Raw genomic sequence first — 72089 nt, forward strand, 5'->3', positions numbered from 1 at the left:
AAACTCTCTAGCCTTGTGTCAAATTATGAAACTTTTCATCAAATTATAAAAAGCCTTTTTTTCCCCCCTGAGCCACTGATATTGCAAGAGAACACCAGTTTCATTGCAGACCTTTAACTTCACATTTCAGATTGAACTCATTATATAATGCATATAGAGATTGTGTTTGTCTCCTTCCACCTAGTTTGCTGTTTTAATGAAATCATTGTTTAACTTCGAGAATTATTTTCTCCGCAGAATAAATATTGAAGTATAAAATGCTGATGTGACTGTATAATGTGAAAGAGATACAGCAGATTTGGAAAGTGATTTAGACTAATACTGATCTTTTTTCTTTTCTTTCTTTTTTTTTTTTTTTTGACCAACTAAGGCTTTATACCTAAAGCTTTCATTTCCCTGAAGTAGAGTCATCTTTGAAGATAATGCTGGGGCAACATGAAAAGATCAGGCATATGTAAATGGAATTCAGAACACTTTCCAAAACTTACTGCTTAACAATTATATACCCTTTTAGTATTAGGAATGATAATTTTAAATATCTCTTTTTCATTCATCCAAGCTAAATCTTTAGGAACCTTTTCCAGCATTGTACATGTTTCAGCAGTTTCACTAGCTAGAGAAAGATTTGATAGTAGGTAAAATTTCAACGGCTCTTGACACACTGCAGTTACGGTCAGGCTTTGATCACCAGGCAGGAATGGAACTAATTAGGCAAGGTCACAAGAGTCCAAAAACCTCTGATTAGTAGTTTTTATTGAGGGGAAGTTAGAAACCCATACTAAGGGAACTCCAGTGAGTTCAGTGGCATTTGCAGGGGGAGGGGAGATTAAAATCAGCAAAATGTTGTATTGTAAACTTTATTGTCATTGTACCTCGTGCAACAAACTTAAATGCCATCCCCTGTGCACTTTATATATATAAAAACCATAAATAAAACACACATATGAAGTGCTGCAGTGCAAGCCCCACTCCTTTTGTAGATATGTTGACATCACACATATGTTCGAAAGTCTGCCATTTTGCCAGTTTTGACATATACTCCACAGCTGCTACTGATCGCCATATTTCAAGAGCAGTTTGCAAAACCTATCTATAGGATCTGTCTTCAAACCTTCTGCACCTCTCTTGCCTGTCCGATATAATGGACTACTCAGCCACTTCTTTTGAATGAGAAGTCCACTTTCCATGTGTCTTTTGTTTTCATAGTGACCAGAAATGATATCAAAGAACTAATTCTCACACAATTCCATGTCCAATGCTTAAGCCTCATGATTTTGCTTTCCAAATAATGATTATACTACTGCAAATCTTTGGGATTACAATAATCCTAATACTTGTTTTCTTGCATGTGGATTGTACCATTTTAACTAAATAAGAATCTACACTTATTCCTGAAATTGGAAATACAAAGAATTATAGATAAATAAGACAGCAAATTGAGAATTCCTCAAAGATATGCAATTGGCTGCTGTGAGAAGTAAGAACCTACACCAGGTTGAAATAGGTCTTTAAACTTATTCAGAAAGGTTTTTCCCAAGTTCTTTTGAGAACAAAAACGTACTTCCATCTAAAAACGAGATACAAAATAATCACATAGCCGTATTCTGATGCATATCTGTATTCTGATGTGCACTATTTGGTTTTTGCTAACTAGCAGTTAAGGGAGAAAAGCTGAGGATGATATAAATTGGAGCTTCATTATGAAAGAAGTGGAAACTTTTGGGCAACTACAGTTCTGATTTAGATTATTAGGGACCTTGTTGCTGCAAGTTAATGTTTTTCTTTTTTTTTTAAGGGGGGGGGAGACCTGCTAGTTAATAAAGAAAAAGATAATTCTGTGATTAACTCCAGAACTATTTTCTTCAAAAACATGCCCAGCCCCCTCTCACACAACTTCTGCAGGCAAGTAAAGGCTGTTATTTATTGGAATAGGTCTTCTGATGGTCTTGGTCCTGTTATATCTCATTTCCAAAGTTTTTGATATTATCTTTTCCAGATTTTATTTTATAACATTAGTGTACCTATTGCTTTAGTGAAGTTAATCTTTCAGGAGAAATGTAGAATATGAAATTAAATAATAAATATTTGAATGAACAACACTTTACTGCATATTTTTGGCCTTAAGTCCACCTATTGTATCAGTGGATACAAGACACCAAGTTTGGTAGAGAGTAATTTACATACAGTATTCATTTAAGGAAGGAAAGATAGGGACCCATCTTTTTCTTGACATTCCCTTAAAACCATGGATTTAAAAAAACAAAACCATGCTGTCAGCTGGTACTATACCAGAAATGGTTATTGTAAATATAAACAATTCCTCACCAATGTTTAGTGCAAGTCAGGGAGATCTACAGGAGGGGTCAAAATGGTGGCTTGGACCATTCTTAAAAAAGATGCTGTCAGCCTCTTGAGGTGGGCCAGATCAGGTAATGGATACCTCAAGAGGACTGTTGGAATGCCATTGCTGTAGGATCTAATAATAGAATCTTGAAAGCCTGTCATGGTTTTCCTCTGCCCCTTCTTATAGCCTGCAGAATCAAAGCAGGGTTATTTGGAGTCTCTTTCTCATGCTTCCTCCTTTCACACAGCTGAGATGTCCTTTACTGTCTCTTTTATCTGCTAAGGGTCTTTCATATCTTCACCAACTCTATCTTTGTTTTCCTTTATAGGGGCAGGCCTTTGATCAGGCAGTTGCAACGTTCATCTCAATTTTATGGACACCCTTTATGGACACTGCTGATACAATCCTACACAGTTTATGCCCCCTAAACTCAAAGTTGGTATCAGCCACAATGGCTAATCAGGAGTGCAATAGACTTCCTGTTTATTTTGTTACCTGCTTGGAAAGATAGTAAATGCAAGGGTACTCTCAGTCCCCTAATAGGCCATTTCATAGGGCAAACAGATTGCATTTGCACTGGTTGTTTATAAATTGCTCTGAACTTTTTTTTTTTTTTGCATTGAATATTCTGGCTTAGCTTTTTCAAGGATCACAAAATGTTCCTACGTTCTCTGAGGGAGTCAATCATTTGTTTAATGGTGTCTGAAAAGATGTTAAATCTTTAAATGTCCTTTTGAAAAAGTTAAACTTGAGTTACATTTCAGAGATCAGCAGGGATCGAAAGCCAGTGACCAATTCATCTTAAAATCTGCCTTGGGCAGGGAAGCAGGGAACACCAACAGTTAAAATACATAACCTGTTCTTTCAGGATATGCTTTCAAAAAGGCTTGTTTTGAAGATTTTACATATCTTCTTACTATTTAGACTACAAATAACTACAGAGAGATTTATCTCTGGGTATCTCAGAACACTGTTTTTTACCATTCTTACCTGAAGCAGAGAGCAAATCAGTACAAAAAAGTTAAAAACAGCAGGGTTGAAAAATTTCAGGCATAGGAAGGAAAGAAGGGAAGGGAAGGGAAGGGAAGGGAAGGGAAGGGAAGGGAGGAAGGGAAGGGAAGGGAAGGGAAGGGAAGGGAAGGGAAGGGAAGGGAGGAAGGGAAGGGAGGGAGGGAGGAAGGAAGGAAGGAAGGAAGGAAGGAAGGAAGGAAGGAAGGAAGGAAGGAAGGAAGGAAGGAAGGAAGGAAGGAAGGAAGGAAGTTCTAAGTCACAAGATTCAAAGAGGAGCAGACATTGCCTTTTCCATTAGGGGTAATTTTTACCTAACTTTACAGAAGGAAGATGAAGACAGAGCTGCAGCAGAATCGAGTACCACTGGGTATTGTTTCCAGAAAGCTGCCCATCCTGATTGCTCACCCCCTATGGAGTATTTTATTGGCTAGATTCATAGCTTGTCTGAAACAGTTTCATGGGTTGTGTTTTTGGGTTCCTGCATTATATGATGCCAGCCACTGTTTGTAAAACATGGTTTTTGACTTAGCATATTATGCAAACCCCAATAGCTGTGCTTTATTCAAGGAACTATGCTTAAACTTCCACACCAGCAGTCTATGCCACAAGAAACCATCAACGTTTTGGCAAATGAAAAGACAGAAATAGAGAAAAATGAAAGATTGGAACCAAACATGAACCTCCCAGAACTGGAGGTGCATACACATGGCTTGTATCATGATTCCATGCTTACCTTACTGCACATTTTTTACATCTCCCACTGGAAATCCCTATGCTTAGCAGTATGAGGGAGGTAAAAACATCAAGTCTTTGATATCCATGTTACTATTTCTATGAAGACTCTCTCACTCATTCACTGACTAGGATCATGCATCATGCTAAAACAAATGTGGTTGGTCGCGTGCTGTATAAATTCAGCCATTTTCATTTATGTTATATTACCGTGCCCTTCTACCCATAGCAACTCAAAGTAATTCATATTCTAAAATAAAGAATAACTGGCTCATTGACAATTAGCTTTCCTCTTTTGAAATGACTTCCATTTGGGAAAGGAAGGCATCTTATCTCCAATCAAAGTTGTGGTCTTGCTGATCAATGAGTTTCAGCATTTTCTTCATCTGAATATATATTCCAGCTGAGCATTGTTCATAGTAGTTGTAAATAATCTTCAAACATTCTAGGTAGACCTGATCCCCCTGAATTTTCCTTTTACTCTTCTTCACACTATTCTCATTTTCAGAAGTTTTCTGTTTTATCATGATGGTCAATGATACTTAAACTGAAAGCATGAACTGCCTCTACTAAAAGTCATACTCTTTCAACTGTTTCTCTAGGGCTTGAGATGTGAGCTGTATGGGGCACACATACAAGTTATCCCTTAACATCGGAGCCCTTATGACATATTATAAAAGTATGAAAATACCACAGTGGAAATGGAAATACCAAAAGATCCTCAAAAGTTCCAAGATTTCTTCCACTTTCCCCCTCCACTTTTGTTTTAATTATGCAGTGATTTGTAATAAATTTATCAATATTTAGAAACATATTTCTTTAATGTAATCAGAAGAGTTCCTATGACATTGTGCATTTACAGGCCAGTTACTTTCTTGACAATTCTTAATTTCATCTGTTAAAAAAATAGGAATCTATCCAAACATTATAAGTAACAACGCACTAAACAAAACATATATCTGCTATTATTAACAATCACTAACATTTAGTAACTTCCGTAGGGCAGTATTATCTGATCACACAAAGAGTAGGATGTCAAACTAACTAGCAGGCTGTTTTACATTATTTCTGCATGACAGTGCGGATGTGAATTACGGAAGTACATCCAATAAAAATTACATTCATGTGCATGTTAAGCAAATGAAACAAAGTTGTTGTTTTTTTTAATCTACCACAAGTGATTACTTCCCATGTGTACACCCATATAAATGAGAGGCAGATTTGGCCTACATTATGGGTCTTTGAATAGTCAGGGTATAGATTAATCCCTGAACACAAATGAATAGGATGGCATTCAAATAGATGCTGACATTTCTCAGAGCACAAAGGACAAAGCATGCCAAAGTGAAAAACAAATAAGCCTGATCCGAAATTCATCTTAATATTCAGAGTCTAAGCCTGTTTACCAACCAACCAACTAAAAACAAAAGAAGAATGGAAAAGTTGTTCACATTTTCAGTAATTTATGGTGATAATGCAGCACATCAGGCTGGTCTTTTTTGGAATACTTAATGCATAAATATTCTAGTGGAAAAATGATGTAGGCGCTGGACTGCAAATGATTAATAATAATTTCTCACTTTGTTTAGCCCCCACTCCCCCCCCCCCCGCAATAAGCAGGATACTCATTATGTATGCTACGGATGTGCATTAGGAAGAATGCTGTTTGTTTTGGTTTTCTAGAAATATTATTTCCAAAGGGGAAAAACCAAGCTGGAACCACATGCATCCAATATATCTGGAGGAGTTCTGGTTGGAAAGGCTGCTTCATATGCCCCTAAGATGCTAATTCATTGCTTTTTTAAAAAGAGGGGAAGGAAGGAAGGAAGGAAGGAAGGAAGGAAGGAAGGAAGGAAGGAAGGAAGGAAGGAAGGAAGGAAGGAAGGAAGGAAGGAAGGAAGGAAGGAAGGAAGGAAGGAAGGAAGGAAGGGGAGGGAGGGAGGGAGGAAGGGGGGAGGGGGAGGGAGGGAGGGTGGGAGGAAGGGAGGGGAAGGGGCTGACTTAGGCATTGACTTCTTAATGATATGGGAGTTTGGCATAAGGGTTAATGTAAGGAATCACAGACGTTGGAAGGGAATCTCACAGGGCAGCTAGAAATGGATGAATCTGTCCATTTTGCTTCCTCCAGCACAAGTGCCTTTTTTGTCTCAAATTCTTTCTGTCCTCTAATGAAGAAATTTGTGAATGATAGTCAATTCAATTAAAGCAAACAATCAAAACATCAAAAAAAAATTGACAGGTATTCACATATTGGCCATTGAGAAACCTAGACTGACATGAAAACAAGCATGGTTCTCATGTACCTTGGGAGCCTTTTATTTCTGTATTCGTGGTGTGCAAGTTATAGCTCTCAGACTGACTTTCTGTTTTCTTTTGCATTTGAGATTAGTGGCTAAAAGAGAAAGAGAGGGAGAGAAAAGGAGTGTCAGAAAGAGAAAGGATGACTAGTTTCATCAAATAATGCTTCAGGACTTTAGTATATTTGCTAGAAAAATGCTGAACCTGTGGATCAGGAAAAAAAAATGTTTAATTTATAAATCCTTCCTATAATTCAATCCCTGGAAATTTATCTGTATGACCCAAGTTAAATCCTGTTAAAACTCTTAAGCATGAATTACAAGATGGAGAGAAGGAGTTGCTTTCTGAATAGTAAGTATATTAGACCACACTGACCCCCAATTAAAGCTTCTGCTGTGACTGAATATTTAGAAAACGTATCTTACCATCCAATATGCTAAGGTGTTGTCATGCATGTTTATATCCTTTGTAACTGCAATTGAAAGTTATTTGAAGAGTACCTAAACTAGATGTCTTCGTTAGATACTATCCGAAAATTTAATCTCAAGCCAGGCAGCTCACCTCAGATTATTCTCAGACGAATATATTCTTCAATGGAAAAGATGGTAGTGGTGAGGAGAAGGAGACTACTTAGCCATCCCTGATTTTCTCAAATTTATGGGCCGTTAAAGGTCCCAAGTCAGAAGAACAAATTCCCAGACTTTGCCAAGTTATTTTTCCCCTCCTTACTTAATTTTGAATGCTTTGCAATAACAAGAATAAAGGAGTTGGTGCTGTACAAAAATGAGGATAGTATAGTGAACCACAAAGAATACCCCAAGTATGCCTTCGCATTTTCTTAGAAGATCAGAAAGAACATTAGGAGATTGAGATGGACAGGTTGGTTGAACTTAACTAGAACTAGAGGTGAAAAAAAGGAAGGCCATAATAATTCTTGTGAATAAGAAGCTCTATTCTCCCATTCATGCAGTACACTGCCCCAAACGATATAATCAGGCCAATATCATTGCTCAGAAGAATCAGAGGTCACTGCATTTACGTGTGTAATATCTGGGCAAAAGTTTCAGTGAGCTCAGATTTTACTGTTGTTGGAAAAGTAATTCAGAAACCAGGGTGATTTAGAATGGTCAAGTCTTCCCCTCATTCCCATCAAAACACTGGAACATACCAAGTTTATACTACGAGCCGTTCTGTCAGTGTGAAGTGTCTTGGCACGTACAGTCATGTGGAAATTGTTGTTAGTAACATTTGTGGCATAACTGGGACCCAAGACCTGCCATTCTAACATTTTCACATGATGCTTACCAAATAAGTCAGAATGGAATTGTTGAAGAGAATGTTGCACAACAGGAGATTCAGGTCCAAATTCATCCATAAATAGAGAGATGTTGCCTGAAATGATATTCCCCACTTAATTAAAGTTGTAAATGTAGGAGTTAAGACTCCTAAAATCACTTTATAAATCTTTCAGCCTTTAGAGGTAGTCCAGACAAGAAGCACCAACTATGAGTACTAACTCTACCTTTATTGTAAGGTTACAGCAACAGAATCTTACAAGTCTGAAAGTACATCTCTCCCCCCTCAAATTTACAGTCCAAGAAACTAGGGAGGGTCTTTTCTTTGATGTTTGTCATGCCCCCACTCCTTCTGTGGTCAAACTGACTCTTATCTGACCATTGCTTAGTCTGCGGCTTTTCCTCTTGCCTCCCAAGGCCATTCCCACATACCATTTTCAGATCCTCAAGTTTGCCAGGGTTCGCTCTTTGTTTTTTGTCTTTTTTGCAGATAGTTGCATTATCTCCATTTTGCAAGGGCTTGAATCATCACTTATATTGCTGTGACTACTGAAGAAGTCAAAAGCATCTAGAGGGCATGTCTGAAGGATCACTAGCATGCCAACCATCCTTTCAGAAAATGGTTGAGGGGATTGAAGGGAGTCACATTTTCGTGTGTGTGTGTGTGTGTGTGAATTCTGCACCTGATTAGAAATTGTGAGATAGACAAAACTCAAAACAGGTCATGGTAAGCTTCATGGTTTATTTGAATTATTTTTCTGACAAGGTTTAATATCTACAGAATGCAGCATAAGCAAAAATGAAAGTTCACCAAAGGAAAGTCCAAAGATATTGTCGTATTAAAATAGAACTTTCTTTTTTCTCTTTCTATTAATCAACTTGTTAAAGAATTGTCTATTATTGACTGAGTAGGTAGATGAATTATAAAGACAGGCATGGAAGATTTCTGAGTTAGATATATTCCATGATGTGTTGCAAATCCAAATAAATCACTTGTAGTCTACAGTATGGCAAGAACAAGCAATGCTGACATAAATTGAAGGAATAGCTACAGACCAGCAAAAGCACTGATCAAGAGACATTTAATATTGCCAATAAACATAATAAAGCTGAGCACAAAAATTAGAAAGCAGGCAGCAAAATTGAATTTGTTGGTAGTGTTTTTTTTTTAAATAAACTCTAGACAACAATTTATTTATTTATTCTATTTATATAGCTGCCCATCTCACTTTTACAGGACTCCAAGCTGCTTGCAAATTGCAAATAAATATATGAAAAATTCATTGTTATATTTAAATCATGTGGTAAGCAGATATAAAGCAATGGCTCATAGATTCCTTATTTCCTAAACGATTTGCTCAAATACTTAACAAAGGGTTTTTTAAATTTTCTTTTTAATTGGAGCATATGATCTGTTCCAGAATCTGATCTGGAAAACTTTCCATATTATCACTCAGTCCTACACTGTCCTACCACCATACTACTGAAGAGGAAAAGATTGGATGCAAATTTAATTTGGGTAATCTCAGTTACGTTTATGTGTCTTATATACTTGTATTAAAATCTGTAATGCTGCCTAACTTCATTACTACTTTCCTGCTCTTCAGGGACCCACATGGATATCTGAAGTGTTCATTTGTACATTAATATTTTTCAGTAGTTATGCCAATACATAACATACAAAGAAAGACACAACTAAAGACTATCAATCTTAGCAGGTTTAGAAGCCTAAAATTGAGAAGATATGTGAGTTGATGGAAATGAACAAACACAAGAACTGTATCTGTCTAAAATCACACCTAAGTCTTATTGAGGATCTGGAAAACTTAACAAGCAGGGAAGTGATGAGTTGCTTTTGCTGGAAGTTTTCAAACAGAGGCTGGATGGTGAGATGTTCTAGTGAATTCTGCACTCAGGCCTCTAAGATGCCTCCCAACTCTATGATTTTATGACCGACTTTTTCATATGTTTGATAGTCATCTTGCTTACAAGAATACAGTTATGGTTGAATCTGGAGGTAAATATGAAGAAATAAATATATCAAAGATTACCAATAAGTAGGAAGTGGAAGCTAAGGGAACTAAAGTTGGCAGCAAAACCAGCTTGTAAAAGTATAAACTGATCTGGAATATGCAAATTAGCCTGAATCCAATTAGCCCAGATCATTCCACTGCACTCAATGAATGAACCTCTTTATTGAACACTAATCTATATGGTGGTCTACTGCAGATTGGTTGATAGATGTTTTTTTCCCCCAACTTCCCAGGCTAAAGCTGGGAGAAGATCACTGGCTGAAAGTCACCCAGCTGGCTTTGTACCTTGGAGGAAACTAGAACCTGGGTCTTCACACTACACCACACTGGCTCTTTTATATATATAAAAGACTGTACAAAACAATTAAGACTATTATCTTAAGTAATGGGAACATAATAGGAAGTGGACTACTTATTTTATTTTAATTGAAGAGAATACATTTGTACACCTAGCCCAAGATTACAATCACTAACCTTATACACCTTAGATTCCACTATAAATCTATCATTTTCCACAGTTCTTTGTCACTCAAAGACAGATCCTTACTGTGTGTGTAAAATAAATAAAGACCTTGTAAAAAGATGCTTGCTCCATTTTGTTTATCCAGCGTGTTGCTTTAGATAACTTTTCAAGCATAGCAATCGACCAGCTGTTCTCATACCACATTTCAATATTTGATTATTATCTAAATAGTCAGATATTTCCAAAACATTTTTGATTCTTATAAGATATTCCCTCCCCTAATCTAATTCTCTTTACCTTTTGGCAACTTGAATGTACCAAAAACTCAACCAAGAGCACAGTCTCTTAAATTTAAGAAACCATCAATCTATGGTTTTGTTTTTGGTTTTGTTTTTTCCATTTCTCCAGTCAATTATAATGCTTTAGAGCCCAGCCATGCCTTGAAGCATGACCTAGACATCAAAATATAGATTTTCAGTGCAGAGTATGTGGGATACCATGCCGTGATTCCCATTAACAATAATAGCTATTGCTCATCTAACTCCTCATTCACCACCTTGAAAATTTTCCCCTTCAGAGCCATGAAAGCCATGAAACTTACCATAACGGCGAAACTCTTGTAATAAACTACTTAACTAGATTTTGATACCTGGTGAGACAGGGAAAATGAAATTTTCAGGGACTGTATTTAATAGATACTTTGCTCCACTGCAAAGCAGGCGGTGTCTTCCTACTGAAGTAAGAAATGCGGGCTAGTAGTCTTCAGTTCAGAAAGGCATGACTTTTCCTAAAGGGGATAGAACAAGCTGGTTGTCTCATGCCTCTTGGCACATGATCAGCAAAAAATAAATACAATGAGGGGAAGCACAACTCTTGGGATACAAGAGTCATCATTTATTCTTGAATTATGATGACATTGACTTTTTCCTAAAGTTGGCCTTGAAAGGCAAGGATGTGTTAAGCATTTAGAAAATATGATAGAACGGGATGCTTCTATTTATGCTCTACATAAATAAACTGAAAAATAGAGCATATTTTTGAAATATGTTGAAGAAAAGAATAACATCAGCTTTACTCATTTTCTTTTCCTATTTTTTCCTGCATTTTGCTGCCTGCCCCTGATATCCTCTTGATGCTGTTCCAATAACATTGATATTTATTTATTTAATTTGTATGCTATCTTACTCCCAGCAACTCTGGGTGGTTATACGACATAAGGCGGCTGCAATCCTTATGTCCCCAATGCACATTCAAGTTGTAGTTGTACTGTCATTGGAAAAACAAAAATTTATTTAAGCTACCAACCTAGATACATTTATAATTTTATATTTGCTCAGTGTCATTCAGCAGGTCCCCTTGTTAGCTTTATGGTGCTTCCTGTGTCTTTTGGGAGAGTCTGGGAATAATAGAAAGTTGGTGGAAGAATCTGACTTCAGTTGAGGAAAAATTAATGTCGGAACCTCTCCTTTTCCCCTGCTGGTCTCATAAGCCTACTGAAAATTGTAGCATCAGGAAGACCTTGAAGTCAGGAGACAGTATGGTAGGGTTGAATAGGGGCAGGTGAGGAAGTTTTCAATCTTCTATGATGTTCTCAATTTTTTCTAACATTTAGGCCAGTACTCAAGTGTAGAAAGCAAATGGAGGATTTTGAAAAATTGGAATAGCCATGAAGGCCAGATTTCTTGCACATTGTATAACACTGAGATATCAGACAAAATGTTTGTTATTTCAGTAAGATTATTCAAGCAATCAGCTCTATGCACAGAGTGCTTGACCTGGGTACAGAACAGTAGGCATGGAAGCCTGTGGAGAATATGACACACGGCATCAGATCATCATGCAAAAGGCACGAAAGATGCACCATATGTTGTCTGGGTGTCATGATGTGACTGACACAAATTATATAATTGCATGATAATGACATGATGTGTGTTACATCATTGTGGCTTCTACTGGACCTGTCTGATAGAATGCCCATGCTGACTATGCCTATTTCCTTCTGCCTTGCATTCAGCTGGTGGAGATCCAAAGGGGAACTATATTTGTGTTTGCTTGAATGTGAGGAGACCTATGTATGCATACTGGAACCTTGATTTCATAGGATCTTGGATCATAGAGTAAAATTGTTTTTGCTTTCCAATAAATTCTACTTCAAACTCCATGTAAAGCCTAGCATTGGGCACCCCAGCTGATGTCTCAGGTATAAGGTCTGATAGATGGTCTAGGGCAGGGTTCCTCAACCTTGGCAACTTTAAGACATGTGGACTTCAACTCCCAGAATTCCCCAGTTGCCAAGGTTGAGAAACCCTGGTCTAGGGGATCATTCCTTATTTTGTCATGGAAAAGGCAAGCTGTCTTTATGGCTATTAAATCAGTGGAGAAATATCACTCTGGTTAGATCATTAAGATGTGAAGCCTGATACCATTGCTGAGTTTTAAGGCAATCTATAAAATGAAAGCGATTATAAAGCTTGCCAGCACAATGTATTCCCGTGAGTCTCTGATAATTGGGATGATCATTTAATTGGCACATTCTTTTTCCACTAGGGTGTGCCAATTAAGCAGATTCTACTGTGCTGTGGTTTAATAGGACATTTTATATTAGCTGCTCTGCTAAAATTACTTGTATTAAAAAAATAATGGGAAAAAGTAGTATAGATTTTATTTTATTCTTACTTTCAATATGTATTAGACATGAATAGAGAGTGAGCTCTCTCCCTCTAAGTGGGATTGATGATGTGACGTTTATACTCATAGAAAGGAAAATATACTGAATGTACATTTTGAAAGACTTATAAAGAATTGCAAGAAAATGTGCTAGTGCTCATAGAATTATGTGCAGTATAATTTCCTGCAACACAGGTTCCTAAAACACAATGCAAGAATGTCTTGCAATGGTTAACCGGAAGACTTCATAAAATGATAGTTTTCTGCCTCTTCCCCCTCCCCCCACCTCCCAGAACCACTTGCACATATCCTTGCAAGCATCCTTCCCAAACCATGTCTACAGGGTCAAGGGTTTTTCTCCTGCAAAATGTTTGATGTGTCAGGAAGAGCTTCAGAGGATGTAGACATTGCCCACCATAATATGCACTGTGGTCCTTCCCAACCACAGTAGAAATTAGCACATCCTCACCTGAAACAGTGTGAACACTTGTTACATCTATAACTTAGTTAAGAGCTGTAGTTGATATGCTGCTTCAAGACTGACATGGGCAACTCACAGACTGTGGACCACACAGAACCCACAGTAGCATTTCATAGTCCATCAAGTCCTCACCAAGTTGCAGCTCTCAGTTTTGCAAAATGCAAAATGTGCAAAAATAACAGCACAGCTTTTAAAATAAGAGTAATAACAACATGGAAGGTGTGCATATTAAGTGTCCATAAGCTTTAATACTTTCTCTTAAAAAAAAACAAAAACCTGGCACCTCCAATAAAGAAAGCCAACAAATTGTCCCTGCCCCTCCAATGATGTCATCCCATCACTACAATGCCCATGCAATACATAAAATTAACTTAAAAAAAAAAAGAGGTAAAGGTCCAGATGGAAACATGTTCTACCAGCATTTGAAAGACTGAATAATAAATGGAACTGACAGCAGAGGCGGGGGCATCATAGAAACGCTCTCTGGGTGTCCTCCAGTATGTAAACTCCAACCCTCAGAATTCCCGGTAATGGTCATGCTGGTATTTGAAGTTTGGGGACTGAGGCCCACATACCTGGAAGGAGGGTGCATGGGGGCTTAGGATTTGCAAAGCTAAATTAAACCTTCACCTAAGAAGTCTCAGGAGTATGGCTAGAATGCGAGTGGAAAATGTTTGGGCTCGGACAAGACAGCAGGGTGGACACTGCAGAGATTAGTGTGATGGTAGCGATGGTAGAAAAGCAATCTCCCCTTTCCCTCACAACTGCACTTGTGTAGAGCTGCCATGTGGCGGTGTTCCAGGAAGGTAAGGAAACTTTAGAATATTAGCCCTACGAACCTGATCACAGAATTCATTGCTGGCTGTGATGAATTTCCTCAGCAGATTGAAATTGCTTGCTTTTGCTCTTGCATGGGTGACATTATTGTAGCTCAGTCCAAGCTGTACTTAACCCCCCTTAGCCCTGTTGGAAAAGGAAGAATTTAGTGATCTGTCCGCTAAAATCGTTATTCATTCATCGAGAGAGCCCCCATTTTAGAAACATGGCATTTCCTAGAGAATGTAGATCTTTTTCTCCCTTTAATGAACATTGTAATTTTCATAATTTCTGTATTTCTTTAGATTGCATGTGTATTATTCTGGCCAAAATGTCTGCATCACTTCTCTAATTAAAATGAAATGTCTATACAAATATTTAGTTAACTGTGGTCAATGTATTTTGCAGATGTCTTCAAGGAAGTGCTGGCATGTGTAATACACTGCATGCTTACCCAAATCCTTATCATTTTTGCACCTGCCAACACATTTATTTTAACAGACACAGCTCAGCAGTTCTCTTAGGATCTGCAGGTCTCCTTGTTGAAATGAGTAATGGGCTGACCAAGATGGGAAAAGGGAAAATATCATCGCAAGTGTTTTTCTGCATGGTTTATTCTTAGAAGCTGCTCAGATTTCTCAAGGTAGCAGGGTTAAGTAAAAAGTCAATGATAAAGGGCAGGAGGTGGCTAGATCTAATATGTCAGAAATTAGTAGCTTTAGTATTGGCATATGGAATTCCACTCTCTGAAGCATCCATGAATGCATGGATAAAGTAATATACAAGGCAAAAATGCACCTTGGGAAACAAAGATTATGTTTTCGGCAGAAATGAGCTTTTTTCATTGTTAGAGCTCAGCAATGGAAGTTGACCAGAGTTCTGTCAAATGTTAGTTTATGGAATGTAGTAATTAGACTTAGACAAACTGCCATGATGCCATGATTCTTCCCCAATGGGAAGACTATACACTCTGCAAAGGCTATTTCAGATCTCCTATCAGTAAAACAACTCTTGCTTTTTACTTGTTTTGCTAAACATTACTGAACCTGTATCTGAACTATGGCATGTCAAACAAGATATTTCACTCAAAATATAACAAATCCTTCTTGATTGTTGGTTTGCTAATTACACTAGTTTTGAGGTACATTTGATTTTGCTTTCCTATTATCTACTTTATTCTGATTTACAAGTTAGAAAAGTCCACATCCTATCAGTGGTATTGCTGTCTGTGCTCCATATAATCCATTGTTCCCCAAAGTGGTCAATATTACTCCCCAAGGGTCAATGGGACTATCCAAAAAAATGTTGTTGCTGTTGTTGTTCATAGTACTATTACTTAAAGTAGTATTTATTAAATTATTTTCATATAATAAATGTTGGGAGTTGATGAACAATCTGAAACTTCATGAAAGGGTCAATGAGCTGAAGAGTTTGGGGACTCCTCACAGAATCAACCCCCCATGATACTTTATTGTATTTAGTTCCTTAGAATGCAATAGAATCCAAGCTTCTTTTATTTATTTATTTATTTTACAATTATTATTACTATAGAGTTTTTTCTTGTTGTTGTCCAGCTAAGCTGGTTATATCTAGAGAAAGAAAGAGGGAGAGTATTTTGAGGAGAAGCTCCTTGGAACAACTTTGTCTTCATCATCTCACATGAGGAAATCAATAAAGGATGACTTTTATTAAAGTACATGGCTGCTTTAGCCAGTCATTTGTAGCTAAAGGGGTTTATATTATCCATTGTTACATGCTCAGCTCGGACATCGTGGGAGACTTGGGCAGGAGACAATAACATTCCTGTAATTGGAATACTTTTATTATAAAAAGTTATACTCAATAAAGATTTCACAGATAAAGCTGGGTTTCAAACTCATTTGTCTTTAGACCCTTATCTTACATATTATTTAATTCACATTACTACACCCTGTTTCTTATTGTCCCAAGTGCTATTCTATTTCATATCATAGAGACTGATATCATTTTCCACTCTAAACCTATCTCCCGATTTCTGATGTTAATGTAATTTCTCCTGACCCCTAAAAGAATGGAGAAAAGAGAATGATTGTGGACATACTATAGTGTTCCCGCAGAAAACATGTTAGATTATAACAAAGAAGTGGTCCTTTATTAGTGACCCTGAATATGCACTACAAGTTGTTCTGAGACCATGCATATGATACCTATGGAGGCATATGAAAAACCTGGGCCAGGTTGCTCCACCTAGGAAAAAATGGCTCCAGCCCAGTAAAATAAGTATAGCTGAGGTAGTCCAAGAAGTAATTTTAGAGGTATGCTTGGAGGTATTATTGGGGCTGATGTGTTTTTGAGGGCAGGATCACCACCTGGAGGAAGGCAAGATAGCTGTGGAACTGACCAACGTATTTTTGGACACATGGAAGTTTGAGGAGGCCTGCAGAGGTCTGACAAGACTTGGCAAGGAGGCAGGAAAAATAAAGGCTTAGAGAAGGAATGGAACAGAAAAGTAGAGCTGAAAAGTAAGAACAACTTTTCAGCAGTCTGAACTGCAGGCGGGGGGAAGCCAGGAAACCAGTGATAAAGAAAAAACACCTTGTTCTGTAGGGGCAAGTCTGGACATTGTGTCTGAACCTGGATCAACTTATCATAAATGACTATGGTGGTAAGCATGGTCTAAGAAGGGTTGGAATAAATCCGAAGGACCAGAAGATAAAGAGCTAAAGTAAAAGTAGCATAGTCACCTGTTGGAGAAGTAGCAAACAGAGAAAAGATTGAAGATATGGAATTATAGAGTATAAAAAATAGAATTGTAAACCATAACATATAGAACTGTAGGTTTTAGAGACATCAATAAATAATAATACAGAAAAATAGATAAGCTTAGATAGAAAGTAGGAAATTAGGATAAGGCTTCAAATACAGCTTCTAAGAATACTAGAATGGAAACTAAAAAAAAAAAAAATCCCTTTTTTGTACTGAAATTGTAATTTGTAAAGCTTTCCCTAATACAAATCTCATTTATATAAGAACTATTTGTCTCCATAGCTTTCTCCCACCTGAACCTATGACAATAATCAGAAAAGTAGTTCTAGAGCATTAAGCTAGCAGGCTTAGAGATAACCATCATCATCATCATCAGAAAAGAATATTGAAAATTCTGAAGTCAGGAAAGAAAAATCCTATATATCAATAGAGAAGAGGCTGGCATCTCCAAGCTATTTTGATAAAAGATTTCTTTTGTTAGTAAACTAGGAATAAAAAGTATTTCATTTAAAAATCAAAAATATAACCTTGCCTTTTGGGTGGCCAGTCACAATCAAGTCAAATTTGTGACATGGAAGGCCTTTTTCTCCGGGGCTCACACCATCCCACTCCAGTCCCTGACAGTACAATGGAGGTCTTCGGAATAACATTCTCTAGATCATGTAGCATGAAAAAACAAATATAGGATGACATTTGTTACAGGACATATTTATCTTATTCAGTAATTTGTCTTACTTTGAATTTGCAACCTAAGTAGATGAACTAGTTTATATTATGTGTTGTCCTCCTTAATAATAACAGAGATACAGAAAAGGGCTGATGATACTGAAAATCTGCTTTAAAAAATCTATGGGAAAAGCCGTAGGGAAAGAGGCATCAGACTCTTGTTCTGCTTATGTCAAAGAGAGAAGCAAGCAGGGGGAATTGAGGCTATTTTTCTGTCCAAAAAAATCAACTTCTTTTTTACTCAGACTAGCACAGTACAACCTTCCAAAATGAATTAAAAAGTGGAAAGTGCTTTTTTTTCCAAAACAGCCATATGTCCCATTAGTATTTTAACTGATACCTAGATGCCTTCTGGAAATTCTAAAATATTAATAGCTTTTAGTAGTTCCAAGAGGGTTGCTTAGCTCACCGTTTTGGACTTGCCTATGGAACCAGCATTCCCTGGACTATGCTTCCTAACAGTCAATAAGCTATCACCTTCATTTCTCCCTTATTTTAGCAAGTCATTTATCATATTCCTGGTCTAAAATGACAGAACATGATTCACTATGGGCCATTGTGTGCTGCTTGCTGGTTAACTCCTTCATATAATTGCTCTGCTGACAAGGAGATGTAATGTATAATAAATACTTGTCATACAAAATTCCTTTCTACATATGGCAGCCATTATAATACTTTCTGAGAATCATTAACACTTGTTATATATTCTCATGCCCTCTTTTCTCTCCATCCTAACTGGCCCTTATTCTGACAAACTGAACATAGATGAAATTAAATGGCATGATCCTCTCTGCATGATCTAGGACCATGCAAAAGGCAATCTCAATTCTGCATACAAACCCTAGGTTTGAAGGTACAGAGAACTTGGAAGAACCAGTTTTTGACTCCACAGTTATTCAAACCGTATCATTAAAAGTATCAAAGATTTCAAATAATGGAATGAAGCTTAAACCAAAATGAGAGGTTTTTTTTTTTTTTTAACAGAGCAGCGTTTCAATCGAAGAGAATATACGTAGCTCAGGGTTGAACTGTGGATCCTTGGGGTTCTCTGAGCTTGGTTGTTTTCTTGCAAATGTTTCATTGCCCAGCTAGGTAACAGCTTCAGTGTTAGAAAGGAGTGGGGTTTGCTCTCTGTTTATATACAGGAGCTTGCCTTGCCAGTGTTGGTGGGGGTGTGGTTCCCCCCCCCCTTGGTAGTTCCTCGATTAGGGTATTGAAGACATTACCTAACTAGGTAACAAAACATTTGCAAGAAAACAACCAAGCTCAGAGAGCCCCAAGGACTCCACAGAGCAGAATTTAACTTAAATATTTTCTGGAACACCATACCCCTGGCATATGACTACTCATCAGAGGAAGTAGGGGAAGAGTAGGACAAGTAGTGAGGCAATGACATATACCACTGTCTTTTCTTTGTATTTATACATTCCTGATCTGGTATCTTTACTAGTTTATGAGAATGTAGCTGCTGTTACACTAAAAGTCACTAGACAAATAAGGAAAGAAATACCAGATAGCTTTGCATGGAAAGGCCTCTTTGGATTCATCTCTTACTTGAAAGTAGACAATCCCAATAAAGACTAGAAGCAGGATAGGAAGAATATCTTTTGAACTTTGGTGTTGGAGTATATTCCTGAGAATACCATGGACGGCCAAGAAAAGAAACAAATGGATCGTCAAACAAATCAGTTCAGAGTTCTCACTTGAGGCACAAGTGACCAGGCTCAAATTATCCTAATTTGGACACATTATATGAGCCTCTGGAGAAGGGTCTAATGCTGGGAGAAGTGGAAGGAAAAGAAGAAGAGCACAATCAGGAGCAAGGTGGATGGACTCAGTTACAGTGGTGATGACTGCATCATTGGAAGATCTGAAAGACCAGGTTACAGACAGATTGTCATGGAGAAAATCTATTTATGTGATTGTTAAGAGTTGACAACAGCTTGATAGCACATAATCAATCAACCAATCAATCAATGCTCACTGTGCTTAGGTGGATGCTGAGAATGTCTAGCATAAAGACTTTTACCTAGTGTAGTAAGATGCTAGAACAACTTCTATGTCAGACCATCCTATTGTATATTTATTTCCAATCTGGGTCTACTTTCCTGGAAACTCAGACCCTCAGCTTGGATGTGACAATGCTTTCTATTCTGCTATCAAACCTAACCACTTATAAGGAACTCTTTACATGTCAAAATTTGGACTGAACTAAAACTTTGTTGATAGATTCCAGATACATGATCCTACTAATTTTAACCTCAGATTCTAAATGATTTTCTTAAAGCCTTCAGGTACACAATATTTTCTCAGATGCTATGCAGTAATGACTGAGATTATATTCTATGTGAGTATAATTAAGGAGGAAACTAACATCCTGACAATTTAGTGATAGAAAGCAAATAACAGGCATAGTCTTCAGAACATCAACATGGCTACTAGGTATGACTTAAGTCAGCCACTCAAAGCTGGGCAAGGATTTTGCCCACTGTACTAACTCAAAATCTCAATAGGTACGGTCTTTATAACTATATACAGCTGTTATGCAGGGACTAATATGCAAGTAAGATCATTTCACTGTTTAAAATTATTTAAAATAATTATTTCTCCACCCTTATTGCATCTGCAGATAGCTGCCAGCAGCCCTATTTCGTGTGACCTGAACTGTCCTTGGAGGGAGTAATTCCGGGGTTCATCTACAGGGTCGCTGTGAGGAATATGCTGCGTATCTGATGGATAAAGTCTCTTGGATTTGCTCTACGTCAGTGCAGGGCCAGTGGAGGCTACAGGGCATAAGCCTTGCATGGTTATCTGGGAGGAGTTTGATTCTGTTGAGCCTGAGGATGTGGACAGGGTTACTGCAACTGTTAGTTCATCTACCTCTTTGTTAGATCCATGCCCCTCCTGACTGGTCAAGGCTGTTTGGGAGACGATGTGAGATTAGTTTCAGGTGGTAGTTAACTCTTCCTTGAGGGAGGAGTTGGTCCCACTGTTTCTTAAGAAGATGGTGGTGCACCCCCTTCTCAAGGGGCCATTGCTCAACCCAACCAGTCTGGATAGTTTTCATCCAAGTCTCCAACCTGTCCCTTTTAGGGAGGGTTGTGGAGAAGGTAGTTGCACTACAGCTTCACAGACTCTGGATGAAACACAGTATCTGGACCCCTTTCAGTCAGGATTCAAGCAAGGGATTGGGACTGAGATGGCATTGATCACACTCTTGGATGACCTCTGATGGGATTGGGATGGGGATAGTGTATCCATCCTTGCTCTTCTTGACCTTTCAGCAGCTTTCAATACCACTGATCATGCTATTCTTCTGGACCAGCTTCAGGAGTGGGTGGCATTGTGTTGTGCTGGTTCTCCTACCTCATCCAGGGCCAGTTCCAGTTTGTGTTGATAGGAGGGGATGGCTCCTACTTTGTGGGGTGCTGCAGGACTCAGTTCTTTCTCCCCTCCTGTTTAACATCTACATGAGGCTGCTGGGTGACCCAATGGTTTAGACTGAGGTATCACCAGTATGATGATGATACCCAGCTTTTATATATCTACCCCAGGCCACCTGAGTGATGCTGTGAGCATCCTGTCCCAGTACCGGGAGTCTGTGAGAGTCTGGATGGCCCACAACAGGTTTCAGCTCAACCCAAGCAAGACTGAGTGGGTTTGGGTGTTTGGACCTTCCGGTGCTAAGGATGTTCCATCTTTGGTCTTGGGTGGGGTGGCACTGCCTCAGACAGACTTGGTACGCAATCTGGGGAACCTCTTGGACTCACAGCTCTTGCTGGAAGAGCAGGTGGCAGCCATAGTTAAGAGGTCCTTTGCACACCTTTGGATTGTGCACCAATAGCAACCATTCCTGGACCGGGAAGCCCTGCTCACTGTCACTCATGCCTTTCTGACCTCCCATCTGGATTACTGTAATGTGCTCTACATGGGGCTGCTCTTGAAGAGCATTCTGAAGTTTCATCTGGTGCAGAACACAGCTACATAGGTAGTAAATGGTATTGGTTACTTGGTGCATGTAACACCACTATTTTGTGAGCTGCACTGGTTGCCATTGTGCTTCCAGGTGAATTCAAGGTGCTGGTTGCCAGCTTTAAAGCCCTTCACAGTTTGAGACTGGGTTACCTGAGGGACTAACTTTTCCCAATTGTTTCTACCTCTCCAGTTTGGTCTGGAAGGATGGGCATGCTCCAGGTTCTGTTGGCCAGGGAATGCCAGCTGATGGGGCCCAGGAGGCATCCCTCTTTTGCTTCAGCACCTGCCCTATGGGACATCCTCTCTCTGGAGATCAAGATGACCCCGCCTCTGCTGGCCTTTTGTAAGGTTCTAAAGACCTGGTTATGTGCCCAGGCCTAGGCCCTGAGTGTGTGAAGGGACCCGTCTTCTGGCTGTGTTAACAACCATTGATTATAATGTCCTCCTTGGCTGCTTGGGGTAGATATATAAAGCTGGGTATCATCATCATACTGGTGATACCTCACTCTAAACCATTGGGTCACTCCTTGGCTGCTGTATGTATTTTAATTTTTGTTTTATATTAATAATTATCTTAATAATTAAGATAATTAAACTTGTTTTAATTTGTTTTATAATTATTTGCCACCCAGAGTCACTTGTAGTGAGATGGGCATCCATACAAATTGATTGATTGATTGATTGATTGATTGATTGATTGATTGATTGATTGAACAAAAAAAACATACATTCCAGAGCAAGTATGGATTTCAAAAGGCAATCAGACTTGCCTTGGAGAAGCAAGTTGGACTGTATTAATGAATGGCAGCAACAAAATCATGTCAATCTGATGGAATGTATCTGTGAAGAGGAGGGTGATGTGAGAGATCAAGTTTATCAGGAAAGAGGGGGTTCATTCCAGAAGGGGAAAGGAGACAAAAGACAACACAGTCCACAGGGGGAGGATGGGAAGTGAAAGAGGTTCAGGATAGCCACTCCCTCAAATCTCCCAGGGTACATCCACTTTAGTCTGGCAAGATTCTGTCTATAGGTGTAAGCAAACGAAGGAATTTTACTCAACTGGGCCCTTTCACTGTTGTTCTTGGGGTGGGCCTGATATCAATGAGAAATGAAGGAGAAAATACCAATTATAGGAGAAGGAATATTAAACAATATTGAGAGACAATGGAATGAGAGCATTGAAAACCTTTACAAGCATTCAATGGAGAAAGTTAGAGTTGGCTTTCCAATTCAGGTCTCCCCCCCCCCTTTTTTTTTTTCAAATAACTTTATTAAATTTTTCAGATAAAGAGAAAAACTAACAAGAACTAATAATTAAGATAGAAAGTAGAGAAGAGAAAAAAGTAAAGAAAGAAAAAGAAAGTCAAAAGTACAGAAAGGAAAAGAAATACAAAAGAAAATGACTGACTTTCTTTTACAACAGATATGTATAAATTTAAGTTCTTACTCTAAATATACCACATAACTTTCATTTTTTCTATTGTCTACTATTATTTCTAATCATCAAATCCATATATCATGATTTCATTTTTTTCTGTTTAATGCAAAAAGTCCAAAAGGGGCTTTCAATCAGCATTAAAATTAATCGATGTCTTTTCTCTAATCGAAGCTGTCAATTTTGCCATCTCTGCTAACCCCATCAACTTCACCATCCATTCTTCCACTGTAGGTAATGTAAAATCTTTCACTGTTGTGCATATAGAAGTCTTGCTGTTGTTATATATAAAAACAAAGTTCCATGGTTTTTTTCCAATTATTTATCCATCAGTCCCAAAGGAAATGTGTCTGGCTTCAGTTGTATCTTAGTCTTTAAGATCTTCTGAATTAATATGTATTTGAGTCCACATATTTTTAGCTTTTTTACATGTCCACCAAATATGATAAAAAGTCCCCTCTTGTTATTCACATTTCCAACATATATTCGAAGTACCTTTACATATTTTAGACAATTTTTCTGGTGACAAATACCAACAATACATCATTTTATAAAAATTCTCTTTACAACTATAACACAATGTTAATTTCAATCCTTTCATCCACATATTCTCCCATTGTTCCTTTTGTATATTATACCCAAAGCTTTTAGCCCATTTTATCATACATTCTTTCACTTGTTCATCTTCTGTTTCAGATTTCAATAAAAGTTTATACATTTTAGCAACATGTTCATCATTTGTCCATAATTCTATTTCAAATTCAGTCTTACCATATTCAAAACCAAAAGTCTTTTTATCTATTTTAAATCTTTCTAGTTATTGTACATATGAAAACTATTGACATATACTGTATATCCTTCTGATACCAAATCCTCTCTTGATTTATTTTGAAGTCTCCCTGGAGGAATTCCAATATATCACCATAAGTTAACCATTTATGCTTAGTTAACATTTCTCTTTTATAATATACTTCTTCGTTAACATTTCTCTTCTCTATGGCAAAATTCCCATAAAGGTATTTTTGGACACAACCTAGGTTTATATCTTTTCCATATTCTCAGTAGGGCATGTCTAATAAAATGATTTTTTAAAATCTACATTAACCTTAGCTTTATCATACCATAAATAGTTGTGCCACCCAAATCTCAAATCATGTCCTTCTAATTCCAGTAACATTCTGTTTCTCAGTGTCATCCAATCTTTCATCCAAACTAAACAACAAGCTGCAAAATACAATTTCAAATCAGAGTAAACCTAAACCTCGTCTTTCTTTAGCATCTTGACCTTGTCCTTCACTCACAGTTTTTTACCTTGCCACACAAATTTAGATATGTCTTTCTGCCATTGTTTAAATGATACATCAGTTGTCAAAACAGGTATTGTCTGGAACAAAAATAACATCCTAGGTCAAAACATTCAACTTAATCACAGAAGCTCTCCCCAAGATGACAACTGTAATTTTTCCCATCTTAACATATCTTTTTTAACTTCATTTTTTAACTTTTTAAACTTTTTTAAAAATGTAATTATTTTGAAACAACATACAATTCATATTTGTCAGATTAACACCCAAGTATTTTACCTTCTTCTGAGTCTTGAAACCCATTTTGTTCATCGATTCTGTTTGATCTTGTACTGTATCTTCATAATTTTTTGTTAACATCTTTGTCTTCTGTTTATTAATCTCAAAGCCAGCTAATGCAGCAAATTCTTTTAATTTTCTCATTAATAATTCAATCCCTTTAAGGGATCTTCCCCAATTCAGGTGCCCTTTGAATGACTTCAGCTAGTGATGGAAAAAAGAGTCAGAAATGAAGCTGTTTTTCTTTTCTCTCTGGCTAACCAAAAAGTCAGAGATTTATACCGTGTCTGCCCCATGTGAGTTACTCAGAGGGGCTAATGGGTAATCTCCTCACCAGGAGCAAATTCAAGTTTTCCCAGTTTAAAAATATACTATCTTTCCCTCTTGCATTCAAGGTGAAACATTGATAATATTTGTAATTCAGGTTTTCAACAGGATGCCTATCTGTTTGTTCCATTTGCCTAGAATGGAAATTTTATCCCTATAGATAGCATTGATATTAAGCCTCCAGAAGAGGTCACATTTGGAAATGGTGCTGGATTGGGGAAAAAGTAAGGCAAGGAAGATTCTTCAATGTCCCATCATTATATCACATCTTCTCCAGTGCCATGTTACAAAACCTAAAACAGTGCACTATTGGCATTTCAGGAGTGAGTCTTTCATGACAGACTGGAGGACAGCGGGTTTCTGATCAAAATCATTACAGTCTCCTTCAATACTAGAAATGTTAAGGCCCAATAAGATGGAAGGTCCAACTCACAACTAGGTTAAGCTCACCTTAACTTGAATTAAGATATTTCATACATTAGACAATGTTCGGCCTATTTTTTTTTTAAAGGTTTAATCATGTTGTGGTTCTCATTAATCTGACAAGAAGTATCTTGTTCTCCTTTTCTAAGTATAAGTGCAGAACACAGAATGTTTTCAAAATCATTTCCAAACATCTGAATGTTTTTCAATTTTGTTTCTTGATGCAAAATTTGTAAGCCAGAGCTAGGGGAAAATTTAAGGCAAAGGAGGATTTCTCCCTTAAGAATGCTCAGTCTGTTCTTTACTTCTTATTTCAATTTTACCAGGAGTTCTCCCAATACACCTGCTCACCCAAGCACCTCTTCCTTCACCAAGTTCTAATCTTTCTTAGAATACCAAAGAAACATCTGAAACACAAATGACCCAAACCACAAGGCAAAATGTGATTTTTTTCTTTTCTGAACCCTATGAAATTGTAGCACACATCTGATAAATTATTGGGCAGAATCTTTTAGTTGTTGTTAAAGTCATTTTTTTGACTCCCTTGTCCCAGAAAATATAATGAGAATATGCAAAATTGATGGGAATGTGCAGCATGGATTGGTGTACAACTGCACTAACTATGATAGATGCAATGAGAGTCTTGAGAGGAATGTCTGTGTTTTGCAGAATGCCTGTTAGACACAAAAGCTCTTATTTATACTGTATGAGCCATGGTCAGAAGGGACAATATGTAATAAAGAAACAGAACAATACAACAAACATTATTATCACCATCACAACAAACATTATCATCACCATCACAGCAAAGCTGCAAATGGGACTTTCTTAAGAAAAAAGCTACACGGTCAAAGGAAATTGGTTGTGTTGAGGTTAAAACTGTAATTTTGTTTTCTTTCTTTCTTTTTTGTTTGTTTGTTTTTTGTTTTTTTCTGTTTTAGTTTTGCGAAAGAGGAAAATGAGGAGTGATCTTCAAGGGAGGGGATTTGTGACATTCCTGTGCATTGATCTCACCACACTTACCAGAAAGCCATGAGACAATTGAGACTTCAGAGAAAAGTGGCAAGTATTCTTTGCTCCATCTGCAGGTTATTCATCTGCACTTTAAAATCTAGAGGATGAAGAAAAAATCCCTCCAGCCATATGAGATGGCTTGATGCACTTCTACAAAACTTTTAAAAACAGACTAACCTTCTATTTATCTCTATAATTTGATTTATTTGCTATAGGTTAAGAGAAGGGGAAAAACGCTTTGTGAATGAATCAAAAGCAAAACCTCTTGAGATATACTGGGACCAGCATATATCACAATGGAAATGCTGTAATTGGGCAAATAAGCTCTTTCAATAGAATGAAGGTGACAAATATCAGCCCTTCTTCACTTAATCTCCAATGTAATTCATACTGATGATATCATCCAGGACGCTGGTTTTTCAAGAAGCAACCTTTGCTGACGATGAAAAAGAATTTCTCATGGCGATTAAGTATTACAGCAAATAGAATGTTAAAATGTCCACCACATTTAAAATAATTTTTGTGGAGTTGCTCACCAACACCAGAAAAAGAAACGGAGGTGGAGAGATGGGGAGAGGGCAAGGGAGAAGGAAAGCCCAAGAGCGCACGGAATAAAAAAAATTAATTGCCCAGTGCATCTCAAATTAATGATCTTTATTAAGAGCTATATCCCTCCCAAAAAGAGCCCTAAATGATTTCAGTTGCATAATGCTATAAAACCAGATGTGCAATATGCAATTTAATACGGATAACATGGGAGGGAAAGGGTAGGAACAGGGACATCTGCAGCAGCTGTCAATGATGTCCAAATAGCAAGTGTTACTAGGTGATCAAAGCCACACCCTTTTTTGCAATGCACGCAATGCACATTAAATAAGAGTGCAGTCTGATCACCCAGTCCTGCCCTCCGTGCTGGCTGGCTGGCTGGCTGGCTGGCTGGCTGGCAATCAGGAGACCAACATTTTTCAGCTCTTTTCAACAGTTCCTTGTTTCTATTTTGCATATATTGTTATACTCACAAAAGAGGTTAATTAGTATTCAAGGATATCCAGTATCGCAAGAATTTTTATAGGTTGTCATACAAAAAAATATGTCAGTGAGAGGCTCATGAGGTTCAACTTGCATATTTATCCCAAATGGCTTTTCCATTATGATGTGAAAAGTGATCTATCTGCTAAAGTTTCTATAAATAAAAATTTGTATTGACTCTAAGATACCTAGAGTTCAATATATTCTTGAGCTGCATTAGTCTCTCTATATCAAAACACTTTCATTCTCAAACACTGCTCTACATTGTAAATATTGAAAAAGCAAAAACCTTTTGATGTTGGTTTGATTGTATGCTTTCTGGACTTCAAGCATGCTTCTATTTCTTCAGTTCCGAAAGTTATTATCTTTATGGCCCTCTTGTTCGTTCATAAATTATATGTGCATTATGACCATTGTTTGTCATATTGCAACCATCCTTTAAGGTTACCTTAAACAAAATAGAGTGCATTTTAAAACAAAAAAAAATGAAACAATGTTCCATATGTTGAGTTTAAACACACACGCACACGCACACACAGACACACACACACACTTTTGTGCTGGGTATATGCTAGCATTAATATACTTTACTGTGCATCCAACCAGGACAGCCTGGTGTGATGCAACAGTAACTGCCTTCAGCTGCTGGTTGCTACCTTCCCCTTCTTTTCTTGCCTAACCAAGATTATACAAGCATGGTCAACAGAATGAAAATACTTTTGTTCTTTCTGCTAATTAAGTTATCTAAGGGTACACATGAGATGTATAATGTTAATCTGAGAAAACTAACCTTTCCAAGACATGTTATCAGAAATTGGCACCAAAAATAGCTGTTTAAAATGGCATTTAAAGTTGGTTAAGAGCACACAACAACAAAGAAAAACATGGATGGCTTCAAAATAAAAAAAAAAGTGGCTTCAAAAGAGGATGTATGAACAAAGGAACAAGGGGTAGCTCCCTCTAAGAGTCTGATTAGTCTTCAGAGAAGTGCTAGTTCTGGAACAAATAGCACAAGGCTTCAACATATGCAGAATGATAATGTACTCTAATGCTATTCTGTCAGCCTTTCAAGGTAGACCAGACTAGGAAAGCAAAGTTATGATTGCTAATATTTTTATTGTAAGGTTACAGTAACAGAATCTTGTAAATCTGAATGTGCTTCCCCTCTCCCTCTCCTTATCTTTGGGATAACTAGGGAGAGTCAAGTCTGAGATGGTTTCTCAAATTACATTTCTGCCTCAATCTCAAATTTCTTTTACCTGACCAATACCTTGGTTGTGGCTCTTCCTCCTCTTCCTCAAGGTGATTCCTCTGCCCATTACATATTATGTTTAATTACTCACTGTGCTTGGAACCCATGTGTGTTAGATTCCTTCCTGCTTCCTGGACAATTTCATGCTGTAACTATTAGAGGTTGCCAACATGTAAAGCATTCACAGAAACCTAATAAAAGGACCTGCCCACCAGGGTCTCACTCATGGCCAAAAGGAAAATGATACAAGAGTCAAAGACACAGGGAGATATCCCAAAACTGCCAACTCATAAAGCTGAGAAATAAAAAGAAGTAGCAATTGAAGATATAGAGTCTCTTTGCAGAAATAACACTTGACAACTTGTGGAACTGTCTGCCACAAGCAGAGCAATTGGTACAAGCGGGTCTTCACCATGCAGATTGAGACCTCTAGCACTATTGCATTCTTTATTTTAAATATCCAGACTAGTATTTAAGGGATACTCCTAGAAATATGGAGAGGACTATGATGAAACTTTTTCCCCTGTTGTGAAGCAGACTTCAATCAGAACTCTCTTTAGCACAGCAGTAGCCAGAGACATGGAAATTGACCATCCAGATGTAGAATCTGCTTTCTTACCTGAGGAATTAGAAAAAGTAGTTTGCATGAAACAGCCCCCAGGGTTCATTCAAGCTGACAAGAAGAGGCTTGTGTAAACTGCAGAAAAGTATTTGTGAACAAAAATATGCTGCCAGGGTATGGAATGAAAAAAGCAAACCAAATGTTGTCTAAAAACTGTTGACTTAAAGTTAAAGCTGCCAGAAAGCAGTAACCCTGATCCATGGATCCATGGGTGCAGACAGGGTTCAAGATAGATCTGACAGCAAGTCTAGAAATTGTACTTGCTCTTCTATGGCAGTAGAACAATTCGTAGGGCCAGTAGAAAGCAAGCTTCCATAATGCTGTCCTCCATGGAGACTCACTACATTGCAGCCAGTGAAACCAGGTTGATTTACAAGTCAAAAGAAGAGTCCAGGCCTACTGAACCTGAGCCTATGATGTCTGAAGCCAGCATTAGCCAGCATGCAAATAACTTGCATTATTTATATCATAAAAAGTAAGGATTAATTGGAGAATAAAACGTATTGATGCCAAATGGCACTATGAATGGGATGTACAAGAGCAAGGACATATCAGTGTTCAGTACAGAACAGGTGTTAGCTGATGTGCTACCGAGCTAGATCAGTTCCAGCTGTTTTAAGAGAAGACAGGGGTTGGTCAAGTCCATGAGAAGGGTTATTGGAGACTGCATCAACTCTTTTTTTAATAGTAATTTTATTAAAAGTTACAATTAAGAAGATAAAAACTGATACAAACTAAAAAAACAAAAGAATAAAAAGAAAAATAGAAAGTGCAGAAATGAAAAAATAGAAAAGAAATAGAAAAGAAAGAAAAAAATAATAAGAATATAGTAAAGAAAAAGAAAAGAAATATATAAAGAAATGACTTCTCCCTTCATCATAACAAGTATAAGCAATTTTAGTAACTTAACACCTTCTCTTAAAATTCAACAAATGTTCTCTTCTTCCCATATCCCATCACTTATCTACAGTATAAACAAATCCTTAAAACTTTGTCGTTCAGTCCTGATTAGCAAAAGTCCATTAAGGGTTATCAGAGATAACAACATATCTGTTTTAACCTTTATATTCCTTCCTTTTACTTTCAACAATCTTAATCTTTAGTCCCTTCAAATGATGTCCTAGAACTTGATTTTTTTTTCATTTTTCTTTGTCCCTTCTCACAAAATTCTTCAAAGCTTTAACAAATCTCTTTTGCAAATCCAATATAGGAAAGTTATCAAAATCACTGTTCTGGTTTGTTATTTGTGTATCCCTTTTAATTATTAAGACATCAGCCAGTTTCTTTTGTATATCCAGTGTATTTTCCATATCATTCTTGTAGCCTGTCACTTTTAAATCCACTTTCAAATCAGTTTCAGTGTTGTTTGGTAAAATTTGTTCCTCTTCCGTAACATCCATAGAGGCAGATTCTCTTAAAATTAACTTCAAAAATATTCTTCAGTATGTCCAATGTTAAAATATGTTGCTCCATTCTGTGTTAGTCAAGTGTAAATGTTCTTCTCCTTTAATTGTAATCTTTAGTTCCTTCTAGTTCCCTCTAGTGTCCAACCTTCAAAGTCTCACCCTATCATTTTTTTTCCCAAGAGAATTCAAAACAAAAGCATTTTCCCACAGGAAGGATTCTTATAATTAATTCCAAAATCTTATTTCAAATACACTGGGACTCTTAGTCCATTTATAATTTTCCAGAATCAAAGTTCTAATAACCCTTTTGTTGTTGATTCCAAAAGGGAAAGGGAAAAAAGTCCTTAAACTTGTATTTAAAACTTCGTTCACTAAGTATTGAAGGAAACTCACCCAGTGCTATAAAACCTGTCAATCCAAAGGTTCCTAATATCTGAAAAGCAGTTAACAATTTCCAAAAGTCATTAGAAAAAGAAGTATGCAAACCCATTGTCCTTTTGAAGTCGCCGATCATGGTTTGAGCAAAAAGATGGCTATTCCTTCATTTCCCAGAGCTGTAAACCCACTGGAGACCACTGTCTGCAGTCTCCGCAGAAGGAGCAACCCTATGGAACACTTGTGCGTGATCTCAAGTCCTCTCCTTATGAATTATGGAGGAGGAATTATGAAGAGGCAGTCTACTCCTGGCTCTTCATTTTGCCATGGTCATCGCCTCCACTTACTGTATAGTGGAGTCATCTTCAGTTCTCCGTTTCTTCCTTGGAAGTCTGAGATTGCATCAACTCTTTAACCTACAAAGTGCTTTGATCACTAGGGCAAATGGTGAGAGAAAGTTGACATGAAGGAGCTTCACAAGCTCCTCCTGTATCCGTTTCTCACTTGATCTATGGTTAGTAAAATGAATCTCTTCATTTGAGACAAATTTGGGCTCTCTCATTCTCTCTCTTTCCTGTGCTTCCTTCTCTTCAAGATGTAGTTAGCTTAGATTGAAATGAAGCTTTTGTATCAACATGTATTTCTTAACAAATATTCATAATTTGCATATATGAGAACTTTTTTATTATGAACAAGAATTTAAATGGGTTGTTCTTCTACTTAATAATTCAGTATTCCTTCAGTGCTATGCTTATGTTCCAAAAAGCTAACAAAGGTTCCTGCTCAATTTGTATTTCCAATGACAATTTGGAGGTGGGAACGTACAGTCTTTTTTTCTTTTCTTTTCCCACCACTAGGGAAATTCAAAAACACAAATTTGTCCACACTAGGCTCTTGCTTCAAGGGGAAGGGAGCTCTTGCTCCAGAATTTAGCCCTCAGAAACCTCTCTGGCTAGAGATAGATAGTATAAATAATCAGGTCCAGTGTGGGTGTCCTGACAAGGATCTAGAAAAGCACTTCTCAAACTTTCTGCATTTGTGACCACCTAATAAACATTTTCCAGTAGTAATGTATGGCTGTGAGAGCTGGACCATAAAGAAGGCTGAGCGCCGAAGAATTGATGCCTTTGAACTGTGGTGCTGGAGAAGACTCTTGAGAGTCCCCTGGACTGCTAGGAGGTCAAACCAGTCAATCTTAAAGGAAATCAACCCTGATTGCTCATTGGAAGGACTGATAATGAAGCTCAAGCTCAGATACTTTGGTCACCTAATGCGAAGAGAGGAGTCTTTGGAAAGGACCCTGATGCTGGGAAAGATTGAAGGCAAAAGGAGAAGAGGACGGCAGAGGATGAGATGGTTAGATAGCATCACTGAAGCAATGACCATGAAACTGAGCAAACTCAGGGAGGCAGTGAAGGACAGGAAGGCCTGGCGCAATATGGTTCATGGGGTCACGAAGAGTCGGACACGACTTAACGACTGAACAACAATAAACATTTATAAAATGCAAAACCCATCCTACATATCCAGTTTTAAAATAATGGGAGTTTGTTTTCCTTCCTTCCTTCCTTCCTTCCTTCCTTCCTTCCTTCCTTCCTTCCTTCCTTCCTTCCTTCCTTCCTTCCTTCCTTCCTCCCCACCCTGGAAAATAAAGACTCAAAATAATAATTATAGTTGTATTTGTATATGACTTCCCATCTGTTTCATTGTTAAAGGCCTTTAAAATTACCTTTAATGTAATCCAATAATCTGTTATTTATTTATATCTCAGATTATCTCATGTACCTAATACTATAATAATAACTTCTCTTAGCATAAACTTGCTGCTCGCTGGAGTAAATGGATCACAATGAAATCTTATTTTTCCAATATTCATCATTGTATTTCCTATTCCGACTCCTATTTTTGAGGGATCACAATTCCATTTAGCCCAGCACATCTGAACTCACAGTGGCAAGCTACATTCGATACCTGTTCACTATTGTCAGTTTGAAGGATTCATTCTTGAAAAACAGCTGAGTATAGGGACCACACAGTAGGTGTGGCTGAGACAAGTGGGCTTTTACTAGATGACAGTCAGCATTCATAGGAAGACAGAGCTGAGGTAGCAAGCAGGGTTTGCCTATGAATGTGGGAAGGCTTGGAGGATCACCCGTGGACCATACTTTGAGAATCACTGCTGTAGAAGCTTACAGTGCTAGACAGGGCAATTGCAAGTTTCTTTAGCCAAAACGTATTGAAGGTACCACAGCCACGGTTCAATTATGCTTAAGGGAGTGGGAGATCCATCAAATCAGGAGAAGACTGGTAACACCTTTTCCAATTAACACATTTGATTAATAGGCATAAGTTTTCATGAGCTGCTGCTTCATGTGCATGTTTCTGAAATGCCATCAGCAGATATACAACTTTATTTTCATTTTAGTCTCTCACATGGTAATACCTGAAATTTTTAGAAGTGCAGCAGCAGCACATCTGGAAAGAGCCTGGAATAGGGAGACTGGTATTGTCAGGCATAGTAGAAGTGGCTTTTAAGAAAAGATTTACCATAAGTGAAAGTGTTAAATTGCTGTATGTCTAGATATGCTGATCAGCCCAGGCTTTGATGAATGGAAACAAACATTGTAGCAAAGGTCACAAGATATACAAAATTGTTTCAGATTTCAGGAGTGTGTATGTAAGGCATCTAAAATTCCTGATAGTTTTATCGGCTCACTTAGCCATTCATTTGATATGTCAAGGAGACGTTTCTTAGTATTCAGGATTACATATGGAGCCTTTGCTCCATATGCAATGAAGTGAGGGATAGAATGAATCTGACAAGTCCCATCTATTCTATTCTATCTACTCCATTTCCATGCCATGTGTCACATCTCTTTCTAGCCTGTCTGCATACAAGTTCTGTTTTTGATCTTTAAAACCTTTTCTGGCTTAGGAACAGGGCACCCAATGAATTTCACTTGTGCCTGTCTATTCCATAGCGTAATGCCAATTTCCATCACCTCAAGGGCTGGAATCAAGCTATGTGTATTAGGTCAAGGTTGCACCCCCAAAGTGTGTGGGGCTATTGGAGGTGGGGATTCAGGAGTTTTAAGACATGAGATGGGTGCCTTATCATCTACAACATTTGTTTTGTACCTTAAAGCCACCAGAAGTTCCATAGTGCAGAACCCAAACTGAATGCTACCCAATTCTGATATTCTTCTGGTGCTTTGCAAGGCCTTTGATCAACTCTGGCATTTTAAAAATAATGGATAGTTAAGGATGGTTTAATTGTCTGCATGCTGTTAAATATATATTTTTGAAAGGGTAGCCTTTTTTAAAAAAACTAAAAAATACCAAGATTGGTGTCTTAAAGACTAACAGGTAATTTATCACATAGACTTTCATGGATTACAATCCATTTACCATATATTGTTGTCATTGTTATTATTATTATTATTACTACTGATGTTTGGGGATTAGGGAAGGAGAAGAGAAGGGCGAAATTAGTTTGGTGGTGGTCATATTTTTTGGTCCATATTTTTTGTTGTAATTGGTTTTATTGTCAGGTTATCAGGGAATCTGTTGAATGAGAAGATATAAGCTCTTTCATAAAATAAAGACAAATAATTTGCTGTAGTTTGTTTATTTAACAGATTTAAGAATCATGAAAGATGACATGGCATATCATTTTCCTGGATTGCTGAGTGTGAACTATCAACTATTGTATCCCTTTTAAAAATGGTATTCATTGAAAGTGGTAGTAATGGAAAGGTTCTTGTAATGAAGTAATAGTCTCAAAATGGAAAAGTGAATCCATATCACATCATTAAAGTGGAATAGAGAGATGTTTTATTAGAAATGCGCCTAACAATCTCATATCTTTTGACATTTTGAGCGAATGTTGACAAATTCAGTCTCATCTTTACTGAGTCTTCTTCTTTAACACTGTATACACACGCTATCTCATTTTTGATTTCACCATGCCATAACTTGACCTTCATATCATGACAGTGCCTTGTACCTAAGGATTATATAAAGTTAATTCAGAGTAGTGGCAACATATATTTATTATGCATTCCTTAATTATCAGGAATCATCCATTCAGGGTCTAGGCTTGGAGGATGCCTGAATAGTGAATAGTGTATAAGTGTGTGTGCACACATACATACACGTATACATGTATACACAGACACAGTTTGAGTTACCTGAAACCCACGCCTTCCCCCAAAATTTCCACAGGTGACAGTTGAGGGCATCCCTACATCCTATAGCGTTATATATAGTATGAATTTGTAGAAAATCTTTCTTGTTCCTTGCACAAACAAATATAGCCTGCAGCTTTATTTTTAATTAAAAAGGGGAATGTTTCTCATGACAGACTGTTGAACAATCAATGCAAATTAAGTGCTTATTGCTGAGAAGAATTTGAGCATGTGTCACTGGGGGCTGCAAGCAGACTGAAGTCAACATCACCCTCTCTGGTTTCAGACTGAAATACTGTTCCTCCCTTTCCTTGTTAAGGCAGGCAACATTGAACTAAGTACACAACTCAGTAGGTACCTACTTACCACAAGTTAAGCAAAAATTTACAAGGTCAGACTTATACTGAAATGACTTTCCACTCGCATCCCTCCTCCCATAAAAAAGAAGTAGATTAAAAACTTCAAAATACCACTAAAAATTCTCTAAACTGAATCAAACAAAATGTGAAGTGTAGCTTCCTTAATGCCAATAAAGCAACCTAAATTAAGCAGAAATGAAATTAGAGATTGTGCTCTGATTTCATTATTGAGTTCAAACAGTTGTTAATTCAGTTTCTTGTCACAGGGCTGCCTGGAAAAGGCATCATAATGGTTCACTATTTCCCCATCAGATAATGTTTGTAAAGTCCTGCCATGCTAGCATTGTTATCATTTGACAGGCAGAATATCTTATTTTGTATTTGTTTCAAACGTCATAATTTGTCTCCCTTTGTTATATGCACAAAAACAGCTGGGTAGGATCAGATAAATGATCCATATAGTTTAGTACCCAGTCTCTGGCAGATGTTAAATTTGAAGGCTCAGCACTAGTTGAAAGTAGTCCGGTGTCTCAACGAAATAGACTGTACTCTTCTACTCATAGCCCTTGGTGATTTAACATCTGGTTTCACTCTGAGAGGGGTCTGTCTGTCTTTCTTTCTTTCTTTCTTTCTTTCTTTCTTTCTTTCTTTCTTTCTTTCTTTCTCTCTCTCTCTTTCTCTCTCTCTCTCTCTCTCTCTCTTCATTTTACATACAGAGAAAGATGTATGACTACTGCTAATATAAGAGAGAGAGTACAATAGAAAGAATATATTTATTTAGAAATACACCCCTCTGTATGCAATGGATTCATTTCCAGGGGAGTGTGCATTTGGTAGCTTCAAACCTGCCAACACAGGTTTCACATTCATGTTGGGACTGCTGAGTGCTTATGTATGAAAATGTTATTACTGTAAATTCTAATTCCTAAGGTATTTTCTAACTTTTTTATGTATTTCCTTCATTCTATCTGAAAATGTCTGGTATACACTTGGTATACTTTTTAAAAATGATGTTAGGGTTATGTGAAGATTCAGCTTGATGTGATCGTTATTGCCATTTCTAGTTTAAAACAAAAACAAAAACTTGCCTGTTCTAAATGGCATGCAAAGTGTGTGGAGTATATGGATCTAATTTTAAGCTTGTGGAGGAGGTATTTTGGGCTTTACCTTCCATCTGAAATAATTCCTGGTTTTACTTTCTACCTAGCTGGGTTCTCTAGCTGAACAAAGGGTGGGTGGAGAAATATAGGGCAAGCGTTGCAAATGGTAGTGTCTGATATGCTGCGTGTTAAAAACTGAGAGGCAGGGGTAATTAATGTAGCTCAAAATAAACAATAAAGTTTTTGGGTTTCTTTTTCCTTCCTTCCTTCCTTCCTTCCTTCCTTCCTTCCTTCCTTCCTTCCTTCCTTCCTTCCTTCCTTCCTTCCTTCCTCCCTCCCTCCCTCCCTCCCTCCCTTTCTTTCTTTCTTTCTTTCTTTCTTTCTTTCTTTCTTTCTTTCTTTCTTTCTTTCTTTCTTTCTTTCTTTCTTTCTTTCTTGTTTTTGTTTTTTTGTTTTTGAAATTCTGGACTTTGAGCCTAAGGAAGTAGGGTTGTATGTATCTTATTTCTTTTACAACCAACTTTTATGTCACTGGAAGCCAGTCAAGGCAGTTGGACATGCGCATATACACACATACACAAAAATACACAGGTAGGAAATGAAGAATTACGACCAGGATTATTAAAATATACCCTCCAAACTAAAATCATTCCTTTAAAACCTGTTCCAAAAGGCTTGGTTCAAAAGATGAGCATTTGTTCTTATTCATGAATTTGTCTGTTTTCATTCATTCATTCATTCATTCATTCATTCATTCATTCATTCATTCATTCATTCACTCATTTTCTTAATAAGAAAGGGAACTAAGAGACAATTAGTATTGTCACACACGTATGCATAAATGATGAGGTGGAGGGAAAAGATTTTTAAAAACCAAAACTTGCCACCTATGCACGCATATTAACATTGCTCTGTTAAATACTACATGACTCGATATGTGCTGGACAGTGGCTTCTCCCTCTGAAAAAGTTATTTTACTGTGTAGTGTTATTGTTTATTATTTTTCTGTTGCTATCCAAACACACTGTTGATCTTGCCGTTCGTCACCGAAGACAAATTCCTTGTATATATTTTATATTTGGCCATTAAAGTATTCTGTATTCTGTATATTCATACACACTCAAAGCAAATGAAATAGGCCACTACATTTCAGTTCACGGTCACATCTGTTCTGGCAATATGTCCAGCTTTCTGTTTACAGTAATGAGATACTATAAAGGTCATATTTGGAAACTTACCTATGTATTACTTGATGATTGATATTTCAGTTAAAAAGGGGTGAAAATTAGCTTTAATTTTTAAACTTGAGGTTAAACCATTTTCCTTCTCTTTGAAAGCTGGGCCGGTGGACTGTAACTCTAAATTAAACAATATGAACTGTTGTGTATGTTGTGCACTAAGAGCCAGAAGTGATGAGCAAGGACTTGGCAGATGCCCCCTTGGCTCCAGTGTTATCCTGTTATCCATTTTGTTCAAAATGAAAAAGAAAGAAAACAAGCCAGGTCATTATCCTGTTTCAGACAGTTGTTTCTACCCACTGCTAGACATACCAGAACCGGTTACATAATTAGAGTATTACAATAGAGGCATTGTGTTGTCTGCAGATGCTTCCAAAGAGTTAGACATCTATCTAATAGAGATAGACAAGGGCATGTTGTATTTTGAGAGCCAGGGATAGGCACTTTCTCAAAATGGCTGTGATAACAGACTGGAACTCCAATCCCTGTGACAATTTTAAAAATTACAAAAAGCCTATTAGGGAAATGTCTTAATCCAAATCTACCATTTTCTCTTTCTCACCCAGGACAAGGAGTACAGATGTGGCAGTGAGACAGTAAACTGATGGTTTACCGGGGTTGTTAAAAATGGAACTATAGGGAAGACTTTTTCACTGCATAATGTGACGTTTCCCATAAGGCATCAGAGCTGGGTGTATATATTAGGCAGAATGCAGCACAAAGAAAATATGAAAGGATGGCACGGACTTCATAAACTCTCCTTTTAACTCAGAAATCAATTGATTTAGAAAACGGAAAAGATAGAAATCTCATTCTTTTACTTGCCCTGTCTTCTTCTTCTTCTTCTTCTTCTTCTTCTTCTTCTTCTTCTTCTTCTTCTTCTTCTTCTTCTTCTTCTTCTTCTTCTTCTTCTTCTTCTTCTTCTTCTTCTTCTTCTTCTTCTTCTTCTTCTTCTTCTTCTTCTTCTTCTTCTTCTTCTAAAAAGACACATTCCATATTGAGAAAAGATTCTCTTTTATCCCTTACGATCTTTTTTATTTTTAAGGCTCTTAGTTTAACTTGTTTTTTTTAAAAAAAAAATCTCACAATTTCTGGCCTAAAAGCATTCTTTAAAAAAAAAAAAATCCTGCAGTTCTGAATCACATTTGCAAATTCCCTGTAAAAAATGAAAGTACTTAACAGGACAGAAGGAATAGAAATGGTGCATAATTGACTTTTGATAATAGCTTACTCCTGAAGTGGTATCATCACTTTGAGTAGTGATGTATGTGGGCTAACACACACACACACACACACACACACACACAGAGCACTATACCCAATGCAATGTAAACACTTCTTTAGTTTTAGATATTCATCATGGTGACTTTTAATTCTATATATTCATTGCTGCAACATGTAGCCCATAATTTCTGCTCATCGTTGATCTATAATTTACTGTTGGTTCAGAAATATTCATCCTCCTCAATGTGTTTTAGACTGTTCTGAATGACCTCCAAGCCTATTGATGTTAATTCAAAATGAAAACATATTATTATTTGTAGGGACTAGCTTCTAACAGGTATGTGCAGAAGCTCCTCCTTAAATCTATGTTAATCGAATATAGTTCCCTAGATTTATGTATTTAGATATATGGCTGGTTTGGTTAGAGGTCAAAACCCTAACAGTCCCCTTTTTGAAGCCATTGGCAATAACTTCTAACATCCCTCACTAGAAAAATGTTGCTGAATTGCTGGGAGTTACTGTATATGTTTCTCACTCCTGTTCTTATTTTACTTTATTTACTTATATGTTAGATTTATATCCCATCTTTCCTCCAAGAATTTAAAGCAGATTTAATGCAGATCTCTCTCCTATTTGTCTAAATCCCAGCAACTGTGTGAGGTAGGCTGGGCTGAGAGTGTGCCTCTGGCCCAAAGTCAAGCAGTGAGCTTTCATGGTCTTGAGCCTGGATCTTGCCAGTCCTGCTCAAACATCTTAACCTCCAAATCACATTGGCTGTGTTACAGTAATTCAAATTTGGAGAAATGCCCTCTATCACCTTCAGTGGTATGCAAAACTTGAAGGGGTGATTTGATTTGATGAGGTTTGATCAAATCACTCCTTTGAATCAAATCTTCAAATTGACTCTTTAAATCAGTTCAAGGCATATTCAGGTATCTTCAAATCACTTCAGAGTGGTATGAAGATCATTTTGACCTTCATGTGCTTTTTGCACTTTTCCTTCCATATGCGAATAAAAGTACTTGACAGGGGACTGAGTAATATGATCTCTGATACCCAGTTAGTCAGACAATGAGTTTTATTCACCTCTGTAAACCCTGTTTATCAGAATTTTCAGGGGAGTGCTGCTCTGCTGTTTCTGTCTCACTCTTCTGGTAGAATTTGTTTAAGCAGGTTCACTTGGGGGGGGTAGGAAGGAAACTCAGATTTATTCTGCTGCTAGTTTTTAATCTGCTTTGCACTTTCCTATGTAATCCTCTAAATACATAGCCTTTTATCTTTTACCTTATTTAATTTATTTATCTTATTTTCTTTCTGCAACTTGTCTGAATTTGTCTTGCCTTGTACTGAATGACTGAGTCTTCTTCATAGCATGTATGGATCTAAGATAGTATGTTAGTGGAATACTGCATCTATAATGCAATTATTATTTTATATTATAGGGTATTATGTATGTGCTAGTAATAGCACACTTTTGATTTTAGCAATTATGCCCAAGCAGGACACAAGGGATCATTCCCAGAAACAGTTAACTTTGCCAACCAGCCACATCAATAAGCCTCCCAGCCCGGGGGGCGGGGGGGGGGGGAAGTTTCACGATGATACTCTCTACAATTTTTAGTAGGAATTTATTATTTACGTAGCTTCTGGAAATTTTTATTTTTAAATTAGGGTAATGTAGCCTTGCCATTGGTTCAGCATCAATAGTCTATAATCATTTTGCTGAACAATTTGGAACTTGCTGTATTGCCATTCCCTCATCACTTATCTCTGCCTTAAACGAGGTGAAGGGGAATAGTTTGTTTTATTCTATTCATTTCACAGCATTTAAAAATCACTTCCATCTAGACCTGGCATTCATTAGCCAGAAACTCTGGAGAGTTTCAGTTATCTAGCTGAAACTTTGCAGATTTTATTTCCTCTAGGTCTCACATTCATGCTATTTTTATTCTGCTTAAACAAAACAAAACAAAACAAAACCAAATCGCTGCCTCATTATACTCTATGGTTGATTTTTTTTTTTTTTTTACCAAATCAAAATTCTAATCTTGATTGCTTCATATAAAATCATATGGTCTTCTGAAACTCAAATTTAGTCCCAAAGTGAAGTGGTTGCTTGACATAACCCTAATACATTTTAAAAAATGCATCTTCGTTCTTAGGACCAAATGGAACGGTTATGGTATTATTCATTTTTTCCCCCGCATTCCATATTAATTCAGGGATCTCCCCAACATTATATTCGCTACATGTGTCTTTACTGAATGCATATTTACTTTATTTTACACATTTATTATATTTATTCCTACAGTTTTGCCTAAAACAGGGGTGACTTGGAGATCCCTGGGATTTTTTGTTTTTTTGAGGGGGGGGATCAGGTTTAGCTTTCATAGTGCATTAAAGTTATAGATTTAGTACATGTCTTTTCTGTTAAAAATAGGTGGAATACTCTGCAGACATTATTTGGCATTCTGGTGACACAATTTGGGTGAATTGGGTAATTTAAAAAGTTGAGTCTCTCTCTGTTTCTTTCTCCTTCTCTCTCTTTCCCCTCCACCCCCACCAGTCTTGATTCCTACTGATATTCTAAAAAAAAACTACTTCATTCATCTGATGAAAAGACAGCTTTTGAGCACAATCCAAAATAGCATTCCAGTGGTGTTCATAATATCTAGAACTGAAGTCTGGTGAGCAGCTGGCCTTTGCTGTTAGGGGTTGAGAAGGACTTGGTGATCTTCTAATAGCTATGCTAGTCATCCTTAAGCACATTCAGGCTTCCAGTCAGATGCTGTTATGCTGTGAGTTCATTTATGATACCAGCCTAGTATTTTTATTTTCTGTATTTTTTTTGAAAAAATATTTTATAGAAAAGGCACATTTATTTAGTTGTTTATTTATATGTCAAATTTGTCACCACTCATCTCGCTGAAACTCTGGGTGGTTTACATAACCAAATGGCTTGCTTCTTGATCTCAAGTTCCCACTACTTAGATCATTCATGGTGGTAACGGGGAAAAAAAAGCCAACTATTGCACTAGTCTGTGTGATGTTGGTTAGAAAGAATGGATGATTTCCAAACTTCTATAATTCTCTTGCTGTGCTTGAAAAATGTTTTATTATTATAATCTACTCCTGTTGAATTAATGCATTAGTTTATGGCCTTTTCTCAGAACAAGCCAGATAAACTAGCCAAATAAGAACTGAGTTTGCTGTGTGTGTGTATGTGTGTGTGTGTGTGCATGTATTAGCCCTCTCCCCTTCAGTGTGCAGAGGTTTTAATCTGTTTCCCAAGTTATTGGATTGTTGATTGATTGATTGATTGCATTTGTACCTGCTGCAATCAAATAAGACTCTCAGTAGTTGTTGTCCAGTCATTTCAACCTTGCAATTCTTTGTGACCTGGTGGACAACTTTTGCCAGGATAATCTGTCAGTAACTGCTTGTTTATGTTCTTGTAAGCTCTTGCTTGTGTGATAATATCTGTCAGCCTCTTTTTTTATTACCTTTGATATTTCCAAACACTGAAGTCTTCTTCCATTTTCACAGTATATATATTTAAGCTTTCATTTCATTTGGTAGTGCTTCCAAATGTACTATATCTAAACAACAACAACAACAACAACAACCTGCAGTGAGGCACTATCTTGATGTAGTTGTGGGGCTTGCATGCTCCAAGGAGGACAAGAGCTATGCCAGAGGCTCAACCATACTGGACAGGTCTCCTCAGAGGAACCAGACAAAGAGTGTCTCTCCAATAAACAATATGGTGAGATGTAATTTACAGAAACCCATACTGGATCGGTCATTGCCCAGGTCAACAAGGACTGTGCTAGGTGTTCTACTTCCTGGATATATGGTGACAAGTGGACTACAGGACTCAGGACTGTTGGCTGAGCAACCAGGGCCAGGAGCTGCAGAACTGCTGGAAGAAAAGTTGTTTACCCATTTCAAATATACAAAGACTGAAAACCATGAAATAATGATCTGCTATTACAAATCAAGTCAAACAAGAAGAGAATATCTGAAAAGAATGCACCACTTCTGGAAAAAACAACATCCAGAATCAGAAATAACAGAACAGAGGTTAGTAGATCAGCATCGATTTATAACATGAAATAAAACATTCACAGAAGTAGAATTGGAAGAACTGCAAAAGTCTACCCAAGGCAAAGAAATCAAAGCCTTGCCAGAAGTTGCTCAGACAGTAGAGCCTTCTCCTGAGAAAAAACAAAGCCCTCTAACTAAAAAACAAACAAACAAACAAGAGGAACTGAAACAAAGAATAACTGAGCATTTAGAACAGCACAAAAACAACAGAATAAGGTTGCCTGCATTGAAGCTTGTTACAAAGGAACAGCTAAAACAAGTATTAAATGATGCCAATACTGTAATATCGAACATAAGCATCAGCTCACTGCAAGAAACAAACCAACTGATGTACAGCACAGCTGCACTTATAACTGAATACCTTGGATGCAAAATCAACAAACAAGAATAAAAGCCAAACAGTGCACCACCAGAATGGAAGATCAGGTTGGAAAATAAGATCAGCAGGCTAAGATCAGATATAAGCAAGCTAGAACAGATGAAAGAAAAGAAGTTGAAGAATAAGAAGACCAAAGAATTCCTGATCAAGAAATATCACTTAGAAAAAAATGAAAATCAACGAAGCACTGGAAATAATAAAACAACAAATAACAACCATAGCCAAGAAGATCAGCAGATACAAAGCTCAAATTGCATATTACAGGCAGAATCTCCAGTTTCAGATACAACTCCATGGCTTGCCTTGGATTCAGATTGTGCTATGGGTGATAGAATGATTATTTGGGAAGTTGTAGCCAAGCACTGACTTTGGAATCTTTTTTGTTAATAATTATGGCTTCTGTGATTTTCTGGCCTGGAATAGAAGTGACCCCTTCCAGTCCATTTCAGTTTGCTGATTCTTAGAATGTCAGTATTCTTTCATGGATATTTCTGCTCTGACAATATTAAATATGGTTCATATTCTGGTATTCCACATCCAATGATATATTTATCTTTACAACATCAAACTTTCCTTTTGCTTGTGGGCACATTAGCAGCTGCACATTCTTTCAGTTTTACACAAGCCACTTCATGAGCACCATCTAGTTGTACATCCCCTCTGTTCTTCCCCAGTAGTTTGTAGGATACCTTCTGACATACAGTATTCATGTTTCACTATGAAGCTGACATGGTCATGGTTGTGAATATCCCTTTGGTTTTCTTGGCAGACTATTGGAATAAGCTGCCATTTCCTTCTCCAATGGATTGTATTTGCTCTGACTGCTAATCTATGATCTTCCCATCATGGTACTCCCTCTGGGAGTGTATCCTCCCAACCGTTACAGTGTACTCTGATTCCTTGGAGTCAGAGGCTGAAGGACCTGATTCAACAAGTTGTTAGTCTTGAGGCTGGCAGGCAATTAATCATCTGAAGCACACCAGGGAAACAACGAACAAGAGCAAGGCAGGGCAGACTCAAATAACGGCCAGATCATGGCAGGGTACCTAGCCCCAGGACACACTGGCAATCTTGAAGGACAGCGCCAAGGCAATCAACTCAGCTATTCAAAAAACAAGGACAACAATATCCCCGAGTCACTGAGTCACACCTGAAGCTGGATCTACTTAGAAGCTTCCTCCAGGACTTGCTTTCTATTGGAAACAACTCTCCAGTGTTATTTCTGTATCCTTGCTCTGCTCTCAGACTGTAGATTTTACTACTAGAACCAGCTTATGAATTCTCTGGCATTTTAATCCTAGAATTGGCACAGACCACTCTTGTTTCTCTGCTGCTGTCTTGCCCCATTTTCTCAGATCTACATACTGTTGGCTGCCTGCCTCTTGCCTCTTATGGCTATGACTCTGAACTGTAGACTTCAGTCTCTGGATCCCTGAACTCTTGCTTCAAGCCTTATTGGCAGCACCAGTGCTATGCCCTGACTACCAGGCAAGATCTCACCTTCCTTGTATTTTTCCTGTAACTTTTGTATGACTGCTCAGCTGAGCATTTTCATACTACATGGGTTGTTAAATTACAATCCCATAATTAAGCCAAGTGCAATTTTCTACAGTGTGATTGCTCTGTCTATCACAGGACACCAAAGGTATAGATCATTAGCATCATTGGGATCTGCAAGCTCCTTAATCATGACAAGGTAAGAATCTATAAAGGGGATCTTAAGATTTAGTGATGTGCAAATCATTTAAATAGGGTCCATTTTATTTTTCATATTAGTAAGAGTATTTTTAAGATAGATGTTTTTAAAAACCTCTTGGGGGGGGGGGACACTACCCAACCACCTATATGATTATGGGAAACTTGAATTTGATCTCCCAAATCATTTTAGTCACATTGTTACATGCCTCTCATTTGTAATTATATTAAGTCATTTTGTTTGCAATTTTAGGGCTGTGTAGTATTTTGGATTTGACTGGGAAGATGTGCTTCAGAACATGGGGGACTGTGAATGCATCAGTGGTCTGCACCTAATCAAAGCAGCAGACCAGTGCTGCATTCATAGTCCCCCATGTTCTGAAGCACCACTTCCCAATCAAAGCAATAAAGCAACATCTATTTTCAGCTACCATATATCTCTTTTCAGTTAAATCTGAAACATTGCACAATTGTAATATACGTGATTTTAAAGGTACATTTTCTTGAGATGACTTTGCTTATGTGATCTACATTCTTAATTCATGCTATAGTAGAATCCATATAGACAGATCGCACAAATCTACTCTCATAGAATTCAAGAGAAATTTCTTCATACTTTTATACTAAGAACATGGGATTCATACGAACTTCCTTACTGATTAATCTGATGGTCTTTGGATTCTCCAAATACATTCACAAAGAAAACTCTTTGGTGATGTATATCAGTAAGGCATTACAAGCAACAGAATTTCATTCTTTCCCCCATATCTCCAGTTCTACATGTAGATAGATGTAAATACTTGTAGATGACATAGGAACAGGACAGTAAGTTATTAATGGGGCTGTGCCATTCTTCACATTCAAAGGCAAAAATGTTCTTCAGAGCATATAGACACCTATTTGAAACTCTTTAAATCAAGCACACCTACTTCTGGGATTGTGATGCAGCTGCCTTCTGCTGCTGTGTAATCTCAGAAAAAGACACAGCCACTTCAAAGAGTAGCTGGCAAGTGCTACACAAGTATCCCTGTGCTCTTCAAAGCACCTTTCTGCCTTTGAATCTGAAACACTCCTCAGCCTTTGTAATTTAGTTTATACCGTTCTCTCACCCAAATTCCTCCACAGAGTTTAAGGAAAATAACGATCTGACCATATCTTCAGGGAAGTCCCCATGAGCTGCTGATTTAATTTTACACAACAATTCCTTGCAATCAGCTTAAAATACCAGGATCAGAATGATCAACTTCTCAGTTCCTCCCAAACTGTCCATACTCCCTGGATGCCCGCTATAGATAGATTGCTGGCAATGGGGCTGTTAAAACATTGCTTGATTTGTTTCTAAAGACATATTAGCTGATGGCAGAGCAGGTAAGTTAGCTTTTTCCCTCAACAAAGTCTTGTGGTCCAGATGCCTCAGTCTTTTACTGTATCATAACATACAGAGTTTACTATTCCAACAGGGATTTACTCATACAAAGTTCCCTGCCATGAATTTTGTGGCTAGGATTTTCTCATTATCCTTCCAAGTAGTCACCTACTTGGCAGATATGTCTCTGTACCTCTATTTTCTCTCTGAAGCTTGTTCACTGACAGAGGTACTGGTTTTTCTTCATAAACAAGGGAAGTATCCTCCTCTACTTGTTAAGAGCAGGAGACTTCCTTCACATATCTCCTCTTCAGGAGCAACTTCCTTCTCAAAAGATGCCAAAGTCTCTTATTGTTTGACATACATCCCCACAGCATCCTAGGTGAATTAAGAGTTCTGGGAATTTTAGAACAGCACTAGAAACAACCCTGTAGGTACAACTGTGTTTAACTGAATGTTAAAAAATAATGCTACGGAAATTAACATAATATTAGAGAGCCAGTTTGCTGTAGTGCTTAAGGCACCAGGCTAGAAACAGGGAGACTGGGAGTTCTAGTCCCTCCTTAGGCACAAAGCCAGCTGGGTGACCTTGGGCCAGTCACTCTTCCTCAGCCCTAGGAAGGAGGCAAGGGCAAACCAGTACTAAAAATTGGCAAGAGAACTGCAGGGACTTGCCAAGGCAGTTGCCTGGAGTCAACACTGACTCAAAGACACACACAGGACAGTACCATTCTGCACATAATAACAAGGTGGTTACAGATGGATGGAATGGGCATGGTATGGATCTATGAATAAGAGTGGCGATTGCTTATGAGGATTTACTGACTCTCTGTTTCAACTGTGTGGTTTACATATACATTTATTCATGCACACACGCAAAAAGAATGGCTCAAAAAGCATAATTGCATTGAGGAAAAAGCATAACTGCTTTGATGAAGAACTGAGATAATTAGGGAAGCATACAAGGGTGATGAGAAATTCTGAATATAGTACAGACTATTATTTGTTAGAAGAAAAGCAAATAAATGACAGACTCTAGAATGAAAGTAGAATGACCGCAGGAAGGGTCCTGTATGAAAAAGTTTTGCACAACCAATTAATCTCCCAACCATACAAATGGAAAAGGGAATGCAAGAAAAGAGAATTTACCAGCTGCTTGTAACAGAATGAAAATAATTACGTTACAGATTGCCACAGAAGTATGTGAAATTAAACTAATCATAAATATGATAAAGGATGTTTGGTGAAACAATGAAGTGAAAGAGGTTCTGGATGAGAAAAATATATATGAGAGAACCACTGCTGCCAAAAATAAAAAACAAAACAACCCCCCCCCCCAAAAAAAAATGAGGACTAATGTATATAGAGAAGAAATGACAAATGTGAAAAATGCAGCCAAACAAATCCAGGATAAATTAAAATTAAAAGAATCAGAGAAAATGCAGAACAGTTTTGACTGACTTTAAAAAAAAATGTTTGGGATTTGAATGAAGAGAGCTAAACAAGAATGAGTATGTAAAAGTGATGGAAATGATTTGGGATGAAACTGAAATGAGGAATGCTAGGTGGAATATTTTGTGACCTTGCTTTGTTATTCCCTCAGAGGTGGACTCCATCTGAGCAGGGTCTAATTAAGGTGATGCAGGCATAGTCTTATGAAGTTATTTGGGGTTCTTTGGAGCAAGTGGGTAGGGTCCTTTATGGAATGAGTTCTGCCACCTGCAAGCTAAATCATGTACAGCCTACCTGATTAGTGCTGCTGGGATGTGGGGGGCAGGGAGCATGTTTGTGTGGGAGGTGGCTAATGCTTTTACAAGGGAAGGGTTGGTGTCATTGTTCTTGAAAAGGATAATGGTGTGCTCCCCATCTAAAGAGGCTATCTCACTATCCAGCCAACTTGGATAATCATTGTCCAATCTGTAATATCCGGTTTTCAAGGAAGGTTTTGAAGAAGGTGGAGAGTCCTGGAGTACAGAATCTTTCTAAACTCCTTTCAGTAAGTATTCATGTCTGAATGTGTGATTAATTGATTGAAAAATTAATTAATTGAAAAATTAATTGTTCTGGAGGGTGACATTTTTCCAGACCAGGACAGAGAGAATGTGACATTCCTAGTTCTATTAGACCTGTACCACAGATCTCTAACTTTTGATACTATCAGTTATGCCTTCTTGTTCATTGTCCTGAAAAGAGAAAGAGATGTCCAAGCCTTGCATTATCTCCACCCACCCCACTCCTCCACTGTTCTGTCCATCCTATTATCCCATTTAGTGCCCCAATACTAACTTAACCTGGCATGGACAAGTTAGCTAACCTCTCCATGCCTTCTCAGACATATGCAAGGGGGTGCCTTTTCATTTGACTCAAGTCAGAAAGAAAAGAATTCTCTCTTCCCTCCCCATTATATTTTCTCTCTTTTGTTCCATTTTTTAATGTAATGGATATTCTGCTTTAATAGACACCTTTCCCTGCCTGGTCTATTGAATTGAGGTTTTACTGTGACGTGATGTATTATTCTGAAGAAGGCTGGTGCTTCTTCTTTACAACCACAAGATACAAAAGTTGTAATCATGTCACTAAAAGCTGAGCCAGTTTGGTCATTATTAACAGGGAGAAAGGTAGTTGCAAAGACACCTTTGCAAACAATGTTAATATTTAGGTGATTTGTCTCTAAGGATTTATTGGAGAAATGTGTCTGCTTACACAGTGTTAAAGAGGGCTTGATGTTTTAACCTGTAAGCACTGCATGGCCTTCATCTTTCACATGGTACTGTCTCTTGAATGTCTCCAGGGCGTGAAGAGGCAAATCAATTGGCTTTCTCAAAGTTTGCCTCTTAGCCTTAAGTGGTAATAGATTTAACTTTTATTTTACTGATCAATGAAACAATCCAGGTCATACCATTTTGTTCATGACACTCAACTTTCTGTTAAAACATTAAGGTTAAAATCTCACAACCTTTTTATTCTGTTTCCATTAAATTCCTGCTATCGTTTAACTTAATAAGATCAGACTACCTAATATTATTTTATAATTCTGTTTATAAAGTGCTGGGTAATAATAACACAGACAAGTCTGATGAAATTTTAAGGATAAAAGACTATGAAGCAGAAGTTTTAAATAAAGGGATTCTTGAAAAAAAATGGTAACACCATATTTTGAGGCACAAGACCTCAGAGGTTCTAGTCAAATTAAAAGGATTATTTGATTGTATTCCTTAATAGCATTTTGGGATGTTTATGTGCTGCAACTCAATTTTTCTCCTTGATCTTTTAGTTCTTCTTACTTGATCTTTTTAAAATGTGATTTCTGGATAGTTAATTTCTGAAGATACACTTAAATATGAAAACAAATGAGCCACATTCTGGGACTGAAGTGACATCCAGTGATGCCTACCAAAATGGATCTGGGAAGAGTTGATATTTTACTTTTTGAAAAGTCCTAAATTAGCTTTTCTGAAGTTATGTTGGAAATCACACATGAGAGTCCTTCTGCAAACAGAAGGTTGATGAAACAGCCTAAATTCTCTGAGGCATCCTTAATACTGACTTTGCTTCAACAGAAAGTTAGAAACTCATCCCTAAAAAAAACCCCAAATAGGTATCATAGATGTTGGTTCCCCAACATAGCACTCAGGGGCAACAGCATGCCTTCTAGCATAGTCCTGGGTGCTCACCATATTCCCTGTTTTACATTAATTATTTTCAATTCCTATATTTCTTTAAAAAAAAATGGGGAGCTGGAAAGTAGTGGATTAAAACACCAATCCTAAGCATAACTTGTATATGTAGCAAAGCCTCTGAGCTATTGATAAACTCTGCCAACATTCCTAGACTATAAAATGCTCTGTAACTGCAGTTCTTTTCATTGTCTTCTGCTATATGAGTGTTTGGGGATTAGCCTTACCCACTGGGTCAACCCTTTGTGAGAGTACTCCTTACAGGTTTTCAAAACTGAATTGCCAACTAGCCCCCAAATTTTAGGACCTCTGCTATAAACATAGCCTCCTCCAGTATAGCATGCTTACACTTCTATTTACAGCCGTTATCGACTTACTCATTGATCAGGTGCAAATTAGATAGGCTTAAATCACAATGAAGCTGGACATTCCCTCATATTATTTAATTAAGTAAAAATCATTATACAGAAAAAATACAAGGTTTCATTGATCCTTTTATTTAAAAATCAATGAAGAAGAGCAAGGGCAGTATCGCCAGATCTGACAACTGTCAGCTCTATAACTTTTTTTTTCCCCCTTGAATTTCCACTGTACCTTGAAGGCTGTAAAAACAAATGAGAGGTTTATTGGAATGGAATAATATATGCCAAAATTATTCTACCTAATTCACAGTCAGGCCAGTGTTATGTTGGAATTGCAATCACTGTTCTTTAGCTACTCTTGCAGGTGGTGGGGTGGTAGTTACTGCATGGTCACTGTGATTTGGACACATGTATCAAAATGTACAATAGTTTTCTATTAGAGAATAAAAATATTTAATGATATATGGCAGATCACCAGAGCATACCATTTTTCCCTTGAATCATACAAATTTTTGAAATGAATCATCTGAAGGCTACAATTGTCCCCTCAATAACATTATGTCTATTACGTACTTATTTTTTTTAAAAAAATCTTGCCTTTTTAGAAAACTAAGTAATATTGCCAATATTGAGAAATTCTGGAGATTTCTCTGTCTGTCTGTCTGTCTGTCTGTCTGTCTGTCTCATCTATCAGATTTCTAGGCTGCCCAAATCTGGGCAGTTTCAAAAAGTTAAAAAACAGCATGAAATGAAAACAACAATCGTTTACAGGAATAAACATGCCATCCTTCCACATCACACCCACCTTAAAAGGGCCTGCCCAATTGTCCGAACCCAAGGCCTGGGGGGAAAGCCAAGTTTCCAAAGTTTGCTTGAAGGCAGACAACGTGGAGACCATACAAATATCCAGGACAGAAAGAAGGCCTACCCCCTGGATCCTGCTAGATGGCATGGCTTGATCAATGGGACTCAAAGCAAGCTAAGTCAGAGGAGTCAAGGCACACAGAATGGGCAGACATTATGGGAGACAGGCGGTCCTTCAAATCTCAATTTGTGGAGACAACATATTTTGAAATATGAAAAGCCTTTTCATTTTTGAAACTGATCAGAATCATAAAATATTATCTAAAGAATACCCCTTTACAAAAGGAGAAGGAAGAGTAGACAATTTATTAAATCATAATTCCAAACTTATGTTTGCTTTGTACTTATTCAATTAACCATATAGTTAGTTTTTTTGCTGGGCTCTACCTTATATTAATCCATGACTTTTGTTTATGATATCACACCAAAAATGTTATATTACTTTAGTTTCCTTCTCATGAGGACCCAGCAACCAAGAACTGATTCAATACCATCTTCAAGACACATTCCATGTTACGCAAAGTTTCTTATGACAATTTTTCAGGTGTATCAAAAGCTTAGCAATTCAGGTCAAAGTCTATCCTAGAGTACCAGGTATGTGAACCTGATGCCTATTAGTCATTAGCATGAAATTTACAGATGCACCCTAATATGATGAATCATTATCATAATAAAATTAAGGCCTTGCATAGCAAAAGAACACAGGAGCACTCAAAGAAATTGTTTCACAGCACATTGCTTATTCGCCAGCAGTACATATTATGTATGCATGTGTAATTTTGTGAAATAAATAACTTGCCATGGAAGTTTGCAGGTAATTTGTGTTGACCTACCAGCTGTGAATAACCATTTAGTGCCTGCAGTGCTAGAGTGAGTAGCGGGAATAAGCATAATGTGGTTGTTATCTAGAGTAACTACAACGTGATTTTTTAAAACTAGAATTATGGGGAGCATAAACAGAAATCAATCATCCAGAGATGAATTACTGAAGTTAGATGTCTGTTATAACTTTTGTAATAAACTTTTTCAATGTATTATGACTGTATTCAGGGTCATTATATACAATACAAACTGGATAGACTTTGGCATTTATGCAACTATTGAATATGAGCACATTCTGGATTTACATACATGGGGATAATTTTCTTCTTTTAAAAATGACTTTTTTCCCTATAAGTTTGAGTGAGAGTTTAAATTTCTTGCATGTAATTAATATTTTCACCAATGAAGAGTATCCAACATTTTTAATACTTTTTAATTATTTTATATGTATTCCTCTAATGGTTGTCTCATACATGAAAGAAATACTAGGAGAGCTGCTTCTAGGGGAATGCAAAAAGTCAAGATGAAATCGCTCCCCCTTTTTTTTAAGTATGGTGACATCACATACACATACGAATGGGCTCTGGCTGCATGGTCATAACCACCATTTTTAATTTCCCCCCACAAGGACTAGGAGTGAATGGATCAGTTTATTTCTGGTCTGTTTCTATTTCACTTGTGTCCACTCATAAAATCTCTTTTTACCCATTTGTGGTTTTTAAAAAGGTGCATAAAACAATACTTGAATTTTCTCGCAAAATATACACTTCTCAACATATTTTGTTGCAAAGTAAACATTTTCTTTTTTGACTTTTCATTTGCCTACATATGCCAAGAACAGCATCACTATTTTAGATGTGCATTGAAATACAGAGTTCAGGCATTGCAATTACTTTTGAAACGCTGCTCACTTTCAAAAGAGGCTACTCTGTGTGTGAGAGAGAAAGAGTAGAGATTTTGCTGCTCAACATCTAAATCTCCCTCGGGGTTTGCAGGTCTAGCCATGCATTTCTTTGAATCCAGGCAGCAAAGTGGGTTAATTGTGAATTGACAGTGGGCTGTCATTCACTGCTTTAACGTTTCAGTTTGGGGAATCTTCCAAAGAACATAAATGGCAGTCTTTTTAATTGGGTTCACTCATCCACAAACTTAACTGTGATATATGAGGCTTTACCTTCTAATTTGTTTTCTGATATTTTAAAAACTGGAGGAAGTCCTTTCATTACTTACTGGTTTCTTCCCTTCTCAATAATTTAAAAAATCTGGCTTTGGTTTAGAAGATTTATGGGCTGGAGTTGTCTTTACTGTTTGCATATTACTTAGAATCTTAGCATTTTCTTAGCATCTTGTAACCTTAGCAAGGTTACAAATCTGACAACACACCTCTTTTCATCCTCACTTGGAGTGATTACTAAGGATCAGGGTATCTCATGGGTAAGTCTCACAGCATACAATTACTTCATATTAGAAGCTTCGCTAGGTGACCTGATGGATTTTGTTTCTACCTGCTTCAGTGTACGGAATAGCTAATGTCCATATTGAGACAAACTTCATTTGAGAATAAAAAGAACATTTACTTCTTCTTTAGTGAAAACTTGACCATAAAGATTATAAGTACTCCAAGAATGTAAAATAAACAAAACATAATATAGTAATTAGCAAACATACTAATATCTAATTTCTAAGCCTTAAGTTTTAATCTAGTCCCATATTGATATATGAATAGTCTTGCCTACTTCAGAACATAGCTAAGAGGAAAAAAATGAGACAGACATACATTCTCTGTAGTGGCCTCTCTCTCTGTATTGTGCTGCTGTGTACATGTCCATATGTATATTCTTTATGTATTTTTATGGGAGTTAACTTCAAAAGCTTCTTGCAAGATCCGTCCCCAGAGTTAAGAATGGGGGGAAAAAAAACCACAATAAAAATAATTTCTACCTATTGAGTTGTTGAAATAACTTGGCACCCTTACAAAATAATATATCATAATGACCACTGAGATACCTCTATTTTGTACTTTCATATTTCATTGAAAGAGCATTCTTCTCCCACACATTCATTTTATCATTGTCAAATAGAAGACAAAATAAGCACACACAAGCATTATGAGATTTTGGAAGAGAGGTTATATTAAGATACCATATGTGAGTCTTTAGTGGAAAAAAAAATAAAACCTTTTCTAAATAGGGATGCTTCAAATATTTTTTTCCCCCATTCTTAACTCTGGGGACGGATCTTGCAAGAAGCTTTTGAAGTTAACTCCCATAAAAATACATAAAGAATATACATATGGACATGTACACAGCAGCACAATACAGAAGTGATGTTGAACTGTAACAACATCACTTGTACAGTTTTGTTATTTTCTTGTTTGTAGGATAAATATCCCAAATGTATTTCAGGAAGAAGTATACCATTGTTCTTTGAATAAAACCTACATTCATTTCATGGGAAAGAGTAGGCAACAGTATAGATAATCTTAATGTGGGAACATACTTGTCTCCCATTACAGATCATGAGATCAGTAATTTTCTAAATGATACCACTCTCATTTTGTACATAAGTGAAATGATGTTCATTAACTTTCATCTATTTGTATGTGAAATGAACTGCATTAAACTTGGTCATATGTTGCTTCTTGGAACCATGATATATTACTATCCCCAATGGATTTGGGAAACTCGGCGGGGGGGGGTAAGAGGCTAGCAAGTAGGAGGATCATCCAAGTATTGATAGACAGAGGAGATATGGTAGAAGATGGGAGTTTGGGCCACTCTTGGGGAAGGGAGATCAAAAGATTTATTTAGATCTCTATTTTCAGCCCTCCTGTCTGTTCTTGGGTACCAGGTAGTGGAGCACACTGGGTTCAGGTTGTGTAATAAGACCACCCTTATCCATGACCTGATCATAGATGTTGGGGAAGACCTGCATTACTGAAACCTGAATGGGTGGAGAGGTAGCTGTGTGCCTTTTGGACATGCCCCTATCTGGGTTTTAGACTTGCATCAACCTCAATCCCATGGTAGAGAGAACACAGTGATCTTTGTCATCAGGGAGGCCCTGCTGCAGGTGACCAGAGTAGCTGTTCACCTGGATGTAAAGCCTTATAGGTGAGGTTTGGCTGGAAATTGATGGGATTGGTGTTTTACTGCCTCTCTACCTGGGATTCACAGCTGCCTCCCTATCTGGGTTGTTGAATTTCATTGCAACCTTGGTGCTTGAATCCTCCAGTCTTGTGGTGCTGAGGGACTCAACTTACTATTCCTGGATGCAGAAGCAGTCCATGAATTTGTGGCCACCATGATTGTTCCTGAATATTTCAGGTGTAACACATATAGAAGACCACACATTAGACCAGGTTTTTATCTCAGAGCAGTCAAGATGTGATCTGGTAAAAATGGGAGATATTTCCCTCAATGCCATGTCATGATGAGATCCCTCTCTGGCCTCCTGGTAAATCTCTTAGGCCACAGTGCTCTGCCAGGGATGGAGGTGAGGGCTATTAGATTGGTATGGCACCTAATAGACAGAGAAGTTTCAAAGGACATATGGAAAGGTTCTGTGGAAGTATCTAATGTTGATGGCAGTTCTTGGCAGGTTGTTCCTGAGTGGCCTCTCCCTTTTTGTTGATCCAAAGGGACTTCCTGGTTTTCAGAGAAGCTGTGGGAGATGAAACACCAGAGATGCTTAAAGCTACATTGTCATAAAGCAAAGGACAAATATGACTGAGCACATGTTAGAGCTCATAATTGAGACATCATAAGAGCACCAAAATGGGCTACATCATCTACTCTTATTGCATCCACAGATAGCTGCCTATCAACTTTATTTAAAATGTCCCACTCTCTTTTAAGGCCCAGAACTACTGCTGAGTGGTTGTGAGGAACATGTTCAGTATCTGGAGGAAAAATCGCTGCATTGGTTGAGTTGGACACTAGCTGGGCTGGTCCAGTTAAGGTGATGGAGACATTGTTTGGCTTACAGTAACCTCATAGCAGGGCCTGCTCAGTGGTGAAATTACTTCCTCCTAAATGGATTTCCATAAAGATGTAAAAATGTGACTCTAGGAAAGAACATCTATGGGATGCTAGGTTTTGGTATCTATCCTCATTGGTGCCTGTTGAGTATTGTGCTGCTTTTAATCCTCTGGGTCCCCCCCCCCCCCAATATACATCAATCTGAGTCCTTGGGAGTAGAGTGGCATTGGTAAATAAATAACTAAATATTGATCATATTCATATGTCACATTAAGCCCAGAATTCTTCCCATATACCTGTCTCTTCTTGACAGTAGTAGCTAATTTACCTTTGTGGCTTGTTATTGTGATGACTCAACAGCTAAGTTAGATATAGTTCTTAGCTTCAATGTCTGGATCATTAAGGTGGGAGTAAGCTACAGGTTCAAATTTCATGCTAAACAAGCCATGCAAGGAGCTTTTGTGGTTCACTAGCTGCTTCGGTAAAATCAGTATTCTGTTTTAATATGATGTCCAATGCAACTTTTGTTTGTTTTGCTAGTACTGTTATCCTGCTTACCTCCTGAGACTCTGCTTGGGTAGCATGCAAATAAAACTCGTAAAATAATTTTCATAACACTAATTTTACAATAATACTATCAAAATAAGGAACAGGAAAAAAATATGAAAGGTAGAAACAATCAATAATGTGGAGCTTAATTTTGAGGCTGTTGTTTTTGTTCTGCACAAAGATAGAAGTCCAGAGGCCATATGGATTTCAGGAAGCAAAACATTCCAAAGAGATGGGGCAGCCATAGAAATGGCTTGTTTTCAGATCCATTCCCCCTTGATCTGTAAAGGAAGGGAAACCCAGATTATCCCTTCATGAACCAATTAAATGAGATGGGTAGATTCCCATTGGAAAGGAGGTCTCATAAGTAGCCTGGATCTAAGCCATGTAGGGCTTTTTAAGTAGTGAACTGTAATGGTATGTGGGAAAGTTCTTTGAGACTGGGCAAAGAGAAGCTGCCAAGGGAAGAGTCAAATAAAAGACAGCATAGCCCACAACTGGATAGTGGGTGGGGCAAGAGGCTCAGAAGAGCCCATCCTTAGTTTTTCAGGCTGTAAAAGAGACAGGTGGGAGGATTGTACTTTCAGACCTGCAAGACTGATGTCAGCCTCACAGGGTAAACCAGATAGGAATTACAACCAGATGAGCTAATTTGACTTTATTGTAAGGCTACATTGATAGAATCTTGCAAGTCTGAAAGTACATTTCCCCCCACCCCCATCTCCTTTACAGCCCCATCCACTATCCAGCTGTGGGCTATGCTGTCTCTTATCTGACTGTTCCCTTGGCAGCTTCTCTTTGCACAGTCTCCCAAGGACTTTCCCACCTACCATTATATGAACAATCATACCAGTGACATTACTGCTCTGGTCTACTAACTAATTCTCCTCCAATATTATAACTTTCATTATAATATTTTCATAATCAAGGCCAGTCCAAAATGTTTTACTGCCTGAGGCAAAGAATAAAATGAGATCCCCTCTTTCATTCCACATGCAGAAGATGATAGGACTGCCAATTAAAGTGTACTTTAATTTAACATATGGGATATACGCCAAGGCAGCAGGCTACTATAGAGGACCAGAACAGACTATGTGACATATACAGCCTGTCTATCACTAGAGAAGAGTAACTGAAGTACTCAGGACGAACTGTCAGAAAGGTACCACTTGCCCGTCAGTTGCCTTCTGAGATGCTTGCCTTGCTGTATCTAATGGAAGGATGGTCCCCTTCTTCATACCTCCCAAAAATTCCAGTTCTCCTACTGAGCTGCCATTATTTGATCAACTCAGATGTCGCCTTTGATATCCTTTGATACACAAACCATGCAGCTCTACTAGAAGCTTTTCACTTGTGGGCCCCAAAAAAGCAAAACGGTTGGGCCAGAGCTTAATATTTCATGAACTGCTGCAGCATTTACACCAAAACACTTTCCCCCCCCCCCTTCTCGTGCAACTTCTTAACTAAAGTCTTAGTACCTTCTTAGTTCTGGATTTAGTAGGTTGGGTTCAGCATATGTTGGTTGCCTTTCCAACCCACTGAAATCTGTGTGAAAACTCAGTCATGATTAATATAAATTGCATTGGACTCCATGGAGCCTAAACATGCTTAACACTGTCTAGTTCCTTGCCTAGATCCAGATCATAATAAATTCCCTAATTTAATCCATTTCATGAAACTTAAGGCAAAAAACAAAACCCTGAAATAAGAGCAATCCAAGAAATGTTAATTCACTAATGAGAAAAAGAAAATGTGTTTATTGCCTAATATTTTAAAAAAAATACCTTCTGGGAAATATTCAACAGATTGAAATTATTTCCATTGAAATTTCCACAACTGACATATTTGTATAATTGCATTTGACATTTGGCCTTTGCTGGTAAACTGTTTCACAGGAATACACGAGGAAGGAATGCATTCTTTCTTGTGTTCTTAATTTGCCATTATTTAGTAAATAAATAAGGGGTTGGTAGCTGGAGAATTTGCTCTCTGAAAATTAGATAATTAAATCTGAGTTGGTGTGGCATGTAAAGCAGTTTTAAAAAGTACAAAGTGCCTCTAATATTTTCCTTTTATTTAAAGAAAAGCAAAAGGAAATGTGCTTGGAGTTATGAGAATGAATATTATTATATTGTGCTTTCCTTTCCAGGGCTAATGCATCCACATCAAACAAGCACAAATTCTACCAGCCAATCTGATTTATATAAAGAACAAAAAACATTTCAGAACATGGAAGTTTCTGATGATAAAGAAGGCTGAGTGCTGTTCATTTGGATTCCTGATTCCTAGCAGTAAAATAATGAATCCTCGGTACATAATGATCCAGACTTCTTCAGGGTTGGTGTAACTCTTGCCATTTATCCCTTTATGCTTTGGCTCTCTATTTTTTCTAGGTTATGCTCTTCTCTCTACATGTGGCAATGCTCCTCTCCTTCTAGACCTTTTCATTACTCTCATCTGTGTACTTTTCACAATTTAAGTCAACGTCTTTAATCTATACTTCCATAAAATATTTTTCCATAACCAGTACAAAAGTTGCTTTAAAGTACTGTCTTTGATTCTGAATTAAAAATGGCTAGTTATCTCTATCTATCATCTCTCTTTCTTTCTTTCTCTCTCTCTGTCTCATGATCCATTGTGTTTGTGAATATTCCCGCTTGTATGGCTGTCACAGAGATCCTTTAAAGACATAACTACTGTGCATAAACAGTTAATACGCAAGGGAGAAGTAGGATATCATCTCCTGTCCATGCCCAATTTTGCATGTTCTACATCCCAACATCCACATGTTGATTTCAGACAGCTACAAAAGGGAAATTTATATGTGTAGAGTTGTACACATATAGATTTCACAGAATTGGAAACCCAGTATTATCAGACTTCCAGATAATATCAGTAAAGCATGGCATTTATGTCATGATATGGGCACTTACGATATTTAAATAACTGAGTGACATTTGGCACATACGTTTATTTTATATTTTAAGAAAAGGGCAATGCAGCATCTTCTCACAACAGAACCAGCGGTGAGACTAAAGCCGCCAGATCTCATATGAGAAGATACATGTTTAATTTGATCAGAGAGAAGGATGCAGCTTAAAAATGATCATCTCTCTTGCTCCTGGGGAAGAAAGTTACAGTTGCACAAAGAAAAGCTTCAGGAACAAATCTGTGACTTCAGTTGCACGTTGATGTTGCATTTGGAAGAATTGCAATGCAGAGGGGAAAGAGCGTTTTAAAATGAATATTAAGCTCTGCAAGGCAACTATAGACAGCATCTATTAAATTACAGATCATGGTAGCTCTCAGAATAAAAACTATGTCTGTTTCAACTAATCCCCTGGTGTATGTAGGCCAATAATATACCCTTTCTGGTCTTTTGTCTTCACTGTTGTGTATCAGTGCCAGTGTCCATTCTGTTGAGCTGAACTCAGTTGTTCTATAGCTTGGCAGATTTGAAATGTCATGTCACATAAAAAGTTGATACAACTAAAGCGGCATTCACATCTTACCGTGCTTTGATTATTAGCCCACACAGAGAGAATGATACCACTCCATCCTACCAAGCACCCATCCTTCCTGTCATCCAGATCTAATCAGCAGAGTTAAACATGTTCTACCTCATGCTGAACTAGGTGAGGGCTGTGAATTTAAAGGCTGATGATGAGAAGTGAACCCCAGTTTTGAAAGATTTATGAAAAGCTATGGGGTAAGTTTCATTTTGTACAGGAATGGATTTTTTTGTTTGTGTAAAAAATAATTACTTATAAAAAATATGTTAATAAATCAATCTTGTTGGCAAAGCTGCAGTGTGGAAGAAACAAAAAGAGCAGTGAATGCTGATAAAGAATAGGCCATATCTGAGATAACTTCTAAAGGTCATGGAGCTGTTTTTCATTTCATCCCGCAGTATTGCCCTGTTTAAAATGTACAGCTATGTGTGTGAGAACAGTTAGAGATGGATGACTCTCTTCCTCTTCTTGTTTTTATTTATGTGTGCACTTTTTGCATGTTTTAACCCATAATTCCAATCTATTCCAGTTTTGCACTGATCTAATGCATTTTTTTAAAAAATCTTAACATACAACTTTGATTGTTGGCCATATCCATCAGTTCCACACACTTCATTGCAATTCCCTGTGTCTTCAAAATGTTCTCTAGGACATTGGAGGAGGCTGAAAAGTGTGGGATGTATTATCTATGAGAGGAATTACCCAAAAATGAGCAGAGAGCTGGTCTCAACTCTAGAAAAAAGAAGATAATCAGCATTCTCCTTGTGGCAATTATGGACATACATGTTTTGTTTCTTTTATTTATTGTTGAACTGATGCCCCACCTTTCTGTGTAAATCAGCAAGGTGGTTTAAAACAATTAAAGAAAATAAATTAAAAATATAATCCCTATTTGTGATACAACATAATCAAATCAAAGTTAAGATCAATATCAACAAAATATTTAATGCAAATGCAATGTGTTTCAATAGTTGGGCAATATATCACCAATTCTGTAGCAGATGGCCATTCCTTACTTTGATCTGCCTTTGTTTAGGAAGGTTTTGGAAGCTCCACCTCAGCCCTTTGCAAGCCAGATGTGGCCCTGGAGCCCAGATATTCAGCTTTACTTTAAATATTAGAGCAGCTTCATGACATGAACCTACACATGCAATCAACAAGAGGAGTAAAGGACCTCCCCTGGAACAAAAAGCAGTATTTCAAAAGGACTTAATTCTGCTTCTGTTTTCATTGTGAAGTTGTTATTGTTGTTATCTCTTTCTTGTTGCCCTCCAACAGTTAGCTAGGTGGGGTAGCAGAAGGCCTGCTTGAAGTTCCATATTCCATTTCAGCTGTGTTTTTCTATGCAAAGGAAATTCTACAAATGGAATCTGGGGTTGAAAGCTAAGCAGTTTTTCCTTAAATGCTCTTAAAATGATCAACATAACTTCCACTTGCTTTTTATTAATGCAAGCCAATATGATAATATTACATTATGTGTGTGAAACTGTACATGTGCTGTGTATTTTAAATCTCTTGCTTTAAGTACTCATTTGATACACAGAAGGAATAGATGTTCATATTACTGCATGTTGCTTGGACGCACTTAGAAGAGAAGCAATATGCTTAAAATTAAATTTAGGAAAACGGAGGAGCAAATTAAATAGGCTCACCCAAATGATGACCCCACCAGGTGACTGAATGCAAATATTTAACTTTGAATTAAATATTTTCTTTGCTCAAACTTTGTTAACGTTTTTGAATATTCAAGTCACCGTATTTGCCCTCACTGCCTCTCCTTCTCCCTAGCTCACCTTATCACTCAAAGTGTTGATACACTAAACAAAGAAAGAGCAAAGAAAAGTAGACAGGAAAGGGAAGGAAGATAAGTATTAGGCCTACATGTAGTCCAGCTACATGAAAGGCAAATGGCCTATTCTATCAGATGACCAACAAGAAATAGAGTGTACACAGCTGGTGGTACCATCTGTGTATAGCAGTTCCAGACAAAATAATCTTTATCTAAGAGTTTCCAGTTGTTGGTAATTGGAGGCAATACAGTCACGTTGCCATGATCAGGAAAGAGAAAGTAAGGGGTAGGGGTTAGATTTGGCTATAATATATACCGAGAATCATTACTATTACTGTCAGTAGACATGGTTTATATATTCTCACTTTCTGCCAGCATCATTCCTCCTGTAAAAGTTGGCTATACAGCAAGTATGAAATGAGGCAACTCTCAGCCAGTTACATACAGCCATGTGTGCCTCTGCTGAGCCATCTGTGGACTATCCCGCATGCCAGTTGTTTTAGCCTGGGCTCAACTTTCATAAGAGACATGTTTTAAAAGAACAATCAAGGAAGGATTTTCTCCCATTTGAAGAGAAGCAGTTATTTTTGCTCAAACAGATGTTTCCAATGGCAAACCACTCATAACTTGGAATCTATTGAGCACCAATAAAAATGATAATCAAACCTGATATGAGACTATAGATCTAACTAAAAGACTGATTTCCAACATGATCTCCCATCTGTAGAATCCATACATATTTCCTGTGTACAGTATTCATGGTGCAGGCTCACACAGCTTGTGGCACATCAAGGTGAAAGCAACCTATCCATCATCTATGACAAGCTCATCAGCAACATCATTGTTGTGATTTCATCTAGCACTATCCAAGTACACAGTATTGCTTGGAGTATTAAAGGAAACTTTGCTGCCCCAAGGATTTTACAAGATACAGGGAAGCAGCCATTTGTTTATTTGTTCCATTTTTATTCTGCTTTCTAGACAATTGTGGTCTCTGAAAGTTGCTCATATTAATTTAAAAAATATGCAGTCAACTCCAGATCTCAAGCTCATAATCTGAAACAACAAGAAACAGAAGAAAAAGGGAAGGGAGAGAGAGCTATTATTCATGGTCAGAACCAAATGCTAATCTTTAGGGTGACATTTAGATCCCTTCAGGCTGGGCAGATATACCCTTGCTGATGTATTTGTTTCAGGAGGAGTTTCATCAGAACACAGATAGATGAGGACAGGCTGTACTTCCTTGTAGCTTTGCACTTTTACAGGAGAAGCAGAGCAGGAATGGAAAGGAAAGGATGAAGCAAATTGCAGCCTTTCCTCTAGATGATACAAGCTAGGGCAGCCTCTCAGCAATCCTTGTTCTTCTGGACTACTGGCTCTCAGCTCTCAGGCCCTGTTTAACTTATCAATGGTTGCTTCAGCTACCTGCTCTTAGGCATGGGAATGATAGGATCACCGTAAGTCTTCCCCAAAATGCTGGATTTGGAGAAGGAGTTAAGGCAATGAGAGAATAGTATTCAGTTTGTTTTGGGGAGGAGGTTCACAGCATATAGGCTACAAGATAGAAACATCAAATGCTATTAGGTTAGGGAACGTTGGAAAACTGAGGAAGTGGGATAGGATACAAAGGTTAGAAGTGAAGAGGGGTGAGACCCCTGCATCACCATTTTTGTGACACAGGTCCACTAACTTTTCATCGTAACTTTAGGAATTATCTCTCCTTAAAACAATATGTGCAGCCCTCAACTAACCCACTAACCAAAGGTCATCTAGTCGCTCAGAGTTCCCCCATTGGGGGGAAATGGGCGGGGGAGAAATTTGATAAATAAATAAATAAATACATAAATCTACCCCTTATGTGTAAGAAGAGAAATCTAATGGAAGAGCAACCCTTTTGTCTTGGTTTGTGTAATTATGTTGAAATCACAGCATAACTAATCAGTTATTGTCTCTGTTGTTCTTTTTGTTATGTCTTCTGCTTCTCCTTGCACACATTCTATCCCGCTATATCCTTAATTTTGAGAGGATTGTGGAAAATGCAGAAAAAAAACAGAATTCAAGTAAGTTTGTGTCAGGCCTAGTCCAAGGAACTCCAAGAGACAATGCAAATTCAGTTCAGCTATGTTTATTAGCTACAACCTCTAGCAAGAATCTTCCCAGGCTGAAACCCCATCTCCCAAGCCAGCCAGCCACAACATTGTGAATTCCTCAGGGAGGTGCCAGTCTCATCCTCTTGTATCTCCCATGCTCCTCCGGCAAGCTAAGAAAATGTTTATCTCCCTGAGCTTGGCCTTCATAATTCCATTCCATCACAGTTTGACAAGCATGGGTTCTCCAATTAGTAATGCTTGTTCTACTGAAATCGCATCTGCTTTAGGAAATGGAACTTTCTTAAAAGTTCATCCTAAATATCCTGACTGTTGAAAGTTTCTATTGCTATATTACTGATCTCTAAGTGTTAAGATCTTAATACAACACTCCATTTACATGGCCTTCACCTAAATGAGAAGACTAAGGGTGAGAAGACAGAGCCAGGCAAGATACTAATTGCTTATGCTAGAAAATCTTCACACCTGTGATTCACAATGAATATTACAGAAGATTTGTGAAGGTGATTGAAATTAACTGGTTCACACTAAATTAAAAAAAAAAAAAGACATGAGTAATATCCCTTTTATGACAATAGAACAAATTTTAATACTGTACTTTTTTTTTTAGTTGTGCTGACTTTTATGTTTTGTTTATGCTACAGTGGAAGAATATAGCCCTGTATCCTCCTGTAATCAAAATATTTTTCAATAGAGATTCACTGAGTTAAATTATCTTGTCCATTTTGTTCCAATTGGAACAAGAATGTCTTCTTTGGACCAGAAAAACCTGGATTTCCATCTCAAATCAGTTATGACTCTCACTAGGACTCACATATCAGGGGTCAGAAGCCCAGCCCATCTCTGCAGAATATGATAAACTCCATGTTTCCCTAATTCAAGGGAAACCTTCAGTAGCCTCTTTTATGCCATCCCTACCTGATTATATAGGCCAGTTAGGCCCTTTCACTGTTTCTAAAGTTTTCTAGCCATACTGGAAACTCAGGCCTCAGTCTTTTTTTTCCAGAATCAGCAGCACCAAACTGAGGCCTGGTAGATTGTATGGTTCTTCTCCATAATTAGTGTTGGACACTACAGGCTATATAGTAACATCAGTGCACATGAACTGAGACTCAAAAATAACTCTTGAAAACCAATGTCTGGTTCTTGAGACAGCTCAGAATTTTCAAGCTGATTCCAGACTAAGCCAAGAGGGAACTTTCTCATTACTGCATATGTTTTCTTCAGCAGCTTCTTTGTTTTAAGTACTTGAGCCAAATGGCTAGGAATCAATATTCATATAAAGATAACACATGCATTCACTTTAACTGTATTTTCACTATTCTTAGTTCATTTTCTAAGTTCACAATGAAGCAACCACCTGCCATTGATCGGTTTCCTCTTGACAGCCTGAAACTAATCTCATGTGCAATGGGGAAATGGAGACATTTAACTGCAGCCAGTGTGTTGTCTGTACTGTACATTTCCTTGTTCATTGATTTTGGAGTATTCATTTTATTTTTACAGCCTTACCTCAGACCCTTTCTAATCTTATTCAGTAAATTAAGTAAGTAATATCCAGACCATTCAATTTTAAGGAGGAGGAGTCCTTTATCTCTTATTCTGCATGGAAACTTGGTCTTTATTTTATGAGCATGAATATTGGTAAATGCTACTCCATCACATGACAAAAAGGAATGAGGAGAGAAAGGGAAAGGCACCCCTTCTGCTTAAATTAGTAATGTGCCAAAGGATTCCTATGATTCAGTTTTGTTCCCATTTGTGAAAACATGGTAATCTTCAATAACCTGAGGCCCAAAATCCAAAGAAAATTTGGTGAGCATGTTGCCACCATAGCCTTCTCCTCTTCCACATGTGTGAGAAATTCCAGCTTCCATCTTCATAGGAAATTATCAGGTGATCACATAATCTTCACCTCAGTAAGATAAGACATTGGGAAGTTAAAGGAAGCGTCTCCCCCATCCAAATACTTTGCTGTGAGTAAAAGCATTTACTTGTTGTAAAAGAGCCTAATAGGCCTGTTGTTTTTATCACTACCACCATCACCCTTCCTCCTGGCAGGGAGCAATATTGAATTCCAGAATTCCTATTTGGCCAGGTACTAGTTTAAATGTACAACCTATTAGGAAGATTTTCTTTCCCCACTAAAAAGTGTGTAGGTTGTAGGAATATATAAGCAAAAAAGCATTCTGCTAATGATGTGCCCTATAGTGTTTATCTGCAAGATAATATCACTTAAGAATGAGGGGGAAATGTTTTTTTCTAATGTAAACTCACAGATATGCTAAAACGCTAAAATACCAGTATGTACGAGTTTCTATTAGTGCTTTTCCGAATATTGTAAGAAAAGTGGCAGCAATAGTAAGAAGTGAACAAATCAGCATCAAATGGGATCTACCTAATGGTAGAAGGTATTCTACCTAAATGCTTTCCCACATGTCCCAATTCACAATTCTGAGCAATTTACCAGACCATTTCTAATGCCATCATTTTACCCAACTGATTGTTTATACTACTGAACATGATCCTAGGCAATCAGGAATCACAATGTCAGTATGATGATAACTATAATTAATACATAAGCAAACGCATCTAATTTCACCATCACAAAGCCAATTAAAAATCAGTCAATTAAAAATGACAAAGATCAAAAACTTCATTCTAAATGTGTTGTAGATAAATATTTTGGAAGACCTTTGAATATCTGTGTAGCTCTGTCTCCAACAGGAAGAACATTGAGTAGGGCAGTGGTTGATGAAAAGTTACCCATACATGCCCATGTTTTAGTTCTGCCCACAAAATGCTGGTTGTACTTAGATAACTCAAATCAAATTTCTCAATGTCATAATACTTTTTGTAGGGTTGATTCACCCCCACCTTCACCTCCTTCTTAACTCCATACAAGATATGATGAAACTGCCAGTGATACCAGCTGACAGGAATTACCAAAGGCCAATTTAATTCCTTTTTTCCCCCTTAGACAATTAACTTTGAGGGAGATGCTATTTAAAGTCTTATCATTTGTGAGTCCTCACCCACTCGTAATGAGCATCAACTGCCTTTCAACCTGCAAATATTGCTGGGCTGATGTGAATGGCAAAGGTTCTTAACAAAACTTAAGCTAAATTATGAATTTTTCTCATGTCTTTATGAAAGATAGGGAAGAAAAAAAATGCAAAAATCACCAAAGAATGATGATAACCCAAGTAAACTACAGAGACAATGGCACTTTAAAATAATCCCTAAAGTAGTTGGAGACAAGTATAATAGTAATAATAAATATATGGAAATTCTTACAAATGAACATGCATGTTTGTGGTTAGCAAATCAGATGAGTAGCATTTTGCTTTTTTCCCCAATACACTGAACTTTAAGTTCTATTTATTTAAAAAAATAAAAGCTATGTTAACTTTACTTGAGATTAGCAAGAACATTGTAAGAGAATACCTAGACATAAGAAACTCTGGGCAAACCATTACAAAGTTTATTTAACTATATATGTATGAACTTAATCATTTGTCCTGAAAAGAGAGAATATCAATGCTACAAACCAGCAAAAGCTGCCTCTTATGAAAGGAAAAGGATTAACTTTTGAATTGTTAATATTTTCTCTTTCCATCCATTACCATTTAACCATTTAAAAGTAATATGTATACACTACTCCTTACTTGCAATAAGTATCTACGAATAACATTTCAAGATTCCTTCCTTCCTTCCTTGGAAGCTGTTAAGCTTATATATATATATATATATATATATATATACATACATACATACAGTATATATATATATATATATACACACAGTATATATATATATATATATACACACAGTATATATATATATATATATATATATATATATATATACACACACACACACACACACACAGTATATATATATATATATATATACACACACACACACACACACACAGTATATATATATATATATATATATACACACACACACACACACACACAGTATATATATATATATATATATATATATAGGCTTAACAGCTTTTATTTTATTTATATATTTTCATTAAAGATTTTCACAGAGATAATCTGTGAAATAAATAAAATAATAATAAGATAATCATGAAATAATATAAAGTAAGATTAAAGAAAAAAGAAAAAATGTGAAGTGAGAAAGTAAGAAAAGTATGAAAAGGAATACAAATAGAAAAATAGAAAAGATATAAAGAAGTGACAGCAGTTACAAACAAATGTATCCTCTTTCCTCCTTAATTAAAATTATATCATAATTTTTTTCACATATTCCACCTTTTTAAAGATTGCTGTTGGGCCTAGTCCAAGAACAACAGGGAAACAATCCAGCCAAGTTCAGTTCTTTTATTGCTTATACCATATAGACAGAATCTTGCCAGACGAAATCTGTACTACTCTAACCTAGTGGATATACCCTGGGAGATTCTAGGAAGTGGCTATCCTAAATCTCTTCCTCTTCCCATGCTCCTGCTCTGGACTGTGCTGTCTCTTGTCTTGCCCTCCTTCCTGGAATGTGCCTCCTCCTTCCTGAGAACCTGCTGTGCTATAGCAGTCCCTCACAGTCTAGTATCTTTCCATTGTCTAGAATAGAATTCATCATTTTTTGAAGAGGCTGTAACAATTCATCTTGAAAGTATTTGTGATAGGAATCCGGCAGATCATCTGGAGCAGAGGCTTTCCCTATTTTAGTCTTTTTTTATGGCTTCATCAACTTCTCTTATTGTTATAGGTCCATTCATCATGTGCTTTTGTTTATTTGTTATCTTTGATAGATTTTGTTTTGTTTTGTTTTTTTAAATATTAATCCATTTTTGCCAGGGAAATTTCTTCTCTTCTACATAATTTTGTATAGTACTGGTGGAATATTCTTTGCATACTTGCATTATCTGTTACTATAGTTTTCTCATTTTGTAATTTTAATATCATTTTCTTCTCACTTTCTTTTCTTAAATTATATGCCAACCATTTCCTCAGCTTATTTGAAAACTCAAAATTCTTCTGTTTCACAAAATTCACTTTTATTTCCATTTCTCTTATCATTAACATAGAAAGCTGGTATTGTAGAAGTTTAATTTGCTGTGAGATATTTTTCCTTCCTGGAGATCTCCTTAGTTGTTCCTCCTTAAACTCTTTTGCATCTTCTCTTATTTTTGTCTTTCCAATTTACTATTTTGCTGTATAAATTGCCCTCTCAAAAGGACTTTACTAGCATCCCATACTGTCCTTACATCTCTTCTTATACATTAGAGTCACTGGATTATGAACTGAAAAAGTCTTTGGCAATATCTCTACTTTGCTAACACATGTAACAATTTTTTTAGAAATCCAAAATATATCTATTCTTGAGAAAGATCTGTGTCTTTCAGAGAAATAACTATACTCTTATTAGAATCACTAATAATGATGACTAACCACTAATAATCACTAAAATTATTTAGATAGATAGATAGATAGATAGATAGATAGATAGATAGATAGATAGATAGATAGATAGAGATGATGTAGATGTAGATGTAGATGTAGATGTAGATAGATAGATATATGTTACCATTTGTCTACAAGCTCAAAGTTGTCCATCATTTCAAAAAATATTTTTGGTAATTTGCCTTGTTTTATTTTAATTTCTTTCACAGAGGTTCTGTCTTTTTGCAGGCAAACCACTCCATTCCAGCCTCCCATTAGACACCAATTTTCATATGACAAGTCTATTAATTTTTCACCCCTTATGGACTTTTTGCATAAAAAAATGTACTTATGATTTATGATTTTGATGATTAGACAGGATAGTTTATAGAAAAAAAAGAGTCATGATGTAATTTATAGAAAGAGGTTAAAATATAATTATACTTATAACTGCTGTGAAGAAGATCAGAAACCACTTTATATCTTTATACTTTTTTTCTTTTTTCTATTTTTCTTCTACTTTCTTTTCTTTCTGCACTTTTAGCTTTTTCTTTTTTCTCCCTTTCTCTTCTCTTTCATTCTCTTTTAGTTTGCATTAGTTCTTATTACTGTTGTTAAAACTTTCATTAAAATTATAGAAATAGAGATAGAGATAGAGATAGAGATAGATGTGACAAGTCTGTTAATTTTTTCCATAAATCCTTTATAAAACATAGCTTTATTTTCATTTGGGGCATATATTCCCAATATAATGATCTCGGTTTTATTCAAATTAATTTTAACCCCCACATATCTGCCATGGTAATCAGTCAATATCAATTTTGGTTGTAATTGTGGGTTTATGTACAAAACAACTCCATTTTTCTTACTTTTTCCCCACCAAAATAAATTAAAATATTCATTAGGAAAAAAGGTTGGTATTCTTTTTATGTAATGTCTAAAACATCAAGCTGGCAAAGTATTGAGTTATACAGCTGCAGTACTTTGCACATTTTTTTATGTATGAAAAAGACTACTTTTATCCTTTGCTTTACTGTTTTACTTCTAAAGATGCAAATCTCCTTCTAATGTTTTTCAACATTTCTCACCAAATTGAGATCAGTACTTTGGGAACATAATGATGCACTAGATACATTTCAAATAATGGTCAGTTTGACCATAACTGTGTTGGGGGTACAAGGGGAGGAACACATTCTATTTTAAAACTGTAATCTTATGCTTGCTTACCTGCAAATCAGTATGCTGTACTTCTAAATAGACATTTGGATTGAACTGCAAACTTCTTCCCCCCCCACACACACCCATTGGTATGTTGCACAGTTTGATCACTACTCATTAGAGTTGCCAAATAAATGAATCAGCCTCCCATTTTCATCTGGATCTCTTTATACTCCATTATCGTTAATTATTATATACAGTATTGCTACTAGCTTTTTACTTCAAATACCTGAATATCTTATTTCAACTTTTTATCTCCACTACCAGTTTCAACATACTGATATGATCTACTGATATGTCTATGTCAGTTTCACCCCTGGCAAAGTGGATTCAATGGAGTCATCCAACAGAGCTGGAAAAAGCTCTGCCCAGCTCATTTTGGACTGGACCTTTTCAAACTGCAAGTGACCATTTTAGAGATGAAGCTCGCCTCTCACTAAAAATTCAACAGGGGGACCAGCTTTTTAGGTTTATTTTTAGATTCCATTCAAAATGTCAACATTGACTTACAAAGTTTGGCAACAAACTCACTTGAAAATTGTCTGCTATTTATTCTCCTGGTTGCTTCTCAAAATTGTGACACATGTCATTGGATAATCTCCAATCTCTGGATTCCATACAGCCTTCTTGAGGTGTTGGTGAAGGTCTCAGAATGTTGTCTTCCTTTGCCCTTGAAAATGAGGGACAAATAGCTTGGAAACAATATGAAAGGAAGAGGGTCAGAGAAAAGAAGTTGACCAGTAAAAAATCCAGGATAGAAATTATGGTGTATATATAGTTAAACTATGGAAATATTTTGCAGTTCATCAGTTTACCTTTTAAATTTCACCATTCAGTATTTTCAAATATTATATTTGATGATGAGTTGTGGGCATAGAGGCTTGACAATAGGTATTACTGAATTAGAACACTTCTTTGCAATGTTCTGATCTTCCATTTTTGGAAAGAAAGGTTGATTTTTTTTTTTTCCTGCTGACTTCATGGCACGTTCATATTGTGTTTCTTAGCAACAAAACAGACATGTTTTTCACCGACTTTTTCTGGGTTGTTTTTCCGACTTTCCAGTCTGGTATACAATCCTGAG

General features: G+C 37.2%; 1 long non-coding RNA gene across 1 annotated transcript; it reads right to left on the bottom strand.

The window, feature by feature from the left end:
- Positions 1–22900: 22900 nt before the first annotated feature.
- Positions 22901–30059, bottom strand: LOC148217040 (uncharacterized). Its single transcript, XR_015795559.1, has 3 exons — positions 27687–30059; positions 26378–26465; positions 22901–24808 (listed from the first exon to the last, which is right to left on the bottom strand). It is a non-coding gene; the product is annotated as an uncharacterized LOC148217040 (long non-coding RNA).
- Positions 30060–72089: the final 42030 nt, after the last annotated feature.

This window comes from Python bivittatus, unplaced genomic scaffold, assembly GCF_059951505.1.
Source record: "Python bivittatus isolate LINGU-HERP-01145 unplaced genomic scaffold, Pbiv_v1 ctg000020_np1212, whole genome shotgun sequence".
In the NCBI taxonomy this organism is placed as follows: domain Eukaryota; kingdom Metazoa; phylum Chordata; class Lepidosauria; order Squamata; family Pythonidae; genus Python; species Python bivittatus.